The sequence below is a fragment of the Lagopus muta genome, chromosome 3 (genome assembly GCF_023343835.1).
Source record: "Lagopus muta isolate bLagMut1 chromosome 3, bLagMut1 primary, whole genome shotgun sequence".
NCBI lineage: Eukaryota > Metazoa > Chordata > Aves > Galliformes > Phasianidae > Lagopus > Lagopus muta.
Window position 1 is genome coordinate 22,231,511 of NC_064435.1, and position 72,089 is coordinate 22,303,599.

The following is a 72,089-nucleotide window of genomic DNA, read 5'->3' on the forward strand; positions in this document are numbered from 1 at the left end:
TAGCACAGCACTGTTTCTTGCAATGGCTGACTCGAAGTGGGCATTATGGCTGCAAAAAATCATTTTTGCCAATAAGATTTTGATGTTGGGATACTTCAAGCCTATGTCAGTCCAATGAGATCACCATGCCTTTCACACCTGGCCTTATGAGAAGGAACTAATAGAGTGAACCAAGAATAGAGACTTTTGCATGATCTCTGATACTCCTCAGCTGACAGGGCATAGATTATGGTGATGTACGGAGTGTTAACTATCTCAAGCAGCCCTTCCCTTCCTAGACAAGCACACAGTGACAGCAGTTGGCACCAGTAAAAGCACAGTTGGGATCCCATCAGGATTCGTTGTCTGCAGATCAAGCGATAAAGGCAAGGGCTGGGATGAAAGGAACGTGAACTACATGGGCTGAAACCTTCTGAGTGTTTCTCAGTTTTTAAGGCAACAAAGTTTACGGAGATACTTAAAGCGTATAGATGCAACAAGGACATTGAACATCACTGTTCCATAGCAGGCAACAAACTAAATAAAGCTGGAAAAAGAATTCCAGCTTTAAATAGGGCAGCTTTGTATCTGGATGACTTAACACTTGCAGTTGATCCAGAATGCAGCCTGCAGCTCTTCATAAACCCCAGTAAGACTTTTGGGATCATCTTTTCCACCCTCACAAAGATGCTGGCTCGCTTTTAGGATTCACAGATCGTCAGCCAGAAGGGGCCATCAAATTGATTGCATATATGATTACACCTTGCTGACATCAGGACTGGATTTGGGCTTCCAGCAATGGCATCTCCTTGCAAAAACACCTTCTGCAGCCATTGTAGGCAACCAACTACAGAGATGTGTCAAGTATAACTTCTGCATATGTGGGTGGGTGGGTGAAAATGCAAGGTTACCTGCACCTTCATACTGCCTTCAGAGACTTCTGAAAGCAGAAGCAAAGCCTGTGCATCTCTTTGGACACATACCCAGCCTTCTGATTAGCTGATTAATAATATATGAAAGTATGCTCAAAGTACGTATTCTGGTGTCATCCCATAGCTGTTATCGCAAGCCTCCCTTCACAGGACAATCCCACGGCAAGGAACCACGAATTAGGCAGTTTCCAAGGAGATACAACTCAGTTACAACACAACAGTACTAGAAGTATTTCTATAAAGTTTGAAATGTTTTTAATATGTACATTCTTAGTAAATATCAAAGTAGTGCTTTTCTCTTGCACTTTTTCTTTAGACTTCTAAAAGGGCATCAGAAATACAGTTTTCATCCCCCTCCAAATCAATGCACAGGTTGTTACCTCCGTAACAAGCACATATGAATTCTGTACATCTTCCCCTCCCCACAAAAGAAAAATATGCCATGACTATCCAATTACACATCATCACAACAAGTTTAAATTACGCATACAAATAATTCTGGAGTACTTAAAAAAACCCAACATACCGGATTTATGAAACCATTCCATGCATTCAACACCAAAAAAGAAAAAAAAACCAAAAAAGACTTGTTTCTTTAAATGGTGTTTTTCTATGCCAGTACCAAAGTCTGGATTCAGTATAACCATTGCTTGAGTCATAGGAACATGACAATACATAGATAACCAAGTTTCTATTCATTGACAATATGCTATACTGTTACTACTTCTTCGGTGAATGTCAAACAAAGCAAGGTTTGCTTTCTAAGACATTGAAACTGCACATGAAGAAAACAGTAAGAGGTGCTGCTAAGCAGGCAACAACATCTTGAAAGGAAGGCTACGTATTCATACGATCCTGTTCGGGAGCAGCAGTTTATCAACAGGGTTCCTACCTCGTTTGCTAGTTTCTTTTTACCAGACAAGCTTTTCAAGAGCTAGAGCGAATTAACCCAACTGTAAACCAAAAGCACCAAAGGCACCAGCTGTACCCTGAAGAGACAAAAACCAAGATGTACGCAGTGACTCTTCCTTGGGACAGTCTGTCTGTGTTACCTCTGAGAGCAGCCCATCGCACAACATACAGTCTGGAAAGAAACGTTTTGAAAATACATTACAAACCTGAATTCAAAGGATGTTCTTTTGCCAAGAAAACATAAAATTAAAGTATTATATACACACATACAACTCTGCATGACTTTGTAATACCCAATTTGTGTGTCTGCTTTCAGATACTCCTTGAAAACTGTACTTCAGCTCTCAATTTAGCTTATGCGAGTCCTGCCTGACAGGTATCAGCATCAGGCATCATTCCCTCCCAGCAAATTAATGAGTACTGTTAATATGCTGAATTTATTTTGACAAGTGGGTTTAGAGGTCACACATTCCTGACACACAGGCATCAATTCCTGTGCAAATTAGTATGATTTATTAGCAAAGTTGTCCATTAGCAAGGTGCATTTTCAGTACAAGTAAAACCATCTTGCATCATTAACTAATCATGTCTAGCAGTAGTGCTGAATTGCAGCTCAGTACAGCAAGACAGTGAGAGTTTGTTGACCAGTACCATGTGTCACAGCTGATAGCAATTCTGCTCACGGTACAAAACCAGAAGTCAATCATTTCAAAACATCTTGGCTCTTTTACTGAAAGTCACCAGGGGATGCCAATCACCACCCGCATCCAACAGGTTGTTGTAAAGGCTATTTACAGTGTACATGGCTTAGCATGCACCTTACAGACACAAACACATCGTCAGTTTGATACCATGTAGTTACACAGTGCCTGAAAATGACAACACATCTTAAACACCATTTCAATTAACAGTTTCAAGCAGGAAATGCTCTTTATTTTTTGTAACTGCTATACTTGAGTTAATGTTTTTCTTTTATTTTTTATAAAAACACAAACTCCTGTTCAGAAGTCTAGACATATTCTACACACTACAGGTTAAGGCAGTAAAAAAAAAAAAGTGTTCCTGATAACTGGTCTTGACAATGTCAATTAAAGCTGTCTGAAGCCACTCCAGTTCTCCAACAGATCACCGAAATCCCAATTTCACTTGTCGAGTGAAAGAAGTTCACCTTATTTTGAGTTTTAGCATTAGAGAACAAAACAGAGTTGGGTATAGTAAATGAATAAGTTCTAAGGGAAGAGAACATTTGATTTTACTTCCTTGTGTGATTTTAAGAGTTAAAAGTGTTACAATTTTGGATGGGAATTTGAATCAACCAACAACTACAGCGAATGAAGCAGAGAAACTGATTTTTATGCACATGACTGCGTTCTTAAAATATATATTGTTATCTTCAACAATTCAAGTAAGGTAACAGACATTATCAAAAATAACTTCATGGACCATACTTATGTTTCAAATCACATTCTCAAACTTTTAACCCAAAGTAGTTTTATTGTGTTAACTTCATACACAAACCATGAAGGTCCGACTCGTACAAATGGTTACGATTTGCACTTGTGATTCCTGTAATAGCTAGCAGACTCGCTAACCAACTTACTGTAAGGATATGGCAGGTTACATATTAAATCAAAGCACTTTGATTTAGGCATGAAACAAATTCTAATTGTTGACATTCTGTGCTTCTACTGCATCACCCACAAGAGAGGCAAGAAACACCCACTATTGTACAGACAAATATTTTTACAGAAAACCCTTCCTTGAAATTAACCTTTTATCCGCAGCAGTAGATGAGAATATAATCTGTTGTAAACAGGGCACTGTGTTGTAAAACCAGTTTGTTTTTTTAATTAAGATCTCTCTCCAAAAGTTGGAAAAGCAGACTCTTCAGAATGTCTTTCAAATGTAGCATGTTCTGTTTCCTATATTATAAAGTTACTTTTGTTTGATTCCTTTTTGAAGATGTTTGTGTTCACAGCAGTTCTGTTTTTAAAAATTGTTTGAAACTTATATAAAATTCTGTACATGTTCACAAATTATTGCATAAACAGCATAATCTTCATGACAGTATTCAGCAACGCATGTCCATCTCAGGAAGTTCACGTTTCCCTCCTTGCTTTTTTCTTCTTTTTAACTTGTTTGGGGGATTCCCAGCTTTCTTCGGACTTTGCTGGAAAATAAAACATAACTACAGAGTCACAACTGAGAAAATTTAGATAGACTTGCAGAATACTAAAGTTTACATCCTATGTTATGATACAGCTATTCTTCAACAGACATGATTTTTGAAGGAGACTACCATTTTCTGTTGTACTGAATCGGCTAATTTGAAGTGTCTGTAAAACAAAGTCTGCTAACTCCAACCTATTTTTATTATTATTATTATTTTTTACACCACAAGTAATAAAATGAATGATTTTCTCTAATGTAACCCTTCCAGTAAGATGGGACACGACAAGCCATTATTATTATTATTATTTTTGTTAACTAGAAATAAGGTAAGTGTACACAAAAGACTCCCTTCCTTGGAAGTATTCAAGGCCAGGCAGGATGGGGCCTAGGGCAGCCTGACCAGTTCAGATTCAGGCTGGACATGAGGAAGTATTACTTTTCAGAAAGGGTGGTCAGGCACTGGAATGGACTGCCCAGGGAGGTGGTGGAGTCACTGAGCCTGGGGGTGTTCAAGGAAAGGCTGGATGTTGTGTTGAGGGACATGGTTTAGTAGGAGCTACTGGGAATAGGTGAACGGTTGGACTGGATGATCTTTTAGGTCTTTTCCAACCTTGGTGATTCTATGATTCTATGATTCTAAGTTGGTGGCAGCTCTGCTCATGGCAAAGGGGTTGGAATTACATGGGCTTTGAAGGCCTTCCAACCCAAGCTAATCGATGACGATTCCATAACACAAGTCAAAAGATTAGTTTTTAAAATAATGAACTACATTAAGCTGTGGTTACATGGTATCTAGGATCAAGTAAAGCAGCAGTACAATTTTACTAAAATAGATAGCTTCAGAACACACTGGCTGCCAGAAGTAGTAAGTCAGGTGAGATATTGCATCTGTAGAACAGAAGATATTTTCCTGAAACGCCAAGGCCAGAATTAGCCACAAAAGCCCTCCTATTTCAGAACCAGAGCAAAAAGCAGGTAACTGACATATAGGCCGCTTAATCACAGCACAGAACTCCGGTCCTGATTGTGAGCAGTAGAGCCAAATGTCTGTCAAGGATCAGACAAGGCCAACAAATGTTTTCAGTCATTCAAGCATACTTGAAGCTTGTTTTTCTTCATGGTGAAAAGACATTTGCCAAACTACTTAAACGAAAGCTATGATATCACAAGATCTATACATAAATACATATATCTATCTGATGTGCTACTCTACACCCAAACCTCATGGCAAAGCACTGACTATACACATTCTATGGAAAAAAAACACAAAGAAAACACAAAAAGCCACACCCTAAATCCAGCCCAAGGGAGTGTACTGACATACTTACTCTGGGGAGGAGGCACACTGTTTTGCTTAATACTGGGACTAGAAACATCTGTCTCTTGCAGCATCTGTGGCACTTGGGAAGCAATCTTGACAGAATCACTCTCTGATACAATTACAGATGGCTCAGAAACAGCAAGAGAAGGAGCCTCCTCAGGCTATTGCAAAAAAGAAAACATTTTCCCAAAAGTTTACCATGTCATACATCAGTAAGGTATTCTTATACATTCTTATACTACTTAGCTGCTGGGAAGATGGCACTGAGAAACTAAACCAGTATTAAAAACCCTTAACATTCAAATCAAGGCTCCAACACTGACTGCCATCTAGTGCCAAAACTTTTAGTTGCATACAAGCAAAGCCATACAAACTAAATCTTCTTAAAAAAAAAACACAACAAAAAACCAGGTGAGGCTGGATCAGGCCCTGGGCAACCTGATGTCCCTGTTCATTGCAGGGGAGTTGGACTAGATGGCCTTCAGAGGTCCCTTCCAACTCTAAGGATTCTATGATCCTATGATTCTTTGAGTTGTACCTTCTGATAATATATACCAGAGGTTTTCCTTAGCATGTGCAGCCTAATGTATAATAAAGGAATGTATATGTGGAAAAATATTACCAGATAAAAAAATAAAGAAAAAAGTACTCAGTGTCTTCCTGTTTCTGGTCTTCACTAGGATATTCTGAGTAGCTACTTTCTGTACTCTAATATTGGTGTTATTTCCCTTGGATTTGGTTCCCATGTTCTTTTCCTCGCATTTGCTTCTCAGCTTACAGAACTTCTGCTCAAGAATGAATCACCTTTGTCAGAATCTTAGGTCATCCATTTCAGTCATCAGTTAGAGACTACTTCTAAAACTTTTTGTCCAGGGAAGTCAAACATCATCACAAAACCACTTAGCACAAGCAAAATAGCAGGAAAGCCAAATTTGATGTCAAAGAGGCTGGAAAACAGCTGACAGGTCATCAACAGGATTGCTTAAGTCTAAAAACAGCCAGTACACAGACCCAGCTTACAACAGAGCTGATGCTGTTTAACCATTAAGTTGGAACTAGTTTTAACCACTAAGTAACAAGGTAGTCTGCTAAAAGTGAGCTGATGTTGGAGAACGGTTAAAGAACTTGTATTCTGTGTGTATGTTTAAACTGCAAGCTGAAGCAAATGGTCAATCTGAGAACTGGTTTAATGACAACTCAGAATAGACTAAGTTGCTAATTCTTCATTCTGTTTGCAAAGAAGCCATAAAGTATGGTAAGATTATAGTCTTGTGCTCTTACCTATTTATTCTCAGGTTTCCAGACTTCAAAGTTTTAACCATTTATTCAAACAAATGAAAAGAATTCAACTTTGAAAGTCAAGAAGATGACTGCTTTTAGCAAATACTGTTTTTCAGAGTGGGTGCCTTTTATGAAAACTCGTAACTGACCTGAACCTAATGAACTTCAACCTTCCAATCACCTTCATATTAATAGATATAATTCAAAGTATTCAGTATTCTTACAGTAACACCACCACACACAAATTAATGTTTCGATACATTTTACATGTTTCAAAAATCAAACCATACAATTTTGTATTCATACCTTAGCTGGTTCACTAGTACTTATGGTCTTCAGAGAAAAAGCTATTTCCTGCTGTGGCTTAGCTTTTGAGGTATCCTCTTGAAATTCCTCTCCAGCTTCTCTGTCCAGTTCTTCAGTGTCCTACCAAGCAGGAGGGGGAGGGGAAAGGGAAGCCTTTTAATATTTGGTATTTAACTAGAATTCTTGATAGGAATTGTCTTATCACAACAATTGTAAGAGATAATCTCAGACTAAAAACATGACAACCACAAGAAGCAAGTCCAAAGTAAGTGTGACTGAAGTAATGCCTCCCCCCCTCCAATTTACCTACCCAGCCAGATGCAACTGAGAATTTCGTTTTTGTGAAGAAGCTGTTATGAAGCTTCTTTTCACAGGCAGAACAGCAGGATCTATTTTCACCGTGATCTGACAAAAGATTTTTCCTACTTGAAACATACTTGTTTTCAGCTATTCCAACACACTTCAATTGCCAACTGCAATCTGCTTTTGGTAGCCATCTAATTCAAATATGATTTCCATAGCTTACCTGCACTTCTGCAGTTAAGTATCAATAACTTTAATATTTCATGTAAATTACAACAGTATTTCTGGAAACCATTATATGCTAGAGGAACTGCACTTCAAGAACACCTACAAGAGAACTTAAATTTCCCTTGTTCCCCTAGCTAGCCATGCACAGGAGGTCTGCTGTCTTTCAAAAGGCAGGAAGGGAGTGCTTCCATGCAGAGTGCCTGCTAAAAGCCTCTCTACAGTACAGAGCTCTGATTTATCAAAAACAATTTGAGGTTCTTTCTATGTGTTCCAAGTTTCCCATAAATCCAGCAGAACTACAATGTACTTACCAGTCAATTCAGAGAATCAATCAAATTAAAGGAAATACTGACAAATTAATCTCTCAGGCATTTACCTCTTAACTTGCAGAAGAGCAGTAGACTACACAATAAATAAATTTTCTCTCTCTCTCTGATTCTGTGAATTCCTCACAAACTGATCTTATTCCATTTACCTGTGAAGGAGAGTTAGCTTCTTCACCATGCTTCTTCTTTTTCTTCTTCTTTTTCTTGGACTTCCCACTTGTAGAACTCTGAAGAACTGGCTCTGCTTTTTCTCTTTCATTACCTAAAGCCTTCAATATGGAAATAAGATATTTAATACCCTTTCTATATGCTATACATAAATTACTAGCTACAAGGTCTATAACTGCCTATAAAAGTGGAAGTGAACACAATCTTATCTGTTCATTTTGGGAAGACCACATTCTTTATACACTCTCTAAAAGCAGAAGTACAGCAGCTGGGAACGAAAAATGCAGCAGAGAACAATGGACCGGTGGCACAGAAATGCTGCTTTTCTCAACATTTTTTTTAGTGTGTGAAGTATTTATGAGGAGGGATCCAAACCCTTGATTAGTACTCAATGAAAGGTAATACCTTACATTATGGTGAGACAGCAAGATTTGATGTGGAGCTAATTGGTTTCTGTTTTACCCATTAGCAACATCCATCTTTACATATTAACAAAATTACAATGCTCTTATCGGTGTAGAGGAGATGAGGGATTACCTTTATCACCACCTTTATTAAGTTACTTTAAGAAATAGCAGTGGTAAGGGCAAAGTCTTGGTGCTAAGGAGAAAATATCACCTTTTACCTTCTGAACATCAGATAATGCCTCTTCAGGCTGTGGAACGGAAGCAACTTTTTCTTCATCGACCCAGTTTCCCCACTCTTCTGCTGGTGCATTCCAATCAGAGCTAGGGTCAGCAGAAGAAAGGCCATCTACAAAGATCGAGAAGATTCTGAGGAATGTTTTCATCCTTTAGAGGTGCTCTTTGAGACTTAAAAAATAATTTAAAAAAATACTATGCAGAGAACTCTCCCTGATACCAAGATATAAGGAGGCATTTCCCTGAATTTCTGAAAAATTTAAGTATTTTAATAATAAGATGTAGACTCTGACAAGCAGCGAGTCAGTTCTGAGTGTTTTACAGAGCAACAGGATTACAAACTAGACATAGCAACAGCTATCTAGATGCAATTGCTTCAGAATACTCATACAGACAATGTAAAGAAGGACAAATTTAAGAGAAGTTCTTTATCTCAATTTTTCCTACTTTGTGAAGAAATTGAATAACACTGATATTTAGAAATAATTTTTTAAAATCAATTTATCTCAAAAGGTCTGACTGAGTAAATGTAACGCTTAATAAGCTTTGTCTAAGAAACTAATGGTGGGGCAATAAAGAAAAAAATACAGTCTTTTTAATAAAATATAACAATTCAGTTTCTGCACATGCAGCTAACTTCCTTGTATTGAACCTGATACACCAGCAAGGTACATCTATCTATATATAACTGAGAGCTGTACTGCACTAATAGGAATGGGGAAGTAATTAAAGTTCAATTACTTGGTATCTATCAATAAACTACTTGATAAGAAGAACGTATAGCCACAAACATTCCATGCCCAGAAATGTGAATAAATTACACTCCTGTGATGTAAAACTGATCACTGCCAAATGATTAATTGAAATGGGCTTCCCTCACCCACGAACCAGATAGAGAACAAGTTTTTGTATGATTTGGTACCTGGCAAAACTGGTGGAATCAAAGACTGCAACAATTCATTTTACTTTTGAAGTCATTAAACAAGGCACTGTTTTCTGAGAGAAGGTAACATGCAAGGCAGCTTTGGTCAGTTTGTTGACCAAGTTTTTAAGTCAGTGAGGTCAGCAGGCATTGTTTTTCTTTAAAAAGCATTCTTATATTTTACTGAATAAAAATATCAATTACAAGGCAATTCAAGAAGTAAACACCACAAAATTTTCCTCATGGGTGTGGTTTCAGTTATAGGTATTTATGTAAGATTAACTTCACTACATTACTCCTGCTAGCTCTACTATGACCCTTGTCCAGAGAGGCTGGGAAAAGCAAGTCTATTCTGCAATTAGCAAGGAAAGGGAAGAATAAGCATCAAGTTCGTGTTTATGAACTCCAAGCAGAAATCACTGTTTTTACACACAAGAACTTCCAGATGCTTGCTAAACAAGGAAGTAAGACTAAAAGTCTTCAGTAAGGAACAAACATGTAAAGGCAAACTCAATTACTCTACTAATGCACGACTGCAAATGGCTAATGCAAGTAGCTATGAATGCTAGTAGTATATATGCTGTAGAGCTGTGGCAATTACAATTTTTGTTAATGAACATTTTAGAGGAACATACTTAACCCAGACCATTCATCATCAACAGGGGGCTGAGTGTGACTCAAATCCCATGGAAAATCAGAAGTACCAGCCTGAGAAACCGATTCACTGTTGGATCCTGAAAGGGAATAAATGAAATTATAAGTCGCAAACTTCCTGAATTATCTTAGATGAAGAAATTCAAAGCAAAGTAACAAAGGAAGACAGAAGACTGAAAAACAAACAAACAGAGTCTGATTTCAATGACTATACTCTACAGAAAAACTATAAGCTCTTCAAAATTAAATATTTCCAGAAAACTAGGGAAAACAAAGTTAAGTCAATAGACTATGGGGAAAAAAAAAATACAGATTTTTTTAACAGCTTTTTTGCCTTGCTATTCACTGATAACTGCTTGTTACACAGCCCTCAAATATTTGACTTGGTAGAGGGGACTGGGGAAACAAAATCCCTCCCACTGCAAGCAAAGTTCAGGTTTGAGACCACCTGGAGAACCTGAACATCCACAAGCCTATGGATCCCAATGAGATGAATCTCAGAGTCCTGAGGGAAGTGGCTGATATAGTCACAAAATCACTTTCTATGATATTTGAAAAGTTGTGGCAATCGGGTGAAGTAAAATCCCTGTTGACTGGAAAAAAGACAACATCACACCTATTTCTAAGAAGGGTAAAAATGATGATCCCAGAACTAACAATCTCTCAGTCTCACCTCTGTGCCAGGAAAGACCACGGAGCAGATCCTCCTGGAAGCAATGCTAAGATACATGGAAGACAGGGAAGTGATACGGGAGAACTGGCATGGCTTCACCAAGGCCATAACCTGCTTGACCAACCTAGTGGCCTTGTATGACAGTGTCACTGCACCAATGGACAAGGGAAGAGCCACTATGTCATCTATGTGGACTTCAGTAAGGCTTTTGACATGGTATCTCACAACATCCTTCTCACCTAATCGGAAAGATATGGATGGTGGACTGTTGGATGAAGAACCAGCTGCAGGATTGAGTGCAGATGGTGGAGGTCAATGGCTCCACATCTGGATGGAGATCAGTGACAAGTGACGCCCCCCAGGAGTTGATGCTGGGCCTGAAACTCTGTAATATCTTCATCAATGACATCAACAGTGGGATTGAGTGTATCCTCAGCAACTTTGAAGATGACACCAACCTGTGGGGTGAGGTCAACACACCAGAGGGATGGGAAGCCATCCAGAGGGTCCTAGACAGGCTTGAGCAGCGGGCCCAGGTGAACCTCACAAGGTTCAACAAATCCAAACAAGATCTTGCACCTGAGCCAAGGTAAATTCTGTTACCAATACAAAGAGGGGGATAAAAGGATTGAGTGCAGCCCTGCCAAAAAAAGACCTCCGGGTAATGGTGGATGGGAAGCTGCATATGGGGCACCAATATGCCCTCACAGCCCAGAAATCCAACCATATCCTGGGCTGCATCAAAAGAAGTGTAGCTGCAGAGTGAGGGAAATGATCCTGCCCCTCTACTCTGTGCTGGTGAGGCCTCACCTGGAACACTATGTCCAGATGTGGAGACCTCAGTACAGGAGAGACACAGACCTGTTGAAGTGTGTCCAGAATAACACCACAGAAACGATCCACAGAACTATAAGGACAGGCTGAGACAGCTGGGGCTCTTCAGCCTGGAGAAGAGAAAGCTGCAAGATGACCTAATAGCAGCTCTTCTATATCTAAAGGGGACTGACAGGAAAGAAAGGGACAGACTCTTTAGCAGGGTCTGTGGTGACAGAACAAAGGGAAATGGTTTCAAACTAAAATAGCGGAGAGATTTAGATTGCACATAAGGAAGAAGTTCTTTTACATTAAGGGTGATGAGATACTGCAACAGGTTGCCCAGAGATGCAGCAGGTGCCCTGTCCCTGGAGACTTTCAAGGTCAGGCTGATCAGGCCCTGGGCAGCCTGATCTAACTGCAGTGTCCCTCTTCATTGCAGGGGAGTTGGACTAGATGACCCTTAAAAGTCCCTTCCAGCTCTAAGAATTCTATGATTCTATGAATAACAGCAATCTCTAAGATTTGCAGCTGTCTCCTCAAAATGGAAAGCAGTAACTTTACAACCCATAGAATTTCAATCACCTTGTGCAACTCTGCAGTTTCATAAAGAATAGCCTAAAATAAAAAGCTAGAAAAACTTGATCATTTGCACTACAGATAAAGCAATTAAATTATTCACTACTAAGAACCAAATTTTCAGTTCAAGTAAAAGTTTCCAGTAGCACAAAGGCAGCATGACAAACAGCGAGACCAATACCAGCTATGATAGTAAGTGTTAGACATTTAATATCATTATTTTAGAAAAACAGGGCAAGCAGAAACAATTCAGAAAAAAACAAAAAATTAAATCGTGAGACTAAAAGAAATTAGCCTATTTTATGATAAGACTTATTTTTGAAATAAAGAAGTTTAACTAGTATATATGGTCCTATCTGGTTCACTCTAATTTATAAACTCTTCTGCAAAAGATACCTCAAGTGACAGGAATCTTGCCACATTCTCATCTTCTGCCAGTTGGTCACAACAGAAATCAGTAAATATTCATTAGTATGGAATTATGACACTGTTGGCTGATGTACAAAGATGATGCAGTATATATATACTTCACTTATACTTCTCTCTGAATTAAATCTGGAATGATGCTCTTGCAGATGCACCACAGATCAGTCTTTCCCAGTTTAGTAACTGAATTTCCTTAAGTCTCAGAGTAGCAACTGAACTTGAATTCAAGTGGCTCCATTGGAAAATTAAATTTTATTAAAATGCTTTGTCTTAAGCAAAAGGTCTTAATTGTGTAAGCCTTCATTAAGGGCTCTTCAGAAAGTATGGTGAATCAGACCTTGGTATTTACAATTTTTTTTATTAAACTGGCACAGAAGTGCACAGAGAATGAAGCACTCGTAAGCTATAAGACAACAAGTGCTAGTTTTACAGTTTAAAGATGCAAACTGCAATACAAGTAAAAGTCAAAGCACATGGGCACTCAGCTAGCTACTTTCTAAAAGAAAATAGCCATGCCAAGCTCCACGGTAATTGGAGAAAGCAAGAACAGAAAACCTGACACACAATTCCTTTATTGCATAATAAATCACTGAAGCACTTATGTCAGTAGTGCAACACACAAGATTTGGTAGGAAGCCAGGTTTGCTCTCTGCAGCCACTTCATGCTTTAAAACAAGAAAACTCTGCAGTTCAGTTTTCTCATCCATCCTGAAGAGCAAGGACTCGGGAATTTTATGGAACACATTTTTCAAGCAGAGCTTCAGTTTCATGAAGGAAAACAAATGAAGAAACCAACAATCAATGAACAGTAAAATCCCTCACAGTTCTGGATAAACAGAGCTTCCTAGAAAGCAATTTTCAGCTCTTCATCTTGAGATGTAGCAATACCAAGCATTTGATTATCAATTTTAAACTTACTTTATTGCATTATTTGAGCATAATAAGAAAAAAGACAAAAAGCTTTCCAGACTTTCACAAAGCAGGTCTTCTACTTGTTTACATTTACTACTATTTTTCAAAAGACCATTGAAAAAAAGATACAAATTAATAATATTTGCAAATTCTATTTCCATCTGGTAGGGAACAGAGAGCAGGATCTTTGGAAGCATATACATACCAGAAACTCCAGGAGTTAATCCAAAAGAAGAGAAAGAAGTAGAATTCTGTTCAGAGGTATTAATCCTTGCATCTACCTTCCAAGCATCTGTGGGGAAATATAGGGGGGAAAAAAACAAAAAAAAAAAACACAACAAACTTCACACTGCTGGCAATGTTGAAGAAGTTCGCTATTTAATGATGAACAGAGTGAGAAAAACAGAGGAAGTTCTAGTCATGTTAACATTCTACAAAACTGAATTATTCTGATTATTAATGATACAATCAGTGCTGTTAAGAGACATGAATGTGTGAACAATCAGACTGAAGTAATTTTCAAACTATCTTCCTCTCTCTACAGACTTTCCTATATATGTAAGTTTTTTTTCTTCTATAAAATCTAGAGAAGTTGATTGTGTTTTCAGTCCCATACTGCTGTCATTTTCCCCACTATAATCACCTGAGCTATTAAAAATCTTATGTTAGTTCTGTAGATTACATCTAGCTTACAGAAAATTGCTTATATGTCATATATCTGACATATAGAAGATGCCGATTAAAAATCAAGATGTATTTGATTGACTCTGAAGCATAAAGCAGAAAACAAGACAAAATAACCAGTGGCACAATTGTGTCAAAAGGAACAGATGGTAAGACCCCGATTACACATAAAAGCTACCAGGAGTTTAACAAGCTACAAAACAGAATAAATCAGGATGGAAAGGATCTCAGTAGGTACCCAGTACACCCTCCTCCTCCAGCTCTGAGGTCAGACCAGGATGCACAGCATTCTATCCAGCTGGACGTTAAAAACTTCTAAGGATGAAGACTGGTTACCCAAAAAGGCTGTGCAAGGGCTGCCTGACAGTAACTCTTCCTATTTATTATGTTGCCCCACAACGTCAGAGGCAGATGTTGGTGGTATTGCAGTAGAGGATGAACTCCCACCAATATCCCCTTACATCTGTTGCCATGTGTCAGGTATTAGCAGAGAGGCAGTCTGACAAAACATCATTTGACAATGTAGCACACATGAAATAAAGGTATGTCACTGAAATTCTCCACACCAAAAAAAATTCTGACATTTATGGATGCTTCATGAATGTACATTTCAGCTGTGGCAAAAATGATATGAAAGACAAGCCACATTCAACTCACCCACATGAATTACCTAATGGCAGTGATTGTGGTAAAAAACAGTATTTTGTGGCTGGGAATTTGCTCTACTGGAGTTGTTATACCCTTTGTACCTGATGTAGTTTCCACAGAAATAAAAAGGAGGCATTACTTTCGGAGCAACCTACACACAATGCCTTGTGGTGAAAAAGCTTCTGCTTACATTCAGTCCAAATCTACTGACTCATCTTTCTACTGTACACCATTGTACGGTGGGTTCTATCTTCCCAGAAACACCTCACAGGTTCTAGAAGGCTGCTATTAGGTCCTCCTGAAGCCTTCCTTTCCCCAGGCAAGATGAGCCTCATCCCTTTACCTTTCCCTCACAGGGCAAGTGCTCCAACAACTGACCATTTCTGAGTTTGCTGCATTCATTCCAGTAGATCAATAGCCTTTCCTCACAGGGGAGCCTCCACACTGGGTACAGTATTCCAGATTAGGTCCAAGAAGTGCTTAGTAGAAGGGGATAATTACTACCACAGTTGACTGACTGACTCCTATTAATACAGCCCTGAACACTGCTGGTGTCCACAGCTGCCAGGGCCCATGGCCAGCTGGCTCATTTCTATCTTTGTGTCCACCAGTTCCCTTCTTTCCAATGAAGCTGCTTCCCAGACTGTCATTCCGCAGCTTGGGTTTCCTCCTTCCCAGGTGCAGAACTTCACATTATATTTGTCCTTGTTCTAGCTTGGTTGGGCCATTCTACCAGCCAGTTTATGTCCCTCTGGATGGCACCCCTGATCTGGATGGCATCAGCTGGTTCCTCAAGGTTTCCTGTAATCTGGAAACGTAATGCAGGTTGCACTTCATCTCCTTCAGATCATTTACAAAGATGATAAAGGCTTGGGATACCCCATTGTCAGCCTCTAGGCAAAGTATGATCTCTGAACCTAATCATTTTTTCCAACCATCCATAGCTGAACCCCCTAACCTGGATACAGAACATGCTCTTAGAGACAATACTGAAAGCACTTCTGAAGTTATAGAAAAAGGATATCCACTGCTCTCCATCTACAAATCCTGTCATTTTACCAGAAGCATATCAGCCTGGTCAAACATGATCTGTTCTCCATAAGAAAACAAGATGTTCAGTCAGTAAGTAACACTGTATTAGAATACAAAGTACAGCCTTATAGGATGAGGGGATGAGTTTATGACTATAAACTAAAAGAAGGGAAATTCAGACTAGATTTCTGGGAAATCTTCCACTGAGAGGATGGTGAGGTGCTAGAACAGACTGCCCAGGAAAGCTGTGGATGCCACATCTCTAAAGGCGTTCAAGGTCAGATTAGATGGAGCCCTGGGCAACCTGATCTAGTGCCTGATTAAATAATTGGCAGCAGGTTTAGGATTAGATGATCTTTGAGGCCCCTTCCAACCCAAGCAATTCTATGATGTAAGCAGAATACAGCTTTCTGGAATGTGAAGAAACATATAGAAACCAAAGCACGCCTTTGCTTCAACTTGGCAACAATAAAGCTGACAACAGAAATCCTTCCAACAGTCCAGATTCAGGTGCCACACTCCAAGATATGTGGGACAAATGCAATCTGTGTACACTTAAAGCAGTGCTTCTGACTACAGAAGAACAATGACTTCCAGAAGTGACTAGGATCTGAACAGTGGGAAAAACAATATTACAGTATCTACTAAATAAAAAGGCTGTTCTACAGACAAATGAAAAAAATCTCTTATTATTCAGAACGGTGTAAGTAACAAAGGCTAAAAATTGTACTACAAAAGATTAAAAAATAATTTCTAATGAGAAAAAAGGGGAAAAAAAAATAAAATAAAATCAGTGAAACGCTAAATCTGCCACAAGATCTAAATACTTTTCTTTTCTGAAATCTAAACAAATGCCTGCCAAAGACACAGAACCATAGAACGGCCTGGGTTGAAAAGGACCACAATGATCATCCAGTTTCAACCCCCTGCTATGTGCAGGGTCACCAACCACCAGACCAGGCTGCCCAGAGCCACATCCAGCCTGGCCTTGAATGCATCCAGGGATGGGGCATCCACAACCTCCTTGGGCAACCTGTTCCAGTGCTTCACCAGCCTATGAGTGAAAAACTTCCTCCTAATACCTAACCCAAACCTCCACTGTCTCAGTTTAAAACCATTCTCCCTTGTCCTATCACTGTCCACCTTAATAAACAGTTGTTCCCTCTTCTATTCAAGAAAGCCACAGTGAGGTCTCTCTGAGGTCTCTCTTCTTCAAACTAAGTCTAGCTGGTTTGATTGTGTTATGTCAACAGACCACATTAATGTTCTAAGAAATATGTTAAAAAAAAAAAAAAAAGTTGCATTCCACAAAGACTTAACCATGCAACTTCAGAATTTTAGGAAAATAAGAAAATTGCTTCCTACAAATAATTTTATTTCAGATAAAGTCCAGTCAAGCTGTAATCAGAAACATAGATGATGTTTCATAGATGATAGATGAAGCCATCAGAACTTAGAAGAAACAGAAAATGCTTAGCTCACATTTCACTACACCATTCAATTATTATTCTAATATAATACATTAGAATATATATAGCAGCGTAAAGCTATTCAGGAATTCATTACAAAAAAATTATGTAACAACATTTAAGTGATGCAATTTTTTCTCAGAACAGCTTACCAATGGGAGTGAACAAAGAACGCTCCTTCCAGGGCCTGCTCACCAGGGTTACACCCCAGTCCTTTCCATTCCCATTTGCATCTGCAGCATCTTGGGCCCAGGCAGATGTCTCAGTCTTCCTCTTCCCAGCTGTAGCTGAGGAAACAGGAGTCCATTTTTCCTCTCCTACACCAATCTGTGTGGAGATTTTTACAGGCTTCTCATTCCAGCTTCCACCATTTACTGTATGGCTTTCATTTAATCCTGGGGAAACTTAAATAAAAGCATAATAAAAACAGCATTTAAAATACAAACTGGACAAATAATTAAACAGAACTTTTTTTTTTTTCTTTTAATTCAACAACAAAAGGGATAATTTCTCTTACATGGTGATCTGATGGTTTGTAGAGTCTCATGTACTGAGCAGAGAGTAATTTCTTTTTGGTAACTATGGTAACATACAACAGTTCTCTAAGCACAAAGTGAAAGAAATGACCAAGGAGTAGGAAATGCTTTCTGAATGCTATGTGGAAATAACTAGCAGCATAGCTATCATTAACTAGAGTCCATCAACTTAGAGGGAAAAGAACATGGTAAGACCTCACTAAGGTCACAAGCCTTGGCCTACAACAGTCTACTGCACCAAGGAATTACTAGTCAAGGCAAGTTTCATACATACTTTCAAGGACTCACTTCCTAAACATGACAAACCTTCCTCAAAGGGCCCTACCAGTTTTTTTTTTTGTTTTTTTTTTTTTTTTAAGAAATATGCATCATAAAACAAGAAAACTGCCAATCTGCATGATATTTGTATATCAAGAACATAACACAAATATTCAGCTACATCAGCATAACATGCTTACAAAAGCTACAGACAAAATATTTTATTTCATAAATAAATTTCACTTAGGCAGCAAAAAGACATTCAAGGCAGCATCACTGGAAAGGAAATTATTTGCTGAGTTGTTACTACATGTTCCTAGACAAATCCTATTTCCAAACACAGACATCTGTAACATCCCAATCCCTGTATCTAGAACTACTGCTCTTTATCTACCCAACTCCAGAGCTGTTACATTCCGTCAATAAACATCTCACAGAAGACAACAGAAATAGCAAACACACAGAAACTATAGCATAGCTGGTAAAGCAACTGTTTTGCAGCCTTGCAAGAAGACAGCTGAAGTCCTAAAGTAAAAGTCTGATTATGTTTATCAAACTGTTCTCACATCACTTACATAAATTTTTTGTACAACCAGCAACTTTTCACAGAAATTACAGAAAACTTAAGGTTGGAATGGATCTCTGGAAGTCACTAAACTCCACCTTCTGCTAACTGATGCCCAGTTAACTTCAAAGTGTTATCGCTTTACTCAAGTTCTGGAAATGATTAAGGCTGAGAGTTCAAACCACCTCTGGGCAAACTTACTAAGAACTTTCCTTCTCATGCCCAGTCAGAATACTCCTTACTGCAACTTAAATCATTGCCTCCTACAGAGCTTTGAAGCTCTGTAGAATATGGCTTCTCCTTTCTGAGCTATGGTCCATGAAGTCAGCATGTGAATCAGAGCTCTCAAGAGCTAGCAGTGATGCACTCTGGACCTGGGTGCTTTCAATAGCTCATCTGTTGACTTGCCTTAAACACAATGAGTGTTCTTGGTTAAAGAAACACTATGAGTGTTGGCTGTAAAAAACAATCACCTTTGTTCACAATGCCAAAATTTAATCACCACCATGTCAATGTCTCTTATCAAGAAGCCACTAAGATTCACCACCCAAATCATAGTCTAACATAGCGAAATTACACATATGACAAATAAAGTCATTCTCAAAATGAAAGCATTTACAGCACGGTTCTCAAAGGAGAATGGAAAGAGCTGAATAACCCAAGCATGCATAACCTGCGATGAGTGCAAACTATGAAAATCAGGACTTATCTTTGAAATAAGTTAACATATATTAATTCTGTATGTCAGTAACTCATTAACAGAAAAAAAGTAAGTTTGAAAAACTAGCACAAGGGGATTTTTAACCAGAGCTTGAGAATAAGCTTTATTGTTCTGTAAGTAACGTGTACAGCAGATAATCTGCATGAAATTTCTAGGCACTTTTTGTTTTATACACCACAATAGATGTAAGATCACTTTCCACATGTTAAGCACCACCTGCAACTTAGAAATATAACATCTGCATAGCTAAAAAAGCCAACTGTATAATAGAGTTCTAAATTAGTAACCATGCAACATCCTGCACTGACAGTTTGTTTTCACTTCCTTAAAACACATTTCCAGTTAATTAGGATGCCTAGCAACAAAAACCTTTTACCTTGTGGAACTGACGATTCCCCCTTTGAAGGTTTAGAGCTGCTAACTTGCACATTCAAAAGAGTATCACCTGGAAAAGAGGTAGGAGACAAAGCTAGAGTATGTTTTTGCAAAGACCAGCAAATATGTAGCATTCATTATTTAGATGTGTAAAGAAAACACAATTATCAGTACCTCAAAGTAAATGAAGCTATTTCCAGGGAACTCAAGAATAAAAATAATGCTGTTTCTCATACCGTTGATTCTTATAGACAGATTAAACACTTGAAGACCATTACGGGCCTATACAGCCAGTAACTGCACATTTCAAATCATTCTAGCTATGGCTTCCTTAAGAACGAGGAGCAGAAATCCAAAACAGAAGCTGCAAGTTTCCAACCAAGGGAAGCTCTAAGTAGCTCAGAAACATAAAGCTATTTCTAACTTTTGCCTTACCATGAGAACACGAGACATAACTGATTCTTCTCATATTGATCTGGTACAGTGATACCTTAGAACATATGCACAGGGGGCTCTGTCTAAAGAGGTTACAGTAGTCATGCACTGCCAGAAATACCTACAGCTGGAGTTATTTGTTGAAGATGTTTGTACATAAATGGATAAAATAAGGAAAACTGGAAACAACTGATCCAATTTTCAAAGAGCAAGCCACTGGTGCCAACAAGCATCAGTTAAAAAACCCAAATCATTAAAGCATGGAAGTTTCAATATATTATTCCAAAGTACAAGACAGTAGCTAGGCTTGGTCTTCTTGTCACTTTTCTAGAACAACAAGTTTCATGAAATTAGAGAGCCAAGTATATTGACAGGCTAAAAGTATGCTACAAAGCTGAACTATGCCTGTATTCTTCTACCTTCTGCTCAGCTACAGCCAAATATGAGTTCCCATGCCTACACACTCTTTAAACCCATGCAACTTTCAGAAACAACAGCAGCCACAAAAGCTTACATTTCCCTACTGAAACCTTAGCTGCCACAACTGACTACTGAACTTCAGCCAGATGCCCCACCACCATGAATCACTTCAATCCAGGCACTAATGAACTAGAAACTGAAAAGTCTACATGTTAAGCAGTAAATGACCTCAGCAGAGAACTCATAGGCATGACCTTGCCACAAGGAAATAATCAGTAATTTGAGAAATTGGTGCTGGCTGCAACAGTGCTGTGGGTGAGTTTGAAGCTTCCAGGATCATCAAGGTCAGAGTCAGTGGAGCACAAACATGGGAGTAGAGATGTATGGCCTGCCTCTGCCATTTACCCCAGAATGCCTTCCCCTGAGCTCTCCCACATGAGTGGCTCAAAAAATGGTATTTCTGAACACTGAAAACTAATCTTTACATGGCTTGAAATAATCTTCTCTTGAGTTACATCTCCAAATATACCAACTATACTTCCAACACAGTCACTATTTAAGCATTCAAGCGTTTTCTAGAAATCTCTAAACCATCATACCTTTACTTTTTCTGAGACCAACTGGAAGTGATGGTGGGGGCATGAGTTGTTCAATGGATACAGCAGCTGTGTTCTCTGTCCCCTGGAGATTTGATTCTCCTGAACCACCATCAGTCATCACCTTGTCACGCTTGCGCTGCTGACGCTTTTCTCTATTACTGATTTTCGTTTCCCAGGTACCTAAAATGTTCCCCAAAGTGAAAACATCACAAAGTTAAAGAGAAAAAAATGACAGTTTTACCTTGTTTCCTATCAAGCTGAAGACTGAAAACAGGTTCAGTTTAAAAAAAATAAATAAATAACCACAGACGTGGCAGTCAACTTCAGCATTAGTCTGAGAAAACGAGTGACTGGCCAAAGGTAAGTGTTGTTCTGGATGCAATGCAATAATCTGCCTTACAAAGCAAACATGGATAAAATGAGCTATTATTTGTGACTACTCTCAGTTTCTGTAAGTTTAACAACTTCAACTGCTTCACTAACAACTCAACAAACTTGTTTCAAAGATCAGATTTCCATTAACATCAGATTTAACAGAATTCCGTAGGTATGACAAAATGAGTTTCCCATTACTGAATCACATGCAAGTAGTTCTTAAGTAGCACAGAAGTCAAAATAAACCTAACTACATTTTGTGCTCTGTACCTTCATCAGCTTCCTTTCCATCTAGACGTGATGAATCCGGAGCTGTTTTAGCATCTCCCTTTGATTTCTTTTTCTTCTTTGACTAGGGAAAGAAAAAAAGCATTATCTTAATTACTTAGCGAACACTACAGCAGTTTAGATTTTCAAATAAAACAAACAGAAAACAATCAGTAGAACACAGGCAAATTTGAATAGATTTTCCTTAAAACCTCCTGTGCAGACAGTTGAAAATGAAAAATGTACCAAAAAATACCGATTCCTAAACAAACTAAGATTGCTGAGGGACATGAAAGACATGCACAGTATGCAAGTGTTAGGAGCAAGCACTTATTCTACAGAGTACAAATCCCAGAGGAAGAAGCTAAGCTGGGAGAGTTCTAATCACAGAGGAATATGTACTATTTGGCAGAAAGATTCCACTCTAGCAAAACGTGTATAGCGTTCTATGTGAAGAATAAAAGAATCATAGAATTGCTCAGCTTGGAAAAGACCTTAAAGATCACTGAGTCCAACCACAACCTGACCATACCACCCTACCTCTAAAAACTCTCCGCTAAATCACGTCCCTGAGCACCACATCCAAACGGTTTTTAAACACATCTGGGGATGGTGACTCAACCACTTCCCTGGGGAGCCTATTGCAGTGCTTAACAACCCTTCTGTAAAGAGGTGTTTCCTGATATCCAACCTAAACTTACCCTGGCACAGCTTGAGGCCATTTCCCCTCACTTGTCACCAGTGAGAAGAGACCAACCCCACTCCCACTGTAAGCACCTTTCAGATATTGGAAGAGAGTGGTAAGGTCTCCCCTCAGCCTCCTTTTCCCCAGACAAAACAGCCCCAGTTCCTTCAGTCACTAAAGAAGGCCAGTGACATCTTTAAAAAAAGTTAAGAGAACTCCAGCATGGAAAATGACTTCAAAATTGCAACTATGATTGCAGCCCATACAATATATATACAGTTTGTTTGTTTATATTAAGGTTTCTACTGTCATTGCTTCTTAGCTATACAGTCAGAAGTAAACGAATAGGAACAGAGATGACAACCTTTGCCAGTAGTTTTGGTGCAACAGGTAGTTGAAGGAGGAAAAAGAAAAAGAAAAATGACACAAGAATCAAAAGAGAGTATAATATAGAAAAGCCCCAGAATTCAATGTTTTGATAAGCTAAAGTGATGACAAAATGACTTGCTTGCCTTCTTGGAAAGAAAAGACAATGCTGAAAAGCTTTTCAATCTAGTGAAGAACTACTAGATAAATCTCAATGAAAAAAAAAAAGCGAGTTGTTAAAGAGAGGAGGCTATTTACTCAAATTAAGCTCCAGCTCTCACTGTTTCACATTTTTTGTATGAATATACTAACAGTATTCCCAGCATACCAGTGTCTTTCTGGACATTCAGAGCAAGCCTAATAACTGGGCAAAGCCTAATTGCCTGCTTTTCACTTGAGTTCAGACCACACAATTTGCAAGTCTTTGATATACTCTTTTTGAATATCTATCTCTCTAGGATTGCTAACAACCAAGTTAACACCACAGTTGCAGTAGATATTGCACGGCTCCAAACTGCTAAGTAATGTACATGCCTTTGAGTAGCATGCTCCAAAACAACCACATAGCTTCAACATTGGTACTGATAGCAGCACAGCTTGTTGATGCAGCGCCACAGCTAATAAAAACACCACTGGTTGTATGTAGTGTTGTATCAACATACCTGTAGCACTTACAGAAGTGACCAGAGCACTTAACTCACTGCTTACTGCATACTATGCATACAAACAGAATTATCTTCCAAGTTTGCTCAGCAGACTACATTTACCCACGTACTGGCTATTTAGCTTCTGGAGTCTCCAAAAAAGTAGGGCCATTTTCAAAAGCAATCTGGGAAGAAGTGGTTCCAAAAACATGAACAACCCAGATTACCTGCTAGAGCACTTTCCAAGTAAAGAATTAAAAATGACAGCAGACAACATGAAAAATTATTATGGCTTGCTTCTTTCAACTTAATTTGAAAGGAGATTGGTGACTTTATCGTATATTCATTTTCCATTCTCAGCTACATTGAGATTGGAAGTTGAGAGATGTCCACAAAGCCATCACTGCTCATCTGTCCTTTGATACTAAGGGAACATCTCAGAAGTCATCACAGGTCTTTCAGATAGAGAAGCAGTCATCTTAAACAGCTAAGTTATAACTTCAGTTTCTTAAATAACTTGATTTTACAGAGAAACAAATTTTACACTTCTCATGAAAATCCAATGTTTTGCAGGTTTGAAAACAAGGTTTGTTTTTCAAAAAGTCAATGATTTAAATATTGAAAAGATACTTGCTTTCTTAGCCTCAGTCACTACAGCTGAATCTCTAAAGCTAGAACTATAATTAGGTGCCACTTATTCATCACCTGCAAAACTGAGTGCTGTAACAGCCATTATTATCTTGGTTACAAACTGACTGCCAAAGGTTAAAGACATTAAATGTTTTTGAGCAAACGAGCCACTCATTTTGCAAGAATCCTACTCATTCAAAGTGTCAGCTTCTGCAACACAGAAAGCTGTCAGTGTTGGGTCTGCCACCAGCCAAAGAGAACATGAGGAACTTGGCAGGCTGGCCAAAATTTAGGTCTGTAAAGCAAATGCTCCCACCCCAGTCCCACAACCCACAAGAACAAACTATAGAAAAATAAGCCTTTCTTCTTCATCCCCAATTGGCTGTTTATTCCTAGTATTCAAGACAAGGCAGTTTTGTGTACTGACAAACAGAACAGGCTTCTAAGATCTTACAGTCTTATTAGAAAATACTTTTTTTGACTCTTTTTAAGTTCCACATACTAAAAACTAAAGCATTCTGTACCATGCAAGTCACTAAAATGGAAAAAAGGGAAGAAACCATTCAGTGTCGAAATGATGAACTGTATGAAACAACCACAACTGAGCCATCATCCAAAGCTTCCCCTCCTCACAAAGCAGAACAAGCAGCAGCATCTATTGTGAAAAAACATCCACGAACCTCACAACACTGAAAAAGGTAAGAAATACTGAAACAAGCAAAGTGCTGTTTTTCACCAAAAGCATATATTAAAGCACAGCAGTAACATAAAAATCATACCCTTCAGGTCACAGATTATTCACATATATCTTCGCACACGCGCTGCTTAAATCCCAGCCATCAACTTACACCACCCACCTAAAGCCATACAAAGAAAGAACACCTACACAGGACCCCCAACATTCTCCTTAGCAGGCATATAATGTTACAAACACAACAGATGCCCCAAGAGGCTTAACCAAATAATTAGATGTCTGTAAAATTACACGTAGCTTACAGCAAGTTTGTGGGGCTGTTTTTAACTGAAGGGCAACAATCAATTCCTGAGGCAAATATGCTTTCCCAGGCTTCCTCAAAGAGCTATGAAAACCTAATCTGGGGAAGGAGCATAAGAATCTATGTACTGACTTCACAGAGCTGCAGCTTCAGTTTAACATTTCAAAATTCACATTACTATGCTGGCAATTTTACGGTAAGGCTCAAGTTGAGTATTTAAACACCTTACCTACTGGGAAAGCCACTTAAGATAAAGTGAAAGTTAAGAATATAAATGCAGTTACTCCTTTAGGATTCCATTTTGTTCTGCCCTTGAAAAAAAACCCACAAAGTCAATCTGATATGTGACTCATGGAGAAGAAAAAGCAGCGTGCTGCATGAAATTTTAAGGCAAAGCCATTTCACAGAGAAGCCCGTTTGCAATGATGAAAGCTTTCAGAGCTCTATAGCCAACTGACACGATACAGTTAACTCACAGGTACAGTCTGTGCTTTAGCCAACATACTAACTGCAAAACAACAAAAAAAAAAAAAGTCAAGCAACTTAAAGAGCTTGAGTGAGCTAAACTCATTACAGTAACTAAATACTGTTTTCTGACTGCTTGAGCATACTAATTTCTCTTTCCAATACTCCTCAGTAAAGGCAAAGCAAATGCATTTTTGAAGAAAATGATTCTATTAATTTATGCTTAAATATATCAAACGATTTGAGTTACATTACTTTGTCAAAATATGTGTATATATATATTTTTTTTAAATAGTGATTCTTTAATCAGCCCTATTACACAAGAATACAAAGAAAACCAACAACCTTTACCAGATCAGAACAAAACTGACAGCCTAGTCTTCACTGCAGCACAAGCCAGGATATCTATTACGCATCTTCAGAAATTCAGGCCAGAAGGAAAATTTCACATACAATGTTATCAAAAAGAACCAAAATAAAATTTTTGGTCAGAGGCCTACCATAAATCCACTTATGTTGCCTAGGAGGGAGAGCATTTTTGATAAAGCTAGAAGAGACTGGTCCTTAGGGGAAAAAAAACCAACAACAAACCACTTAGTATAGTTACCTTCTATGCAAAGCTACAGATTGTGCTTGGAAAAGGATGTTCTAACACAGCTGCTCAATTTGCATAACAAAAAGCTCGAACCAGACTTCAAAGCCCTTATTTGTCACCAGAAATTAAGATCTCCAAACACTAGTGGATACATCTGACAAAAGAAATAAGCAAGCACAAGGTCTCAATCCTTTCAGCAGTAGTTCCTCTATTGTTGTGCCACTTAACAATACTATCATTACACTGTACCTCCACAGAAGCCAGCAATGATTAAACAAACTTAATTTCTCTAGGATTAACATTTCCAAATTGCTAACAACGTTATCAGTGTTCAGCATGGGGTTTGTTTTGCTTGATGCAAACGACCCATGATAAGGCATGATCTCAGAAGTTAAGAAAATACTGCTGGCTCTTTCCAACACATTAGATTAGTGCTCTTCATAGCAAGAAACACGTCCCCTTGCTCATATATAAGCAGTAGGAATTCCAATCACAAGCAGAACTACACGATATTGAAGCGATGTGCATTAAACTTCCACGTCTTCATTTCAAACCCATAACTGACCTTTTCATTCTTCTTTTCTGCATCCGACGGCTGCTTTGTATTTTCCTTACGGACGGGCTGTATCACTTCATCCTCAGATACATCAAGGAAAGACCGTCCATTAGGCTGCATAAACAAGAAGGGCAGTTAATAAAAAAACTGGAGAGAGCAGAAGCAGCAAAGCTTGAGCAACATAATTACTGAAACAACTGTTTGTTGACTGAGAAGTACCTGTGAGCACAGGGAATTTTGGATAAGGACTCGAGGTATTCGCAGCAATTGCACATTTACCAAATGTACAAATGAGAATGGAAACAAAACAGAAGTTCCTTCATTTTATCCCCGTTCTCACAGGAATTACTAATCAAAATGCAAATTTCAAGAAGTTACTAGCTTTCAGAACAGCTACATCTGCATGTGTTGCAAATTAAGTCATTAAATGAGCATATTTAGCACTTCGTGGCAGTTCAGGAATGAGCTCGAATTTTTCTAAATTACTCCTAGCTTGAACAAATTTCTGCACTTTATTCTCCAAATCTGTGTATAACCCTCACTTCCTTCACAAGTTCAACTTCACAGAACATAGATCAGAAGTCAAACATGCAGCACGAACAAAGGCTATCCCCATTGTTCTGTTCAGACAGTCAGACTTTGTTAGCCTACCATTTTCCCCTCACATAGTAATAAAGGGAAGGAAACTGGCGTGTATTACTTTCCAAAAGTTGCCACGATAATGAAGTTAAACTCTGCACAGCCATTAGTCTGATCATCACCTTTGGCAGGAAAAGCAAATGCTTTAGCTTGCACACTGTCTATGCAGAAAGACAATAATCTAAAGTAATGTTAAAACAAATCTAAGTTACTGTTACTATGTTACTGTGCTTGCAGAGTTGAAAGAATCTAAAGTATCATTCTGCTAGACACTAACCTAATTGGGTGAAAATCAATTTTCAAAGGTATTAATTGATACTGTGTCTACACAAGTTTCTTGTTATTCATAATGATTTCTGCATCAAACTTTCACCTAATTTAGCATGATAAGCACAAATAACTACTTCACAGTTGCTTTACTGTCTGGGGCAAAAATGTTTCCTGTGTAAAAGATCAATTCAAAAGAAGCTTAAACAAATTCACGTATTATCATTATTTTGTTTATTAAAAAACATGAGCTACCTTACCTCTGCATTACACCACTCCCCACTTTAACTGGAATTATGTCTTGCCATGCTATATTATGCTTACAGAGCACCCTTGGCATGCTCTCACCAGAGCATATCATAGTATTGCTTACTGTAGCTGGCTAGCATGCCAGCTTGTTATTTTGTACCTATTAATAGAAATTGAAAGATCAGGTCACTCAACTCCTCCTTTGCCTTAAATTAGGCTTTTTATATCTAACTTGCAACAGATCCCTCAGCATTCTGAAAATGAAAGATATTTTCTAGAACTGCATCTCAGAACCATCCAGAAGTTCCTCTCACTAAGCTCCCAGAACAAGGCTCCACAGAGACACCAAGGAGTTGACATTCAATCTTGGAAAATAACCCATAGCCAGCATGAGTTCTTGAACCTGATTGCCTCTAGATGCCATACAGCTCTGCTGTTAGTGGCAGGATGCCTTTTAATCTATGGCAAAACCAACGATGTTTCAAGTCTGAAGGAAGAATGTGGGTTATTCAGCACTGTATCTAGAGAGTAGAGCTGCCACATCTGCTCTCAGAATTGCTTCAGAGATGTTCACAGCCCGCTGACTTCTTTTAGTTCCGCGCAGGGCTTTGCTTTGCTTCTTTGGTATAACATACATACCTTCAGCGCGAAAATCACACTTTATCAACATTTCAATTTAAGTTTTAATGCTCACTTTAGAAAACAAACAGCCATTTCTCAGAGGAAATAAACTAATTCATACCCAGTAAGAACCCTCCACAAAAACTCACCCACTTAAAACCACTGACCACTTGAAACACTGTTCGATCATCTGATCACGTAAACAGCAGCCATCACAAGTACGTTCTAAAATCCATACTCTCACAGAAACCACATTTCTCCCTGAATATTTGTAATATGTGCCTTCTTGGTGGAAGCTTTCCACATTTTATTCCTGCCCACAGATGAATCATAGACTTTTAAGTAAAATTCATGTGACCATTTTTGGATATAACAGTAGCAGAAGCTTCTCCATAGTATTCAAGGGCATTTCTTTTAAAAATGCAACAACAGCCTAAAAGGCAAAGCTTAAGACTTCACAGTGATACATACCCAACTTCCATCAACAATATTAATTCATCCAAATGCTGCAGTTTATTATATATCATCTTCTTTTGTCTGATTCAAACAGCTACAGGAAGACGTGAAATAATGTCAGAGCAGGAATGATGCTGCCTATAATATTCATTTCCAAACAAACTTCTGAACTTGCCTGCTGAACTTAGAACTCCACTGTTTAAATAAACCTTTCTCATCCCATATTCCCTATAGAGGGTGTTAAGATAATCCAGAAGTAGAATAAAGGTATTGCTGAGATTGAGTGCTAAAATAAAAGAATAGTGTTCTTTCAATACAATACAGTGCTATGGATACCTCAGTTTCACACTTAAGAAAGCAGAAATGAAATTACTGTCATTTGAGTTTTACAGGGTCTTATTAGTCCTTAGTTACACATTATAGAGCTATGCCTACCGACAGTATTTTCGGCCAATGAAAGAATCCATTTACCACTATTTCCTATAAGCTTTTAAGAAAGCAACAAAGCAATTTTCCCTTGAAGCACCAGACAATCCGACAGCCTCTCTCCTCCTGCAATCTGACAGGCACAACATGCGAGTATCAGTTGAAAGTATGAAAAAGCCTTTATGCTGCATATTTCTAGGTGCAAAAAACGTAGTCCAAGAAGTTCTTTCAAGGAGGCCAAATAGAAAGCTTTCGCAAATGAATGCCAACGCCTGTACGGAAAGCAAGCATTAGCATGTAGCTTTTACTATACAGGTACAGTTCAACCTACAGGAAATAAATTGCTAGTTTGGTATTTTTGTGCACACGTAAAGAGATTTTTTTTTTTTTTTTTACAAGCTATAGCAGAAAACAGAAGAGGATTATTCTCAAGTTTCCATGGCGTTTTTCAGATTGTGAAGATACCACCTAAGAACAGATTCCACCTTTTTCTACTGAAGGTTTAAGAAATGTTAATGAATGCTAAACCATAAAGCTTCATTTTATCTCAGTCTATCCACAGCAAGTAAACAAACAGAACTCCATCACTGCTGCTGCAACCAGTCAACTCAGCACTACTGAACTAAATTTATTTTACTAACAACATCAGTTAGATTGTACAGTACCCATAAAAGAGCTGAACAGAGCTAAACTCATGAAACAAGACAGTGATATTCCTCCTTGGAAAGGGTACAGCAAAGAATGTTTCTGAGCCTGACTGACGAGAGTTACGCATCACTGTCATACAATGAGCTCAGTAACTCTACATTAAAGTAACCCTACAGCTTTTAATTAGACATCTGGAGTGCGCTTTTTAATGCTGCAGACCAGTTGCTCTAAGCTTTCTGTAATACCTGTAATGGAAATCTAGACTCTGGTATGGCAAGCCCTCTGGTAAATCTACTGATAATAGGCTTACTCTTTTTCCTCCACAGACCTCATCACCAGCAGCACAGTACAGAAAAAATACAACATGAAAACCAACATGCAGCCTTTGGTAGGAATTTCTGTTCCATTTTTAAATTCACAAAGTTCTCCTCTAAGTTCTTCATTGTGAAACTAAGTCAGAAAACACCAGGACGTGCAAACACCAGTCGGTCCTTATGAGCTTACGTTGGGTAATGAGCACAAGGCAGGCCTATTGAACTTCACTGCTGTTAGAAACTTATTTGCACTATAGTTAATGATTTAGTTTATGCATTTTCTTTTTTGAGAAAGTTGTTTCCCACCCCCCCCCAAATTTTGCATGGAAATAATGGTTACAGAGCACTATGAAAATAACTTTTAAGATCTTGAGAATATAGAATGACAGCTTCACAGCTAAAAAATATTTTTACTCTTTTCTGGCTGTAAAGCTGTTTGCTCTTACATAGCCTCAATTCTTACTATTTTGCCTGAGAAAACCAAGCCTGAAACAATACAATATTTATACTCACTAAAAACGTCAGTTAAGTTTACATACAAAGCTTGCTTTCATGAAGCCCTATACAGCAGAGCACTGTCAAGTTAATGCTGTATTTCTTCACTGCCTACTGTTGAGAAATTTCTCAGCCTCCCTAGTCATGACTTGCAAGAGATAGCATTTTAATTCCAGTATAAAAACAGAATAAGCAAAACGTGGATTATTTCTGAGAACAGGCACTATTTTCAAGAAAATAAAACAGATCTGTTAAATCTCTTCACCTTTCAGGAGGATGAAAAGTGCTGTATCTTTAATATGTCTTCTCCAAAATGGAGACCTAGTAACATTTGAAAAACTCTGAATCACAGTGCTTCTTCCTTTTGGTACTCTGCATTTAACCTCCTGCAACTTGCACAAACAGCTCCAGCAAGTTTCAGTAGCTCACTGCTCAAAGACATCTTGGTGATGCATGGAGACTTTTGCACTGTTCACAAGAAGCCAAAACTAACATACCTTAAAAAAAAAAACAAAAAACAAAAAACAACACAACAACAAAAACTTCTCAAGCCTCAAAACTGCCACAGAATCAAACAGAGGTACAAATTCCTCTCATACCTCTTTTTCCTGTCATAGGCAAATAATTCAGATTTTACAGCGCAAAATATGAGACATGGTTGTAACAGGCAGGGGACATCTGCTGCACTTTCATTCCTATAATCCATTTGGACATAAATAGGATTACAAACATACCAACAAAATAAAAGCTATTGAAGCAATTCCTTCAAGTCCCTAACCTACAATTGCCAGCAGCTGATAATTTCTGTCATCTATTAATTTTGTCACAAAAACACCGTCAAAGACACCAGGCACCCACAGCACATATGCAGAATTAAAAAAAGACAGGAACGATCTGTTTTTAAGGGGCTTCTCAGAGAGATTTCCTTATTAAAGGAGATGATCCTTACTGTACCAACTAAGTCAGACATACTCCCACCGAGGGAAGCTCACCGCCAAACCGACGTTAAGGCGTTCTGTTGAAAAGACGCCACAAAACGCCTTCAAGTTTGAATCACTGCAGCTTTTACGAGGCTCGTAATGCCGCCGTCTGTACCTGCCCGGGCTGCACCTCCTGCCTTAAAATTAAACCAGAACGAGGTCTCCGCTGCCAGTTCCCCACCCAGCAAGCCTTTAGATTAATAACGATTAAAAAAAGAGAGAGAACTATAAATACTGCTTTCGTGTAATTCGTAGAACCATCAGAACGCTTCGAGAAAGCAGCGCTGCATTTCTCACTCACTACCAACACGGCGTTCTCGCGCCTCGCTGCCGCTCCGGGCTCTCGAAGCAGCGCCGTGCCACAAAGCCCACACGCAGGCGATGCCAGCCGGGCTCACGGCGCCCAGCCCCACGTCTAGGAGCAGCAGCGCGAACTGGTCCCCAGAGCCCCAGCCCCTCACCCTCGCCGCTTTCTCCTGCAGCTTCTTCTTGTTCCTCTTCTTCTGCTCTTCGCCTTTCAGCAGCCCCGGTCCCGGCCCCGCCGCCCTGCCCGGGCCCCCGCTGGCCGTCAGGGCCACCGCCTCGTCGCCCTTCCTCTCGGCCGCGCTCCGCGCCGCCTTCTTGCGAAGCCCTCCTCCGCAGGCCGCGGCAAGGAGCAGCCCCAGCAGCGCCAGCCCCAGCACGGCCGGGAGCGCCAGGGCAAGCCAGGTGGGCAGGCCCTGGGGGTCGAGGCCCAGCTCCAGGCCCAGCTCGGTGCGCAGCAGGCCCAGGCCGCCCGACAGCACGTCCCGCACCCGGGCCGCCGTCTGCTCGGCCTGCTGGGCCGCCGCCTCCTGCCAGCCGCCCGCGGCCATCGCGGCCCCTCGCCCCGCAGAGGTCCGAAGCAGGAGCGCTGCGGAGGGAGAGCTCAAGCCGAACGCATCGCGGCCCCGAGAGAGCAACCCGGAGGAGACGCGCGGAGGCTACGCGGGACGCGGCCGCCCCCGCTCCGAAAGCGCCTGGTCTCCTCCTCTTCCTCCTCCCCGCCCTCCGCCCTGCGCCAACGTCACCGCCCCGCCGGCCGCCTGCCGCAGCGCGACGCCGCCATCCCCGCCCCTCAGCAGCCGCCCTCCTTCTGCTCCTCCTCCTCTCTCCACCCCGTCCTGCTCGCGGTGGAGACGTTGCAGGGCGGCGGGCGGTCTCGACGTGGCAGCCGGCGGGAGGGAGCTGTGACCTTCCTGCCTAGTGAGCGGCGGGGCTGCTTCCCCGTTCGTGAGCCGCCTTTAATTCACTTCGCCTGCAACATATCTCGGGCGTCGCGGTACGCGGAACGCTGGTTTGCGTCTGCTCTCGCCACTCCCTGTTCTCGGCCTGTAGATCCTACAGGGTTTTGTTCTTACGGCTCCAGACAGGATAACCTTCTTGGGCCTGTCAGGCCAGAGAATGCCAGGGTTCTACGACTCCTGAGGTTGAGTCACCAGCCCCGTGGGAGCACCTCTGGCTCAGAGCTCAGCGTATCCCACACGCTGTGTGCACATCAGCACGTAAGAACAGGTCCCAGTGGGAATAGTGAGCACCAAAGTAGCTGAGCGCAACCTCAGCACCATGGAGATCGGCTGCCCAGAGAGGTTGTGCATCCTCCTCTGGAGACATTCAAGACCCATTTGGACACCTACCTGTGCAACCTGGTCTAGGGACCCTGATTTGCAGAAGGGTTGGACTGGATGATCTTCAGAGGTCCCTTCCAGCCTTTACAATTTTGTGATCCTATGGGACAGGCAGATGGATACCACTTCATATCAGGCTTGCACTACAGCCTTCCAGTAGGCCTTTTCTGGTGCAGAAAACGTTTTCAAAGATGTCACAAAAAAATAGATGTTATTTTGAAATATTTCAGCCAAGGTAATATGACAACAAAGATGTTTTCTAAGAGCTCAATGCCCACAGCTGGCTTAATAGTTGTTGAGCTTTATGTAAGTACAGCTGAATGAAAGGCAATGGGAGGTTTTTGTGTTGCAAGGAACTCTCCAGATTCATTTCCCCATGCACATTAAAGATGGACTCTAAAAAATGTGACCCCCAATGTGTGCCTTTTTTTCAGAAATTTGGTCTCACAGTGTCCAGGGTTCCTGCAGGGGACAGAGCACCTCCCCAGTGAGGACCGGCTGGGAAAGCTGGGGCCATTCAGCCTGGAGAAAAGAAGGCTCCGAGGAGACCTTGCTGTGGCTTTCCAGTATCTGAAGGGTCCTACAGGAAAGCTGGGAGGGACTTTTTATAAGGGCAGGTAGCGACGAGGGGAAATGGCTTTAAGCTGAAAGAGGATAGATTTAGACTAGATATTAGGAAGAAATTCTTTACTGTGAGGGTGGTGAGATGCTGGAACAGGTTGCCCAGTAAGGCTGTGGATGCCCCCTCCCTGGAAGCATTCAAGGCCAGGCTGGATGGGGCTGTGAGCAACCTAGTCTGGAGGGAGGTATCCCTGCCTATAGCAGGGGGTTGGAACTGAATGATCTTAAAGGTCCCTTCCAACCCAACCATTCTATGATTCTGTGAAAATTATTAGTTAGATAGGCACTGATCTGTACTGCAGGATTATGGATGTGAACCCTAGGAGCTGGCATGGTTGGCTTCATGAGAACTACAGCTTGGCCTTCTGCAGTGGGCCTTGCTGGAAAATAATGGCATGCTCCATCTTTTCTGTTTGCTACTTTGCTTACAGAGAGTGTTGGTCTCTTGAAGTCTGCAATGAAGATTTAACAGGATACTTGAAATACAAAATGTAACAATATTTACTTAAACAGCAGAATGATAGATCATACTGGTTTTGTATGCTGATAATTTTATTTGTAAAGCCAGTATATTTTTCATACACAAGTATTTTATATAATTTTAAATCCCTTAGTTTTTAGCAAAGCGCTCTTAAAGTGCTCTTAAGTTCATGGGGTTTTTTTTACAATGTCATCTTTAAACTGGCAATCAAATGCTAGTTTTCTAATGGAGTACAGTTTGAATGAAAAGTATTGCTGGAAGGAGTGGTAGCTACTGTTTTACTAATAGACATTTATATTCTTCTCGAATATTAGTTAAAAGCCATTATACTTTGTTTTCTCTGCTTTTGTTCTTTCCATGCTTCTACGCTTCAACACAGACTATGCACTTGTTTTGGAAAGCTATTCTAGTACAGAATGTTGCACAACTCAGCCACCCTAATTTGCCAAATAAATTCATATTCTGTAAGTAGTTTGTTTCTGATGTTGCCCTACATAACTAGAGTTCTCAGAATAATGATCGTGTCGAATCATAGAATTTGTCTGAAGGTGGAAGAGACCCATAAGCAGCACTGACTCCGGCTTCTGGCTCCACACAGGACCACCTAAAAATCAGACCATCACTCAGGTAAAATGTTTTTAAAGGCACGAATCGTAGCACATAGATTTGGTACGTTTTTGCTTTACGTAGGCAGGAAAACACTGTGAGAGCCTTCAAAATACAGGTGATGAAGACCGACTAAGTTTTTTAAATGCGGCTCCGTGGCACCACCGAGTGGCAGCACCGTGAATAGCAGTGCAGTCTTACGTTGGCGTAGAACAGGTAGCAGATTCTGTATGAACATAACTTCAGTTTGCTTGGGATGATGAAATAAAATAATCTAAAGCTAACAATCTTTTTATTCCGAACTAATGTGATACAATAGCAGGTAGACATGAAATTTGTAGCAGACTGAAATGTTCTGAAGGAAATTTTGATGACATTAAAAGTGGCAGAAACACACATACTGCTCTGACTATGAAAATCAAAGAAAGGAAACTAAAGGATAAGTTCTACTTCGTACTAATTTCTATAATAACAGCAGATTAATATTAATCTTAAAAATTTCTGAATGGATTTGACCGAACCTGCCCCAAGGATTCTTTCCAGCAGTGCTGAATATAACATATTTCTCATATTGTTCTTCAAAGAATCAGAGCAGAACATTGAGCAACACATTACAAGAGAGAATATAATGAAGGAAAAGCCAGAAATAAATAAAGATAAAAGTTAATCTTTTTTTTTCTTAATTTTTCTTTCTTTTTTTTTTTTTGGTAATCTCTCTTCTGCCTGTAAATGTTCCTTGTTTTACCACAACTGTTGTTAGACATCACCTACATAATGCCTTTCCATGACTCTAAGCATAAAAGGAAAATGGTTATTACAAAATTTAAACTAGCAGAAAAGTTTTATGGAGGAGTTCACAGAAGATGTGCAAAACATATTTTCCAATCCAACAACCATTATCCTTGGCAATGTTAATAAATAACCATAAAAGGGTTGGGCAGTCTGCATTCGGAGCTGTACCCAGGGAAATTACTCGTGTGGGTCAGAGCTGGGCTAAGGCTCAGCCCAGGCTGAACATTAGGGTTAAGGTCTGGGCTAAGAACAGTAGGGTCATTACACCTAGATGTGTGCTTAGGATGGGGCTACAAAGGGTGGGCAAAAAGGGGTAGTGCACAGGAAGTAGTATTCCCTGAGGCCTTTTACATCAGGGCTGCGGTTGGGCATGCTGGGGAAGGCTCAGCTGATGACTAGTGTTAGAGTTAGTGCTGGTGTTACAGTGTAAGAGATACACCGCAAAAAATAATTCTTTGAGATCTTTTTCATCTGGAACTAGCTTGGAGTTTGAAACAAATGCTCATCACATCCTTTACAGTCATACTAAGAGTTTTAAGGGCTCAAAAACTGAGAGTTTTAAGAGCTGAAACAGAGTTGCCATAGGAATTTTATTCTGAGTTCTTAATCATGTTGATTATGACTTGGAATCTTTGGCCTTCTTAGTTGATGTTGGGTGTTAGAGCTCAGAATATAGTTAAGCTTAAAGACAGAGAACAGACAAAGTCTTGATCTCTGGAGCGGACCAGGAAAGGGGCTGCAAAAAGTGTTTTTGTTTCTCACATGGGTGATGATTAGAGAGCTTGGGCTAAGTCTCAGTTCTTATTGTTACGGACCTGGTCATCTTTAGAGCTGGAAGAAGGGAGAACATTTAAAGCTCTGTAGTGGGATTGGAAAGGTCAGAGGACAGCAGGGATCAAAAGAATTGTTTGTTGAAGGCATAGTCTCCATCTGTGGTTGTTGGGTATCGGCTATCAGCTATCGGCTGATACCTAGGTTTGGGGTAAGAGTTAGAAGAGATGCTGAGACTCCCAGCAATAATTGTCTGGAAATGATCTGTCGAGGTGAAGAGGAGCGTATCAGAAGTGTTCTTCTCTGAAGTCTTTTTGACCTAAGCCATGGCTGGGACCCTATGCTGGGCCTTGGTTGACGTGAGAACATATTTATCTGGGCTACAGCTAGGATATTTGGGGCTAAGTCTCATTCAACACGTAGATTAAGATCTAGGTTAAGGTTAGAGGTACAAAGCTCTAGTTGGAATGGATTTCAAAAGAGACTGCAAAGGGAAGAAGTCGTGTGCAGATAAAATTAATGCCTGAGACCATGCTCCTCTGGGAAATGCCTGGAGCTATTGTGCTAAATTTCAGCTGTAGCACAAGTTTAGAGTGAGAGAGTTTGTGTTTGGAAAGAGAGAAAGCAGGGAGCGAGGCTGGAAAAGATCTGTCATAGGAAAGAGGCATGCATACAGAATTCTCACATAAGGATATATAAGTCTGGGCCATAGCTGGGGTATTTTAGGCTGGGTTTCCACCAGCATGTAAGTTTAGAGTTGAGAGACAAAGCATAGGGCTCAATTTGAAGAGAGTCTTGAAAGCAGCTGTTGAAGGAAGGTGTAGGCTGTGAAAAAAAAAACGTAAAATGAAATGTAAAAAAATACTTGTGCCCTGAGGTCTTGTTCATCTGGGCTGTGATTGGGTGACCTCTGTTCTCATAGTAGTGAATGATTTCAGTAAGTCTGGAGACAGTTTCAGTTTCCTTACTGCAGTACCTCAGAAAAGATTTATTTCCCACCTAAGGTAAGTAGGCCTTTCAGTTAAAGGATGAGTATTCCATACCCCACTTTTACCTTGGAAATTCAACTCATTTATTTTTTCTATCGACACATTCATCTTTTAGGGTTCACACAGAGTCTAACATCAAAATTTACTGCTAAGGAATACTGTCTTCTTCAAAGTATTTATTAATTTTACATTACTTTTCATGATAGCGCATGTTCTTCTGCATAACCATATCATGCAAATATAGAAACATTCTGACAAAAATCATAACCTTAATTCCCTCTATGAAGTATAAGTCTCTTCTCATTAAACCTTTAACATAAATAGTGTTTAGCCATCAAAACTAAATTGCTGTTATGACTGATAGAGCTCATGATCATCTTGGGAGGTGAAAAACAGTTTGGCAGACAGTTCACATTCAAATTTCTATCAGCACTAAGCACTAAGCACTGAGAAAAATAAATATCTAAAGGCTTGCTACCCAGCTGTGAAAAAAAGTTCGAATTAACACAAAGCAAAACACAGAATTATAGGCCCATTAACTCGTGTCTGTGGTTATACAGAATTGTTTTCTGTATTTTTTCAAGTGAACATTGAATATTCCTTGTAATAGGTCTTCTGATATTTATCTTTGGAGAGTTTTCACAGCTTCATTTTGTAGGCAAGGCAGTTTTCCTAATAGAGCATTTCAATCAAGAAGTGGTTGCTGTTCATACAGATGGAACTGAGTTGGCTTGAAACCATGTGCTTCATTTATTAGCAATGCAATTGCAGAATCAAAGTGTGCAGCCCCATTTGTGCAATTACTCTATTGCTCTACAGTCTGCATTGCTGAGTCTCCAGTGCTTTCAGTACCTAAGCCAGCCAGTAACAGAAGCAGCAGAGACATCAGCACTCAGACCTGCTCAAGCTCTTTTAGTTGTTTCTCTGGATTCTACCCTAAAAAATGTTATAGGCTTGGACTGGTTGCAATTCTGACCGAGAAATCACTAGGAGTATTAAAAAATACCAAATGTTACCAGGAAACTGCCATTCAAGGAAATGACAGTCACTAACGGAAATGTCTCCATTTTAGTTTGATGTACTGTAGCTGGGGTTCTCATAGGAATCTGGATCTGTTTCTGAATCAATGTCCTTTATGGCAGGTTGCTGTGAAGCCTGAGCAACCTTAGCTGTGGTCTAAGATTACCACAGAGAAGACCTGAGAAGGCAGCTGTATTCTTGGAAACCCAGAAAACCCTTGTCTGAGCTAGCATGTCATGGGTTTTCAGTGCCTCTTCTAGCAGGGGGAAGCTGAATAGCCCCTTGGGAGGAGAAAAAAACAACAGTCAGTCATGAAGCAATGAATAATACATGGAGCATATGTGGATTCATTCTGCACTGTCAGTGCTAAGTTTGGCATTTCCCCACTTTTGGGTACTTGATTTGGCATTCTTAGCTGTTCTTAATGCTAGAATTTCCATACCAAATTAGACTTTTTAGAAAATAAAATAAGAAAAAAAAAATTCACCTAATCATAAAATCTACTTCAGAGGCCTTGCTGAAAAACTTAGCTTCATTTAAAATTCCCTGATGACTGATTCTCTGAAAGATTGCCCAGAAGGTTTTGTTCTGTAGAGCTCAGTAAAATGACCCCAGGGCTGGCTGCAGTCATGCTGTCCAGATCTCTTATGTCCATACTGACTAGATCGTGCTTCCAAGTTTTATTTGGGTACCACGTGACATGCCTGTGACACTAAGACATAACTGCTGTTTTATGAAATTATTATTGTTTTTAGGTCAAACCCTCTAAAACCATATGGGAGCTGTATTGAAGAATGAAACTGTGGGGTATGCTTGTATGCTCTGCTGTGCGCCTTAAGGCTCTATGAATATGTTTGAACTGTGAAGACCATAGCTTGGAGAAGCCAAACCTTATAAAGCAGTGCTTGCAGTAAGCTGCTCTGAGCACACTGCCTGCATTTTCATGGAATCACGGAGTGCTTGAGGCTGGAAGGGACCTGTAAACATCATCCTGCCCAATCTACCTTCTGAAGCAGGGCCACTTAGAGCAGGTTACAACCTACAGCACGTTCTGGTTGGAAAGTTAGTTACAATGGTCCAAAATAAAGCCTGAATGCAAACTAACGGTTAAGGAGTGTGAATGCTCCAAGTAAATTGTTCACATTTAGTCTTTTTATTTATCTATCTGTCCAAAATGTGTAACATAGGTACTGAGAAATGTTTGCTTTTGAAAATTTCATCCTCGGTGTTGGCCAAGTTCAACATGGAAGTCCAAAGCAGCACATGAAAGAGGCCATCTAGATTTCTGTGAGGTCTCATGCATTAACTTCCAAACCAATGCTTTTTGTTAAAGTTTCCGTGTGTGGCTTTGATCTAAACCAGAGCACTATTATGCAAAACACACATATTTAAAATTACACAGTAAATTAAGGCTGGAAGGGCCCATCTATTCCCATTCCTCGCTCGAAGCAGGACCGATTATGAACTTTGATCAGGTTGCTCAGCTTCATCCAGCCAGATTTTGAAAATCTCCAAGAATGGAGAGTTTTTGACTTCTCTGCTTTCAGATTCCAGGACTGGGCCAGACTTGTGGAAAATGTTATCTTTGTATTCCAATTGAATTTCCTGTGACGCAGCTTGCTGCCATTGCCTCTTGTCTTTCTGATGTACACATCTGGTAAGCATTGGGCTCTGTCCTCTCCACAACTCTTTTTTAGTTAGCTGAAGACAGCAATTAATTCATCCTTAGACGTCTCTTCTAACCAAAACCAACCTCCTATCATTTCCTCTAGTCTTCTAGGTATTGATAAAATACTGATAAAATAGTGAATTTTATACCAAAAAAACAGATTTACAGAGCCTTCAAATGAGTAAATAATTATGAGTGTAAATAAAGGGAAGGCAGGGAATTAATAGGTATTTTGCATTGAACCAGAACAGAGGGGAAAGTGACAAAAAAAGAATATTGGCCAAAATGTGAAACATGACTTTTTGCCCTGTTTCATTTAGAGCTACCTCTTTCTCTTAGTCTTGTTTTCATTTTAGCTTAGACTATTTTTAAAATGAGAAAATGTTCTTCTGAAAGAAAAATTCATACTTTAAAGCTTTTGGCATTCCTGAATATTTTTCTTTATTGCAAAGAAGTTTTTTCAGCCTATATGGATTTTCCAGTCTGTCTTCTATTTAAAACTGCTGGTCAGCAGTTTGACTCAAATTCATGAACATTTTCCTTTAGTTCTATTTTTATCAATTCACTATTAATTGATTTTGCTGCATGCTGAACTTTAAGAAGCATTTTATAGCTCCCAAAAGGTGAATAGGCCTAACCACTCCACTAAAAAAAGAAGAAAAAGGAAAATGTAACAAGTCACAGATGTTTAATTCTAGATATTTTTCAAAGCATACTCGTGATAATGAACTGATACGACAAAGATGCTGCAGACTGTGCACCAAATTTCTGAGCAGCACCCTTGCTTTCTACCTGCAATGCCTATTGCTTCTACATGTCCTTGTCTTCTTTTTTCCATTTTATTTTTAAGTCTCTGAAATTATACAAAATACTCAGTCGCCTAGCCTAAAGACCACCTTTTATGATACTTAGTTTTATTACATGTCATTCATGGAGAGCATTCAACAATTGCTGTCCCATTTTTACTGTGTCTAAAATAGACATTCTATTTCCTGCATTAAAATTATACTCTCAAATCCTCTCATGAAGTGTGGGATATTCTTTGGGGAATTATACTGAGCAATAATAAGAAAATATTCTCAGGATATCAGCAGTCTGTGTGCATTAGAGAAGAAATAACAGATGCTTAAAAATCTTTACAAGACAATGGACTCCTATTAAAATCCAAGGTGATGCAATTAAGCAGATGCCAAAGTGCCTCTAACGGTTACATGCAATTCCTAATGCTGATGTCTGGATAGTTGCTTTAACTATTTGTTTTTATGGTGAACATTTTTTTTCTCAAAGTTCTCTGGGATCCTTCTAAAATACATCATGTCTTGCAATAGCACTTAAACAGTAATGGAAAGACTTTTTAAAAAGCCAATAGATGGTTCATTTATTCAGCAGGGCACAAATGACATTCTTAGTGCTCCTCACTGGGTGTGAGTGTTTTCCCCAACGTTTTGAACCTTTACTGCAGTTACTGCATGCATGTGTTGCATCTTGCTTTTGTCCTGTCTGAGTTGCAATGCAGATTCTTCAGGGCAAAACTGTATCTTTTTTGATGTATCCTTACCAGTTTATAGGGTCTGGTATGCTGGAGTCCTGTTCTGATGCACTGTGGGACATGGCTGCATTGTTGCTTTTAGTAACTGTTTTAAACCCTGAATGGATCAGCCTGGCTGGGAAAAGCATAAAAGAGGCTCCGTCTGCTCCGTATGTTAGCAAAGAACAACATTCTGAGATAAAGAAAGAACATTTGACTTGGTGTACTCCGTCTTTGGCTCTTCCTTAGAGATCTCTTATCTGTCTTGACTGCTAAGAAGTACTTGGCGCATTTCCAGCCTGGTTGGGTTGTCTGTGTGAGCCTGAAAAAAAAAAAACCTGCAGAAATCTAATGAGCTCTTGGAACTGCCTTCTTCTGAAGGGGAGAACTAGAGTGTTTAATTCTCAGAAAAGAGAAGATGCTGTGGTGCTGGAGAAGGGCAGATTTGGACGAGCAAGAATCAGACTTACAGTGTCAGGAAATAATCTGGGGTGACAAAGAAAAACCAAAACAAAAAACAACCCTTTCATCTGGTCCCTGAGCTCCCTTCATTATCCTCAGCCACGGCAGCAACTTGCAGTCCACTGGGGTATAGGGGAGAGTGAACGCTTCATTAGTAGTAACGATGACTCCAAAAGTGGCTTATTGCCTTATATTATCTGGTATCATGATTAGTTACTGTATAACCAAGATGTTATAATTGCAATATACTCAAAGAGTATGGCAAAGCAAACAGGATCACAAAAGAGAATGAGTAGAAGAGCTTACCCTTGGGTTGAGCTCACTAGAAGATATCAAAGAGGAGGATCTCCAGAAGAGATCCTTCCCCTCTGGTAGCCAGCTCTTAAATAGGTCCAGGAGGGGTGGAGCCTGGCTCCACCCCTTCCGGCAGCACAGGTGAATTGCCTTCACCTGTGCTCCTCTGGCTGACTCATGGCTCACCTCAGGTGATCAATCAGAGGTTCAGGCCGTGACTCAGCAGTTCCCATACACTCCACCCCTTCACGGCGTGAACCAATGATCAGGTTAACAAAAGGGTAAGCTTTCCCTAATACAGAGATCCGGTATATCGCGACGCTTATACAATTTTATCGCGACGTATGTTGGTACAGTTCAAGACAAGTGATGATTAGTGGATGTCCATACTCTTCTATGGGCCAGTGCTCGATGATGTGCCTGGAGGCATGAGGTCCTGAGGTGCAAGTCCATTCTATGTTTCATCAGTCCCATGCAGACCATCACCGGGTGTTGTACGTGATCTGACAGCAACACTGGAACGCTTGATGGCATTTTGTTCCTTCCGGTGGTCCTGAAGGCTCACAGACTCACGGGGAGTAATACAGATGTTTTACAGGTACCAGGAGGGGAAGGTCTGCTCTCCAGGGCAAGATACAGGCCGTATTTCTGTCTTGGGTCAACACTTCCGCTTGTACTGGGGCACGTCCTGGCCGCCTGTACCACACCTTTTTGCCGGATATCTGCGGCTGCATAACGATATCAGGCACCAAAGGAGGTGTCCTGATCTGCCATAGGGACATGATGGGGGTCCCTTTAGCAATAAAGATCGGAGTGTTGACCATAATATCAGTAGGCCATGTACCTATTACTGGAGGGACTACTGAGCCTCCCACCTCCAATAGTCTCCCCCAAGGTGCAAGTAGGCCACACCACTTGGGTCCTACCTGCACCTTCCAGGGCCATTTTATTTTATGGGTACCTGGCTCTAAGTTTTCAGGGGCAGGGAGCAGAAGATTATTTTCATTACCAATTTGGGGTCTTACCTGATGATCAGTGCCCGTAATTTGGATCCTAAGCGGGGTGGCCCATGTCGTCTGCAACATTCTCAGGGCACTGGGTCTGCCATCTCGAGGTCTTTCATTCAGGTCCCGCAGGGTTTCATACAGTCTTTTTGTCCACCCCTGCAAGGACTGGGAGTCTGTCTTCAGGGCAGCCTTAAGAATACCATTATAACGTTCGATGAGGCCTGCCCCTGTTGGATTATATGGCAGGTGGAATCGCCATTCGATGTTATTTTCTTCTGCCCAGCGCTGTATCGTTGCACCAGTAAAATGAGTCCCTTGGTCGCTCTCGATGACTTGAGGTGTCCCGTAGGCAGACATCAGTTTAGTGAGTGCCTTGATGGTATATGCCTGGTTTGCTTTCGGTACTGGATAGGCCTGCAGTAGCCCACTTGCAGTGTCGACACAGGTCAGGGCATATCTTGCCCCTTCGGAACGAGGAAGGGGCCCGATGTAATCGACCTGCCATCGCTGGAGAGGATTGTGTCCCCTAGCAAGATGGGCTGTTGTTTCGGGCAACGATCTCGGTCTCATCTTGGAGCAAGCGTCGCAATCCTGGCATGCCTGGACGATATCAGATAGTTGTATGGGCAGTCCCCATGCTTTAGCAGCTGCCCACATTGTCTTTTGTCCAGCATGCCGTAGCTTCTGATGTAGCCAGCGGGCGATGTTCTCAGATGGTGAATTCTCAATCCATCGAACTCGGGCCAATGTGTCGGCTTCATCGTTTCCCGGTGACTGTAGGGGCTGATGACCAGAAACATGGTAGACACGTACAGTCCTGTGTTTGACCGTATTCCATATATCTAACCACATGTCTTTGCCCCAGATCGGTCGGGCGTGGATAGTCCATTCCTGGGTGGCCCACTGTGCAATCCAGAGAGTGAGCCCCCGGTACACAGCCCAACTATCTGTGCAGATGTTCAGGATACCATCACCGGGTTCCTTGGTTATAACCATCCACACGGCTCGCAGTTCTGCCCATTGGCTGCTCTGACCATCCCCCTCATCGAACCAGATTGTCTCGGTGGAAGGATGGTATGCTATTGCTCTCCACTTGCTCGGGTTGCCCTTGCTGGACCCATCTGTGTACCAGGCATCTTCAGGGATAGGATATTTTCCCTCGTGAACGGGACTCTTCTCTGGTGGAGCGACCAGTATTTCTTTTGGTGCATCACTGTGATATGTAACTGGGCCTAGGATCTTCTGAAGTTCTTCTTTCAAGGGGGATGAAGACAGACTGCTCCTTTGGCTGAGATAGGCGACCCATCGTGCCACTGTTTGTGCTTGGGCCACCCCTGTCTTAGGAAGGTGGGTCAGATCCTTCACCCACCCCTGAATTGGCAGAGTGGTCTTGACTATAACTGCAGCTGTCTGAGTTATTGGCTCTACTGCCTGTAATGCCGAATAGGCAGCCAATAACTGTTTTTCAATCATACTGTATCTTTCTTCTGCTCCGTGCCAAACCTGAGACCAGAAACCAATGGGGGTCCGAACAGAACTCTGGCGCTGCCACAGGCCCCAACCGAAGCCGTCTTGAGTAACATGAACGTCCAACTCGGCTGGGAGGGTAGGATCGAATATACCCAATGCCTGAGCTTGTTTAACTGCCAGTTTTGCTTGTTGGAAAGCATCCTGTTCGGCTTTCCCCCAGTCCCATAGCTGCCCCTTTTTTGTGAGTCTGTATAATGGCCTTAGCAGCTGCGCTAGGTGAGGTATAAAGGAACGCCAATAACCCAATATACCTAGAAACTCTTGCAGCTGCTTTGATGTTGTAGGGACTGGAAATGCCTGAACCTTATCTATAACAGCACTGGGTAGCACTTTGGTCTTTCCTGACCAAACCACCCCCAGGAATTTTACGGACAGGCCTGGACCTTGCACCTTTCGGGGATTTATAGCCCATCCCCTTTGTTGCAAATAGGCAGTTAATGAATCAGCTGCCTGTCCTACTACCTCCAGTGAGTCGGATGTCAACAGGAGATCATCAATATAATGATATAGGTTAACATCATCAGGTTTTCTCCAGTCAGCCAGGTCACGCGCCACTAGATTATGACAATACGTTGGTGAATGCACGTACCCCTGTGGCAGGACCTGAAAGGTCCACTGCCTGCCTCCCCACGTAAACGCAAACTGATCTTGCGATTCCTCAGCAATTGGGATACTGAAGAATGCATTTGCTAGATCTAGGACACAATGATAGGTTTTTATCTCCCTACTCAATGTGTCCATTAGGGAAGCAATATTGGGTACGGCCGCATGAATAGGCGGCGTGACCTTATTTAATTCTCTGTAATCTACTGTCATCCTCCATGTGCCATCCGACTTTCGCACTGGCCATATGGGGGAGTTATACGGGCTGTGTGCAGGTCTTATAATGCCCACTTTTTCTAATTCCTGCACCGTTCTCGATATTTCATCTTGCCCACCCGGGAGTCTATACTGTCTAACATTAGTAATCCGGCGCGGTTTTGGCAGGCAAACAGGCTCATGTTTCGCATGGCCTCTTAATATTGCCTGCACCGCCCGGATACTGATACATCTTTGTCGAAGTCTGAACTCTCCCACAGTTGTTTGGAGAGCCAGACCCCATAGAATGTCTATGCCCAGGATGTATTCTTGGACTGGGGCAATAGACACCTTGTACTCCCGGGGTGGGAGACGCCCAACCCCCAATTTTAACCATGTTTGGGTGACAGGAATAGTCTGTCCCCCAAAACCACCAATCATCACTCTGTCGCCATGAAATTTTCCTGGATCTCCATAGATAATTGATGTTTCTGCTCCAGTATCCACTAATGCCATAACTCTCTGAATATTTTTTCGGGACCAATAAATTGTTAATTCTACATAGGGCCTCCGGTCCCGTCTGGAGGCCCTACGGGGACTAACACCCCTTGTCAGTGCATGAATTGTGCTAGGGCCAGTTCTTTTGCTTCTGATGGCTCAGGCATTGTGGCCCGAGACACCTGAGGTGGCTTCTTTTTCCTGTTTGGAACAATAAAATCTTCTAGGTTCCATGTTGTTGTTGGAACCCTTTCTATAGCTCTTACCCTGGATTTCTTAGGGTAGCTCTGGAATTTTTGATTGTCCTTTAGTTGTCTCCAGAGCTGGAGAAGGACGTGATTGGGCTGGCGGTCGATCTTAGCAAATTGGACCCCAGCCCGAATTAAATCATTAAACATTTGTTTTCGGGATACCCTTATGGGTCCCGATCGAGGAGCTCGAGTAGCCGGCATTCTGGTTTTATTTACCGGCAGGACCTCTGCTTCCTCCAAAAACCGAATATTGCGCCTAGTCCGCAGGCGTTCTGTTTCTCCCAAATCGGCAACTAACTGGGCAACCTGCTGGACTACGGCTTCTGATGCTACAAGGGGATTTAATATTGAAACTAAGGTACCGTACAGATGGGAGGGAGCTTGTTGTAGAATTAAATCTCTCATCCCTGCTGAAAATTTAACCATATCAGGGCCATCAAATGTATCTTCATAGATGGCCTCTCTTACACCCAGTTCACGGATATAGTTCTGAAGGTCCTCCATGGAGGACCACATACCTGTATGTAACGGTATGTCTGATTTATTTGGCCATACCATACGGCAGGCCGCCATTAACCATTCCAGTATGGAATGGTTTTCATCACGATATTGATTGCCCACGTATAACCTTTGCCTAAGAGCAGGATGGACAGTCATGGTGGCCAACTTAGATATTTCTGGGCCATTCACCACAACACTTTCTGCCCCAGAATCCCACAGTCTCAATAACCAAGCCGGCACACTTTCTCTGGGCTTCTGCCGAAATCGTTGTACTAAGTCCATTAATTCTGTTGCTGTGTATGGCCGAGCTGTCACATGTAAATGAGTGTGGGCAGGGGGCCATTGATCAGGTGGCACCCCTGCCGGTCTGTCCTGTACTTTTTTTGTTTTTTGGGTTATCACAGGACGGACCTCCAATGGATCAGTTTGAATTGGACATTCAAGGTCTGATTTGGATTTCTTGTTGTCCTGATCAACGAAGTCTGTTGATTCAGGAGCTTGGTCATCATTTATTGAAATATTACGAATTTGGCTTACAGGAAGATGTAGAATTGGCTTCTTCCCCGTTAAAACGCCAAGTTCGTGCTCTAACTTTTCAATGCGATCTTTCAAAAGTTGATTTTCGGTTTCTAAAGTATTATTTCTTGAGTCCGCATGATTTAAAGCGGTTAATAGTGGCCATGCCACCATGGAGGCAGCCAATTGTCTTTCTTTGGTGATGAGAATGTCCTTGCCAAGTCCTTGAAAATAGTCTGCCATGCGATATGGGGAGAGATTGCCCATAACACGTAAGGGACCCCATTTTTCAATGATGGCAGCTAACTCGTAATAGGGCGATCCCTCAAACCCTGGGATCTGCCCTGGAATCATTTTCTCTAGGGGAGTATTGTTCTCCCCCTTGACCCATTTATAGAAGTTCCACAGGAAAGACATGTTAATTTTAGTATATTCAGCCTGCCTGGCTCGCCAAATGTATAACCAAGATGTTATAATTGCAATATACTCAAAGAGTATGGCAAAGCAAACAGGATCACAAAAGAGAATGAGTAGAAGAGCTTACCCTTGGGTTGAGCTCACTAGAAGATATCAAAGAGGAGGATCTCCAGAAGAGATCCTTCCCCTCTGGTAGCCAGCTCTTAAATAGGTCCAGGAGGGGTGGAGCCTGGCTCCACCCCTTCCGGCAGCACAGGTGAATTGCCTTCACCTGTGCTCCTCTGGCTGACTCATGGCTCACCTCAGGTGATCAATCAGAGGTTCAGGCCGTGACTCAGCAGTTCCCATACAGTTACATTGCATTTTGCCACAGACTGGGAGCTCTGTATGTGGTTGTTAACATGCTGCAGTAAAGCATTTGAAACAGGATGTCCAAGATTTCATCCATTTGATTTGGTCTACTGTGAGAACATCAACATCTTTATCCAGCACTGATGAATGATGCATGTCACTTGGAAAGCTTTTCACCATGGTGTCCAGTGGAAAGTACTACAGGCCTTAAAGTAACATTCTCAGCCAGAAGTCAGTGGAAAAGCTCAGACTACTTTCAAAGGCTGCAGAAGTGCAAAGGGAATGAAATGGGCAGAAATATGACTGCTTAAGGGACCCCTGGATTGTCCAAGTTCTTCACCTGCTTGTTATCTGTATGGTGCAGTAATTTACCATCATGGGAACCCACTCAGATATGCCGTGTACAGTCAGAACAACAAGACAGTTCCTGCCTCAGAGACCTTACTTTATTCATGATAAATCTTGTTAGTGATCTTCTATCCCTTCTAGGAGGTCTGACAACATGTACTGAACATGTAATTATAGAATCATAGAATCATCAAGGTTGAGAAAGACTTCTAAGATCATCTAGTCCAAGTGCCTACGTACCACCACTAGTACCCACTAAATCATGTCTCTTCGTACTAAATCTACCTTTTCTTTATACACCTCCAGGAATGGTGACTCCATCCATTTCCAATGCCTGACCATTCTTTCTGAGAATGAATGTTTTCTCATATCCAGCCTGAACCTTCCCTGGAACAATTTGAGGCCATTCCTTCTTGTCCTCTTGCTGTTATCTGGGAGAAGAGGCTGATCCCCACCTCTCCACATCCTCCTTTCTGATCTTTGTAGAGAGTGATGATGTCTCCCTTGAGCCTCCTCTTCTACGGACTGAACAATCCCAGTTTCTTCACCTGCTCCCCATAAGATTTGTGTTCCAAACCCATCACCAGTTTAGTTGCCCTTCTCTGCACATGCTCCAGCACCTCGATGTCTTTCTTGTAGTGAGGGACTCAAAACTGAACACAGCACTGGAGGTGCGGCCACTCCAGAGCTAAGGCCAGGGGGATGGTCACCTCCCTGATCCTGCTGGCTACCCCATTTCTGTTACAATCCAGAATGCCACTGACCTTCTTGGCCACTTGGGCACACCACTGGCTCTCTCGTTCAGCTGAGTGCCAACCAATTCCCACAGATCCTTTTCCTCCACACAGCTTACCAGTCACTCTATCTCAAGCCTGTAGTGTTGCCTGGGGGTATTGTGGACAAAGTGCAGGATGTTGAGTTTGATCCCATTGGCCTCAGCCCAGCGATCCAGTCTGTCCAGATCCTCTGAAGGGTCTTCGTACCCTCAGGCACATTGACACCTCCTCCTGGATTGGTGCCATCTGCAAATTTACTGAGGGTGCACTCAATTCCCACATCCAGATCATCAGAAAGATATTAATCAGGGATTTAATAAAGATATTAAACCCCCAGTACTGACCTACTGGGGAACACCACTAGTGACCAGTAACCAATTGCATCTGTCTTCATCCACCACCGCTCTCTAGGGCCAGCCCTTCAGCCAGCTTTTTATTCAGCAAAAAGGATACTTGATCATGGCATCCAAGGTCACAGACACAGCATGCAGAAAGCTGGGGCCCTGTGCACTGCAGCCAATCCTCTTACCTGGGTACTTGGTTGTTTCTTTCAGAAATGGTCACCATGCCCTTCAGCCTTTTGAATTCCTCTCTCAATTTCAACACCTCAGCAGCTTTCGAAATTTGGTCTTGTGATAGCAAGTGGAAGGAATTAAAGACAAATTACTCAGATAACACGGAATTTAAATAGTCCTTAATGGAGAGCTTGCCAAAACTGTGAAATCATGTCATGAAGAAAAGTGTCACAAATGATCCCATTAGCTCAACACGGTGCTTTGTGTTGGCACATGCCTGTGAACTGAAGCTCAAACATCAAGAAACTGGGCTATGGAGAGGCAGGAACAAGTTCCAAGTGAGTCTCAAAAGGCTATTTTTTTAAATGTGGTCTCAATGCTGCCAGCTGAGAGGGGGAGGGAGCAATGTTGTATGTGGGAAATAAAAATACATCTCCCTACATTTGAAGTATATTTGCATAGTTTGGATTATGTCTTCCTGACACCAGCCTGGGAGAGCGAAATCAATTTTTGATCCTTAATAAAAGAAAGAAGGAAAATATCTTGAACGTCAGGTTTTTTTTTTCTTTCTGATTTTGTTCCTCCTGACACTAATTAGCTGCAGCATGCAAGACAGAGCAACTATTGCACAGAAATGCTATTTTTGGGCACTAGGCAGCAACACCACAGAACTCTCTTTGCACTCACATGAACCTGACAGGAACAGGCAAGGGCAGATTGAAAAAAAGATGAAAGAAAATAGCTTAGAGTGTTTGGGGGGGGGTGGGAGGGGGCAGGGGGGTGAGGGTGGAGAGGTGGGAAGGGTGAAAAAACTTGGGTTTTGACCACTCAGGAAAAGTTTGGTGCCTGGGAACCTTTGCCACAAGAGAGCAATGGAAGCCTTTAAGTACACATATCACCCACTTAGTTTAAAAGACTTCCTTGTCTATCACTGAATAACGTGGGCTGTTCTTTCATATTTGTTCTAAATCCAGGCTAAAGAGACTGAAGATCAGTTGTGGAAGCTTTAGTAAGGCTCTCTAGAAATTATACCCCCAGTACACATGAAATATTTTAAATATTTGAGTCCTTTTTCTTTTTTAACTAGTTAGAAAACAGGCATTTTTATAAGATGTTAGTGACTTTACGAGCATTTTTTCTGGGAGCAGTGAGTCAGTACAAGCTATAAATCCACTAAACCACAGTGTTTTGCACATGACTAAGTTTCTCCTGTTCTGATACATATTTTATATTTTCACCTGCTCTCGTGGAAATTGGCTTTGTCACTACAGACTTCAGTGGGTAATAACTCCTGTTCTAACCATGACTGTTAAAATCCAAAAATAGTGGATGACAAACTGTCTATCAGTAGCGCGCCCCTGAGACCAATGTGGTGCTCTTCAAAATGATGAGCAAAATGATGGGCAATTCCTGTGATTGGATCTCTCAGGAAAACTCCTGCATCACCATGGACACAGTGGGATCTGCACTTGCTGATGCTTGCTGCCAGCTGCCCACAGATCTGCTTGCACATCTTAGCATGTCTAGCCAGTAGTTCATGATGCGCTGACACTCCTAATACGCTTTTCAGCTCTCTTCATACCAGAAGAGGCATGAAAGTACTCGAGGTTCATTTTTAAGACAACATGTGAGAAAGAGAAGCATCTCTACAGTGTGTTGTTGTGGTGACTTACTGTCTCATACATCCCATTCTGTGAAGAAAAGAGAGAATGGACAACTTTCCTGAGGGAACTGGTAAAGACAGTAAAGTGAAGTGAAATATGGCAGCTACTACTTCACAACACATCTTGGCCATCAAACACCAAAGTTTCTTGCACTGTATTAGCAGTAAATGTGCCATCAGAGCAGATCAGTGAAATGGGAGGAAAAGATGATGTTCATGTGGTTTAGAGATACCCAGCCCTCAGCCTGGTCATCGTACACAGTCCACAAAGACATACATCCCATATTGCTTAGGGAGTCTTGAAATAAGTGGTAGCGGGGAATACTCAGATTTCTCTAGCAAGTATTAATGTCTGTTTCATCTCTTCTAGCTCCTCATTTAGTCTTTATTCCTCAGCTTCCTCATTCACAGTGATTTTCAATCTTTTCCTTTAAATTCTTATCTAAACTCAGCTTTTTATTTACATGTATGTCTTTTCCTAGACATTTTTTCACTATTTCAGCTGTATCTGGTTACTAGTTAAACCCATCTCACATTCTCCCCTCCTTCCTACCAACGTATTCGTTCAGTCTTAAGATCCTCTAGATCCCTGCTATGAATAGTCCCATCTCACTGCTCACGGTACTTTTGGCAACCTGTTCTAAATTTCCTTTCTTGTGCTACCTTGCTATGCTATGCCATGCAACCCACACCACGGCATTCCTGCCCTGAGCAACTCCCCTTTTCTCTCTCCCATCACCAGCACGACCCAGTGTTGTGGCTGCTGACAGTACATCCTTTCTTTCAGATCCCATGCCCAGACTTTGTCCAACAACAACAAAGCTCGGAGCCAGAAACGTGGGGGAAGTCGTGTACACTCAGATGCTGGAGCCTGTCAAGTGGATGGAGTCTTGGAGAGTTTAATTCAAAACTGAGACTTCTACTGAAAACATATGTTATGCACAGGCTCCAAGTTTTATAGTGTGGCCAAATTTTGGTCAAATTTCGTGAGGGTAGCAAGAAGTTAATCTCCAATAAACAGGCCACCCAGCTTGCAAAAAGGATGTCCCTGCACCAAAGGATGAGTGCGCTACAGCTATTTAGAGAAAAGCCTACAAAAAATGCTTAATGCAATCAAGACAATGCATTTTTTCTTCCTCTCATTTGTGTTTTCAGAAACAGCTGAAAGCTTTACACTGAGGTTTTCCAGAATTGTGTCCTGAGGCAAATATCCAGTGTGGAAAATTCCAGTCTGAACAATTAATACATGGTAACAGTATATGCAACAAAAAGCAAGGCCATGGTTTGGGAAGTGTGGGGTAGGAGTCCAAGCAGCCCAATTTCAATCCACTCATAGTAACCAGGCTGCTTACCACTGCTCACACAAGGCCAGCAAAGGCAGCGTTGATTCTAACATTTCTCTCCATTCATTTGCATCATGGACATATGAATTCTCACTGGAATAATTTCAAATGCATTATGAAGCACAGCCAAATAACAGTTTTCTGTGAAAATCTCGGAGAAATTTACTGCAAAAGTCAATCTGTATGCAACATATATGTGTGTAACAGCAGCCATCTGTATTATTAATAACAGTACAGGAACATTGGGTTTGTTTCCCTTTTAGAATGTTTTGTCACCAAGTTTAAGTTACATACTTTTTTACTTACATTTGAAAAAAAAAAAAGGAGAAGACTGAGGCCCTTTTCTCTTTAAATGTGCAGTATTGCTGTATGCTATTAACACTGTTTCTGGCAAATACTTGCAGAGTGGATAGAGGAGGATTGTTCAGTCAAAATGCTATGAACACAAACGTTTTTAGTGGGGTTTATGAGCTAAAATGAGAACAGTGTGGGATCTTGTGCAGACAAATGGTCAGGGCTTAAACCAAATCTCCAATTCTCTTCCATCGGATTACTCTGTGACTCATTTCCCCTCTGGTAAATAACATATGAAAGTCTCATTATGTCACATTAAGTTTCACTTCCTCAGATTCTTCCGGAGTTCTATCAGTTCAGTTTTCCTGTGTTTGGCCACCTGACCGAATCATAACAGCCTCATCAGTGCTAGCAAACGTCCATCCAGCAGATGGCAGATACTGCTCATCCAATGTAACCCCGACACCCTGCTCAGGATGTCAGCTCTGAGACTTGGAACACAAATAAAACAAGAGCTAAATCTTCAATGTACACACGTTTCAAAACGATCTTGATTAAAGCATAGTTAAAGTTTGGCATATTTATGTTTTTATGTAGCACAGAATTCCTAGATGTGTGTTTCTCTATATGATTTCTTGGAAAAAATACATGAAGCAAAGATCTAGTCGTTGAAAACAAACTTTCCTTAGTAGGGCATGTTTATGGCATTTGAGTGCAAACGTTTCCTGTTACTGAATCACATGAATTGCCACTGATAATGTAAATTAAGATCTGAATTCTTTCAGACCAGAATTCAATTGGGTGTTCTTTCTTAACGGGGGCAACTCATACAAGCCTGACTAATATATAGCAAATTTCAAACCCTGATGTGCTTTACAGTAGATCTTGAAAGCGAGTCTATTTTTACTGCCATTCTTCCTACTGTACTCATTAATTCCCTCTCTCCCTTATTTAAGTCCAGAAAGTCAGAGGAGTTACAATGAAGTTCACCTCACGGTGTAAGAAGCTGACAGAGAACTCTAATTTCAATAGCTTGTTTCATTGTATTATTCCTTGTCCATTGCTTAAGAAAAATCTTCCAGCTGGAGAAAGGCAGGACAAAAGAAATAGTAGGAGATAGCTAGATATCTGCAGTCAAAATTATGTGACCTCTCTTGTATACTCTGAATTATTTTTCATATCTGAGCTGTTGAATCAAAGCCTATCTTCTATAAGAATTGTATCCAATTTCCTTTCTGTACATTAGACTTTTATTCAGGAGACATTCAGCTGAGAAAACCAGAACTATTCTTGCTTGGTGTCCTGGGCGTAGTATGCTAACAAAACTGTAATAGTATCATAATTTTTTTGATTGTTTGTTTGTTTGCTATCTGGATATTGTTGCATGGTCATCTAGGAGGCCATTTCATTCCAGTCTTCCATTTTAAGTTTTCTTCATTGATGTTTCTGATCTTGTCTTCAGAAGGACACCCATCAGAGAATGTCCAGCTTCTGAAAAGACAGAGGTAATTCCTAGGCAGTATCATCATCCTTGAACAGAAATGTTACACTGATGCTTACCATAAATATTGAAGTACTCCATGAACACGTAGAAATAAACAGATCTGGAAATTCTTAATTCTGATAAAAAATTTCTTGGCAAAACTAGATAATAGCAGATGATGTTTTATTTATATTATTACTATTGCTGTTACAACTATGTGGATAGAAGTTCCACTTCTAAGTGTTGAACCATTTCATCCACCAAAAATAACCACAAAGCAACTGTGAAGAACTTTTCCATTGAGCATCCAGCATAAACTTGAATGACACAGCAGCTTTTTGTGTTGAAGGTAATTTAATCAGAATAACAGCTTGCTTTGGAAATAAAGGTATTTCCTACGAGATATATGTCAAAGGCTAAGAATTGAAGCCATGAACAAGTCCTGTTTTCTCCTGCTTTGTAGCTAGCAGGGATGAATATCTCCAGGGTAACATTTCACACTTTTCCAAGTCCTACTTTCAGGCCAGTGTGAAATATGACATGAAGTGTTTAGTAATGCCTGCCATCAGTATGTAACATTGAACTGTTAGACTTCAAAGATGGACAGGAAGACAAACAGTATTTCTATTCTAGGTTATTTGTGCAGTCAGATGAGGGACTCAGGTGGCATGGAATGTATTGAATGTATTGTTGGTCTTCTTGCATCACACAGTTTCTTGTGCAATATGATTTTTGTTAAGAATTGGCAGCAAATGACAATCTGTCATAAAATGCCTTCTCAGGAGCGAGAATACTTGCAAAATATTTTCTTCATTCTTCTATACGTACTGTATTGCTGTGTCATTGCTCTGATAAGGATCAGGAGGCTTGTTTGGGTTTTGGTTGGGTTTATTAAGAGCTAATTGTTATGTGCTCCTTACTTTTCGTGTGTCTGGAAGGAAAGACAAAGGAGGGGAAAAAGATAAATGCCTGAGCCCTTCTTATCTTCCCTTCTTCCCTCTTCATTGCTGTAGGTATTGGCTGTCTGAAACATAAATGTTTTCATGTATAAAGTAAAACAACAATCCTCTCCTTAGAATCTTGATCTTAGGGGAGGTAGTTTTTCTCTCTTCTAGAATGAAAACATATAAACCTGATGTGGCATAAATAGTTCTATATGTAACACATTAATCATTCTTCCTCTATTCATCTATACAGACTGAGGCATGAAAGAATAAAGCAGAAAAATAGTGGTAAGAAAATCTGATTTAGCACTGCTGGCAGTTCTACTCTGTGGGATTACAATCAGCATTACTTTACATAAATTTACTTACACTATCTGATTTTTGAAAGTAACTTGGAAATAGGTTGTGTCCTGGACTTTTGATTTAGGCGTGGGATCTCCTAAGCACAAAGTTTCTCTATCTCTGCATTGCTGGTACTTTATGTGCACTATTACACCAAGTTGAGTGGTGGGGAAAGGGCAATCTGAGCCCTGCTGTGATTTAGCATGAACTATGAGAAATGCAGACTGAATCCAGTCGGATGTAGTGGGAGAAAGAGCGCTCTTGTTGCAGTATCCAAGTTTGCATAGAGGTGGGCTTGAGTTTCTCAGCCGTTCTGCAAAGCACTGCAATCATCAGATAACCACATTCCCTTCCATTGGTGGCTCCCAGCACCCTCACAAAGGAGAGAGAAGGCCTTCAGAAGAACCCTGAGCCAGAAGCACAACAGCAACATTACTTCACTGATGAGACAACACAATTAATCATAGTGTGGAAATGCTTGTTTGGTGAACCCAAACATCAGTCGGAAGGTCCTGAGCCTTCATGGAGGTGGCTTTCATCTCCACTCATCCCAGCAAGGCTGTGCATTCCTGTCACAGCAGAAGATCCCTGACACTGCTGCTGGGAAATCCTTTCTGATCCTGCCAGATTGTCTGGGAGAAAGGTGTTGGTGAGAAGTGGTTTGTTTGTAAGCTGAGAGGTTGAAAACCAGCATTAGTCCCAAAGTGCTGAAGGTTTCTGCATAGCCTGATGGCCTGAATCAGAGGCTCGTCACAACTGCAGCTCACAGGGAGCTGGATCAGGAGGTCAACTTAGCAGAAAACCAGCACTGGAAAATATGAACAGCTGGATGCTGGTTTAGCTTTTCAGCCAGGTTCATTGTTGAGTAACAGAGAGAATCAGTGCAAGAAAATGTTTGAGAGAAATTTGAAAGGTGTGAGAGGAAGGTGTCCTTGCCCTTTTAAGCAGCAGCTGGCCAGACGTGCTGCACAGATGTTGAGGCAGTGGAGAAGCTGAAGCACCATCTGTCACTCTACAGGGGACTCCATTTGTCTGGAACACAGGGATCGTAACTTCCTGTCCTGCTCAGCCTGCCCCTTAAACCAGGCAGCAGGAAAACTTGTCCACTCCGTATACACAGGCAACACACAGCTTTTACCTCAGTGTGAGAAAAATAGCCCTAAATTGTGCTCTTTCGCATCTGCTATATGTAGATTTACAAATCTATATCTCCTGCCACCTGTGCTTGTCTGAGAGTCTGGTGAAACTGGCACTGGAATTCTCTTCCTAGAAGGGAAAGACATGTGGGCTCATTCCTTTAGCAAATGAGGTGGCTAACACTCAAAGTTATGTCTACCATTAGTGGCTGGGACACTAGTAAGTATGAATGTATCTTTAACCTTCCAACAACAAACATGGTGGAAATGGGCACTTCCAGAAATCCTTGTGGGGAATTATAGGCTCTCTTAAAATGAGCTGAGGGGAGAGAAATAAAACTGTGCTTGAAGAATCATGACACAAAGAAAACCAAATGAACCCATAGTCTACTGAAAATACACTTGCTGGTCCCCATGTTGGATGCAACCAAAGGATGCCACCAGTACCCAAAAGAATTTTCTCACCACTCTGGAGGTGGTGCCCTCCTACAGGCTCTGAAAACAGCCTGCCTGGGCCTTTGGAGTCAGCAGCTGTGCTCCTGACACTCACAGCTCTGTTTAGATTGCAGGAGGAATACTGAGAACTATATTTGGTATTCAGCGTTTCCTTATTAATGGAGTAGCCTAGATGGCCACAACTCTACACAACCGTACTATTACTGTTTCCTGATCTACTGATAGTATTCATACTTTCTTTCATTTCCAGGATCCTCCAGCAGCAATTCCTGCGTGCTTCATCATCCTCCTGTCTCTCTCTTTCTTCACTTTTTTGATCCCAGAACTCCAGCTTCTCCTTATGCAAGTGAGAGCAAAATTATAAAAACAAGGTATTTGTTTCTATCTAAACTCTGTTTTCAAAGATAATATTCATTGCTTCAGTGCAAAACAAACCAACCAAACAAATAAAAAAACCAACCACCTTTAATACTGTAAACCTTTTAAAATAGTTCAGCGCCTGACACTGAATCTACTTTCATTTAAACTTAGGCTATGCGCATAGGGGTGGAGTAGTGTTCTTGTACACAGAGTGTGTAGCATAAACAAAGAGAAACCAACACCAGTGGGACAAGCACAAACCACAGCACAGTCCAAAGTAACTCTGCTTCGTACTCCATTTTGTAATCCTTAACTTTTTGTCTTTTATCTTGTTTCTAAATTCACTTATTCAGTCTACAAGTGCTTACACTTTTCATAGCTTTCCACATGGAAGATGTGACTGAAATTTGGGAGCTGAGGCACTGATTCTTTGACACTTAACATTGGGTATTGAAGAGGTCCCCAGGATCTGCAAAAAGTGCATGTTTTTACAGGACTGTGACCCTAAAACGTAGGAGCTTCAGCGTAGGGCATGTGTTCCATTTGTTTTGAAAATGCTATGGTGTTGTGCAGTTAAATAGAAGTGATGTGTGATAGCGGTCATAGCATTGCTATTCATGAAGTAATCGTGGTCATATTTTCCTTAGAAAGTTGTATTTAACCAGTACCCCTCACTACATTGTGCTGTAACTTCTGATTGTGTTCTCAAGATGATACCCCATGTAAGAAGCGTTCAGAGCCTTTTTTCATTCTTTACATAGTGGCAGTGAATTTTGGCAACTCTAAAGAGGCAGAACCGGTACCTAGAAAGCATTAGAAAGGCCAGCACTACCTACACAGACATGCCATTGCATGAAGGCCTGGGCTGTCTTTGTTCTGTAAGTTATGAGCTCATGTGTCAACATGGGAAAACAGATGTTTAAATGAAAAAAATAAAGAAAATGCAGAATGAGGAATACATCCAAGTTCCTTTGGCATTTGTTCAGGTGTTTCATGGACTGAGCTAATGGTGATCCCGTGGACTGGCTGATTATCATTGGAGACAGATGGTCTTGTTGTAACTGTAAAAAGAAAAAAACAGTCTTACTCTATGCATACGTCTTTAATTCAAAGCTGTGCTTAATTAAAATAGTCTTTCGCTGTTTGTTGTGAGAAGAAGTTAATTGACAGAATGCACTTAATCATTTTCTGTGGAAGAAAAAGTTGTGTCATCACATTAATAGAAAACAATCAGATCTCTTCTTTTCCACTATCAGGACAAAAGGCCTGACTTGGGCTCTGCTCCTCAGATGGTCCTCTGTGCAAACCAGCAGCACCTCCTGCACATTCAGTGCAGACATTATGCTCAGTCTTAAAAGCTCTGTAAAATCATTTCATATTTTGTCCATTGATGAACCCCTTCCAGACCCAGCTTTTACTTACCCTTGAAGGAAGAGTTGCCATGATTATTTTTTTGCTTCAAGAGATGCATCCTTTTGTCACCTTCTTTTCCTCCAGCTGATCCTGTGTTACTAGCTCCTAGTAACTTCATAGCCCATGGTGCGACATGCCATGTCTCTGTCTATGAATCCAACGTATTCCTAAAGAGTCAATTTTAATAGGCATGGTATTTTCTTATTATCTTCCCATGGACTATTTTTCTTTTGTTGCCTGAAGCTGCTATCTTGTAGGATGATTCACATATTTGCTTTCACTGACTGGAATGTAAAGTATTCGGTTAGATACCAAATATTACTTTTTCTTCTCTTGCTCTCAGTTATAAAGAGCAAACAGAACTTTCTATTTCAAGGAATCACTTTTATTGTGACTTTGGGACCCCGTTTTGCCAGTTCCTGGTCCTCCTACACTTCTCTCAAACAACATTCAGGTAGTATCTCTCTATGTTCCATGGAATATTTTGCTAGAAATTTGTATTAAAGCCATCACTTAGATTTCAGTCTTTAGACTGTAGAGTTTAGTGCTGCAAACATTGCTGAGTTTTTTGAAAGCTGTGAATCTGCCTGCTGCAAAGGATTGTTAATTGCCTGTGCTATCTTAAAGTTTATGCTGAGGAATTGCTTAGGTACATTTACCAAATGTAATAATAGAATAATCTGATAAGGCCTCTCTCGCTGAACTGTTTGCCAAAAGATGTGTTTATAGTATTACTTCAACATTCTTTCATTTTATTAATTCATTACTAAGTCATTTTTACCCAATACAATTCATCTTGACCTTAAAATGAAATGGAAACAAATGGTGCCAGAAATAAAAGTCAACAAGGGAAGGATGATACATGGCTTTCATCCATTTGTCCAGAGAAACAAGATTAAGGGCTAGGTCTTCAGCTGTGCTAAAGCTGTGCTCAGCCCAGCTGAGAGGGGTGGGGGAGCGTGGTTGTGAGCTGCCTTGTCTCTTCTTCCTGGGAAAATACAGTTTCCAGACAAACTGGGAGTTAACATTTATTAGACCAGCCCTGCACCTTCCCACACCACCATGCCTACTAGAAACACACTGGTCTTGCAGCTTTCTAATTTCTTCTTTTTGGTTTGTGTCTGCAGCTTGAGAACATCCCTTTCATTTTTGCCAGCATCTGACCAGCTTCATCTCCTGGCAGCTGTCAGTGCCAAGATGGCCCTTCTCCTCTGGATCTGGGGCAGAAAGCCAGAAGCTGGCAAAGATTTGGTTTAAAATGAGAGTAATGATAACTGATTTACCAGCTACATCTAAATTGTCTTCAGGGCCATGCCACAAGGTCTCTTCCTCTCTGTCTGCCCAAAGCCTTTTAGAGAATTGTTCCCAGCTGGTATACAATTGTTTTAAAACTTGGTACTTGTTATCCGTGAGCACAGTGGTTCTTATCAATAGGTATTCGTGATGAACAGCCCAATGCCATCACCCAGAAAGCATCTGAATTCACATTGCAGTTTCTATTTGGAGAGGTGGCAGCGATAAATGTTGGAGCACCTTTCCTATGAGAAAAGGCTGTGCGAGCCAGACTTGTTTAGCCTAGAGAAGAGAAGGCTCTGAGGAGAATTCACTGTGTCCTTCCAATACTAGAAGAGAACTTATAAGCAGGAGGGAGACTGATAATTTACATGGGCAGATAGTGATAGAACAAGAAGGAATGATTTTAAGCAGAAAGAGGGGAATTTTAGGTTAGATAATAGGAGGAAATGTTTTATTCAGAGGGCGGTAGTACTTGCTGCCCAGGGAAGCTGTGGATGTCCCATCCCTGGAGGCATTCAAGGCCAGGGTGGATGGGGTCCTGGGCACTGATCAAGTGGGAGGTGTCTCTGCCCATGGAAGGGTGGGTTGGAACTCCATGGGGTTCTTTTCAATCCATTCTATGGTTCTATGATTAGAAAACCAGACAGGATTGGGCAATCTAGTCAGTCGGGATGTGTGCTGGGTGGAAGCCTTCTTTCAGTTCAAACCTGGAGTGTAGTTCCTTCAGAATATCTGGAATGGTGAACTAATAAATGTCAAAGTTGCAAAAAATCTCCGCTTCACCCTCCTACCAGGGAATAAAGGCTGGCCAACAGAGAGCTCCAGCCTGCTGGGAGAGAAGATGTTCCTCTTCTGTTGCCATAGATAATCCAGCACACAAAGACTGTATTGAGGATGTGATTAGTTCTTAAGTGCTCAACGATGTAAAGCACTGAAAAGCTACTCAAACACCAGTGTGAAAGGATTTATTCCCAGATGGCAGAGAATGAAGAAATAAAGTGCTAATCATCATCTAAGGATGAAATCCATCTTATCTCAAGAAGAAAAAGTAAAGAGCTTTATGGAAAATGCCCTCGTGTGACAAGGCTATGGGATTCAAAAGAAAGCTGTGGATTTCTCTATGCTACTTACTCTCTTTCAGCTCTTCCTTTTCTAAAGTGGAATTGTACAGTTTCAGCTACTCCTGGAGACTCTCTGGCCACAGGATGAATAGGAGTTGTGTTTCAATCTAAATGATCTCATATAATAAACTACTAAAAGCTGGTTTTAATAAAAGAATTAGAGAGAAAGAGGCTGCTGACAGACAACTTGATGAACCTTCTCAAATTTCTTTTACAATATTGATTTGGTTCCAGTTTCTCATTTACAACATTTACTTCTTGTATACATAAACTATTTCTGAAATAGTTGCAGTCTTCCAGTTAGCCACACAACTCAAATGCAAATTCCAGAGCTCTGTTTTCAGCAAGAACATTGTAGTAGATAGAAAAAACAGTGATGTCAGAGATTTAATATGACAAGAAGGAACAGCACACAAATAAAGTTTGAAGAACTTTGGCAAGACTGCAGTTAGTAGTACCACCAAAGAAGCCAGCCCCGTACACAAAACAGAAGCAGTCAGAGCTGTTGGATCTGGCTTATTGACACTAGAGATATGCATCACCTGTGAGCATGAAGAAGTGGATATACATAAGATAGGCAACCTTTCCATGATAAATAGAGAAGAAGATCTTCAAAGAAAATGTAAAAAAGGATAAGCAGGAGATGGTTTGTTTTTTTTTTCCTTGGTAGGTAGGTTATTGTCCTTCCGACCTTTGGCGATCAAAATTCAGACAACTGCAGTGTAAGTGGCAAAGGCACCTGAAGGCATCTCTCTGTAACAGGACATCACTCAAGGAATGTGTTTCTGCTCTTTCTAGGGCATCGTGGCATATTTAATTTTTAATAGTGAGCTGTGGGTGAGACAAAGAGAGATAATCAGAACTACTTTCAGTGTTCAAGGGTAATATTTATTTTTAATTAACAAATGCTATTTATTAAAGTAGCTGGTAATGGGATTCAGATTGATAATAAAGCTGGAATAATATTCAGTTTTTATATTGACTGGAAAAAGGGAAAGACATCTGTGCAAGATCAGTTTGCAGCTAGATCTTAATTATGGACCGTGAGTGCTAACCTTTCCGTGTTCTACTTCAGTGTTAAAATGGAGTGTTATTTCCCAAACACTTCAAATGGGGTAACAGAGCTGCAAATGAAATTAGCAATGTTCTTATATAATCTCATTGAATGATACCTCAGAGATTTCAAGGAAGATGCTTGGAAACTGTTCCATTATTGTCTACATATACATGTTAATTGAACTTTTATTTGCTTAGAAAACAAAATGAAAAACGGTGGCTTAAGATAAAGGATCAAATTAACTACTCCCCTGAGGAAGATTTTTCCTTAAGCAACTTTATTAAGCCTAGAAATAACAGCATTTTTGACAAGCTAATGTCAAAAAAAGGCACACAGAGACAGATTCCTGAGGCACAGGAGCATGGAGAGCTGACATACTGGAGGAGTACTGTGGTATTGGTATTGGCAGTGTTGTAGTCCCATAGATTCAGTGATACTAAAATTTAATAAAAATACTTTTTTTCCCCCTGTGAAGTTATTATCTGTCCACTCAAGAGCATGTTTTACTCTCACAGTCCTTGGGATGACAATAGCAGCAGTTAATTAACAAACCATCAGCATGAATAAAGCATTTCTGCCCAAACAACAGCCATTCGTTTCATGGCTTTTATAACATCCTATGAGCCAACTTCATTTTATGTAAATCTACAGGGGTTGCACCAGGACTAGAGCTTGGTCTTGGGTTTTCCACTTTTTCAGTTGGCTGCCAAGCAGTAGGCAGCAGGCAGTAAGCACTGCAGAACGGATACAGCAGTTGTGGATCCAACTCAACTGGCGGTGCGCGTGCGGAACTCCCACAGTTGTTGGAATCTTGACCTGACTGGAGTGGTCTATATAACCTCTCCCAGCTACAGAAGTGGAATTTTAGCTTTAAGCCATCTTGGAAAGAAAACAAAACCTACACCAACCAAAGAACAGCCTAAGAAGAATAATTGTATGCTAGCAACAAACTGATCACAGGAGAATTTCTTGCATAGAATAGATGCAGTCTTTGGAATCTCATTGTTCCAAATCTGCTCTCCACAATGCAGTTGAATGCAAAACCTTCATGCAGTTAAAGCAAAAACCTTCAACAGTATTTCAGAAAATCTATGGGTTTCTTCTCTCCACTTGATATTTTGAGACTGAGAAAGCGGGGAGCAGTTGCAGGAAATTTGGAATGGCATGGCCATAAGACACTGAGTAAGCGGGTTCATCTACACAGCAAAGAACAAATCCATAAGAGATACGCATCTGTGTGCTGAAAGCAGAGGGCATGTCAGCGTGGCACTGCACTTGTGCAGCTACTGTGCCCTGGCTCCAAGCTAGGTCACTGCCACTGGCACAAGGCATCTCGCTCTGCAGAGCAGAGTAGACATAAACCTGAGAGCACAGCAGAACTCCTGACCAGATTTTTATGACCATGGGCTGATGTTCAGGAAAACACTCTAAAGGAAACTTCAGGTTCTGTTTCAGCAACACTGGAGACAAATATTTTGCTTGACCCAAAATGTGTCTTGGGCACACACTCATAAAGCCTCTACCTTTCCATATAGAAAAAAAACCCTCACAAATTAAGAGGAGATAAGTATGCTGAACTGATTAAAAAAAAAAACAAACCAACAAACCAACCAACAAATTGTGGCTTCATATTTTGGGTTTGAGTCCTACATTTTTTTTTGTTGGTTTAATACATCAATTAGATGAGGGTTAAGAGGTTCTTACTGGAACTGCTGAATATCTTGTGTTACAGCTCTGGAAAAGTTCCTTGTTTGTTTGCCACTGTTTCCAGCTCAATGTTATGGTGTGACAGATGGATTCAATAACAGAAGTTGGCAATCAAGAGATGTGAACCATGGAGTGTGGGGGACTTAACTGTTACCATGGCTTGTGAGGGACGATATTATTTCCTACACATCAGTAGCTTTTCTAGGGGGCAGGAATTGGTTACCTGGCTTAAAAGATGCACCTCTATTTTTTCTGGCCTCACTGTTCTTGGGAGTGATTTACCTTCTCGGTCCCCTTGGAAGCTGGAGAATGGCTATAGGTTTACAGCTTAATCTTCTGGTCACTCAACTCAGTGTGTGGGAGAAGGATGAGGGGGGGGAGGCATCCCATCCCGTCCAGTGTGCAAGCTGCTTCTACCTAATGCTCTTGTGTCATGATTGTTCAGTCATCCTGGGCCTGACCTCCTTTGTATGCTTCTGGATGAATTTAGGCCTTTCTCTTCCCTGGCTGGAAGCTTATAGCTGCTGGTGACGTCAGCCTGTATGTGCTCTCTGTTCTTGTGAATTGCCTGAACTGTTCCAGCCTCAGCTGCAAAAGAAGTCAAATCTTCAGGACTGTACCTGTATGAACCCAGCACTCCCAGCACCGCCTGGGACTCTGCAGCTGCAGTGGGGAAACAGCTCAGGGCTCCAGCTGGTCTGTGTTCCACATCTCTGAGCCATCACAGGACTAGAATAAGAGGATGTTTTTAAGGCACTTGTCTCTAAAAATAATATTGTTTTCTTAACAAACCAGAATCAGTTTACTGAACTCTCATGTACTTTCTGTGCAGGACATGATCAAGAAACGTGTTTTCATGTATCACCTACTTTTTCTTACCAAAGAGGGCATTTTAGTTCTTCAGCTTCATTCTGTGTCACCCGAGAAGCTGTTACCACCTCAGCAGTGTGCAGCCCCCAGGAGCAGAACTAAAACAACATTTATTTTCTTTAGAAAGAGTAGCTGCTGAGGCTACTTTAAAGAAAATAGTCTCTGAAGTTGTGGAAGGGAAAGGTCAACATCTAATTTAGATGAGCTTGTGATCCTTATAGAAGCCTGTTTCTGTTCCATAGTCTTTTATTTTCAGCCAAATTTGATGCAGTTACAAAGACCCTGCAGAAACACTCTTGCTATTTGTTGTTGTTGAGATACTGACTATCGAACTGTTCCTTTTGACTTTGCCGTGAACAAGCAAAAATTTCAGCTAGCACAGCAAACTCTCTGTGTGAAGCTCATCTGATCTGTGTTGTGCTGCTGCATGTTATGTGATGTGATTATCAAAAATCTGCAGAACCACTGAGCACTGATTCACTGTTGACTAGGAATAATATGTACAAAAACGGTACAAAGACATTCCAGGCTCTGCGAATTGATTCCTCTTATTACAGTGTGGATGCAGAGGATAGCATTCTTCTAACAGTCAGCTCTCCCTTTTACATGAGTTATCTCATCTGCAGGTTACATATGCCAGTACAGAGGTACCTTGGCTGGCTCCTTGCTCTGTGAAGCCACAGTGTGATTAGGATGGCAGCATGCATCTCACGTGCCTGGTGCTGGTACTGATCTTGCAAACCTTGCAAACTGAGCCTTGGACTGCAGTGAGAACTGACTATGTCATCGTGTAAAGGTGGTCAAACCATTAAGGACTGTATGTAAAGAGTGTTATCATAAGAGTCTAGAAATTCTGGACACAGCATTTGCATGAACAGTTCTGCAGTCTGGTGTCCTGAGTAAACTCACTGGGCTTGTATATAGTGACCCTCACATCCCCTGTAGTGAGTTTGATGTCACCATACCTGAGCTATGAGTCCTGGAGATCCTGCATGTGCAAAGCAGACCCACTGTACCCGATGTGTTAAGTTTTGATGAATACAGAGATCAACAGCACATTGGGCCTGAAGTAGATGTTATATTTATTTAACATAGTTTCAGTGGGCACTTGCCATCAAATAGTAGTTTATACTTTTTCCTGAGTTCCATTCCATCTTCAAACCAGTTAATAATATTTCTCTTGTGAAATATGGTGATATTAGTATCCAATTGTATGAGCCCATATTCTTTAGAAGAGGTGAAGGAAGAGAGGTATTATTTGGAGGGAGGATAACTCAGGCATCAGCCCAGGATAGGTGCCCAAAACATCTTGAAAGTCCAGTGCTGGACTTGGAATCCAAAGTCACAAAGGCATGTGTATATATATGCCCATAGGAGAGACAGAATCATGCTGCTCTCCAGAAGCAGGCAGAGAGCTTCTAAATGACACACAGGAAGTCAAGTGATAGGAGGACTCAGGTGTACTTTCACAGCTTAACTTGGTCACTTGTACTGGGAGAAGACATGGAAAGCAGATGAGTCGGGCTGCTCCACTCTACCAGATTTTCTGGAACTAGAAAAGTATTTTTAAGTTAGAAAATCTTCAGGCCACATTTGCTAGATGGAGGCATTAAAGCCATCATTTCTTCAATTTTCTTGCTCATGGCTCTTTCCTGAAAGCACTGACCCCTTTATTCATTAGCTTGTTCACCACTGATCGAGTGGTCATAACTGGCTGGTTGTTTCATTCCATTGCCACAGCCTCTTCTGCAGACGTCTTGCTGTAGGAGTCTGGATTTACCCTGGAAGAAACTGGCTAAGAGCTAGCATGAATTTAAATGTGTATTCCTTGAGATGCAGTGAAACAGCATGCAAAAAATTAAAAGCACTTTTACATAAGCTGTAGCAATATCAGCTGCTAACATTCCAGAACCCTTCACTTCTCCAGTCAAAGGTGCCTGCTTAAATTGCTAATTAGCTTTCTCTTGTTATAATTTTTCTGACTTAAAAACTCTGCATGAAAGCATTTTTCAGGCCTGTTCTAGTTGCCATAGCATCCATCACTGCACGCTCCTGCTTGTCTTCTGCCCATTTCATTATCAACTATAGCCATAATGTTCTGACAAAAAGAATAGTTTTGAATGAAACACAGAATACAAAATAAGAAGACCTTAATAAAGGCTCAAATAAATCCCTTATCTGGCAGCATACTGAAAGTATCTTGATTCCTGGCACAGCAAGTATGCGGAGTTCACTCTTCATTAAAAAGCACAGGCAACCACAGTACCAGGATGTGGGCAGTCTTAAAGTCTAATGTGTACATTTATGCAGATACAGTCTTCTGGGAACCAGCTTGTTTTAATCATAAAAGAACCCTTCAAGTAAATTTAATGAGGAGTTAGTTGAGGAATTTATTCTGAAACTTTAAACTATGTGTAAATTCCTGAGGATCAAATTAAGTTGAAGGTAAATAATATTCAGAATGGTGTTTCAGTCAAGGCTGCCTAAAAGCTGGAGACACAAAGATCCTGCTAAGAGAACATTTCTTTTCCAGTTAGAGACTTCTTTAAGGAGCCCAGACAGATGCCATATGCTGATGGTAAAACAACATCTTTCACAATGTGACATTTGGAGCCTGCTCAAGAGATCAGTCATTTTTGTCTTTTCTAAGGTTGCCACCTTTAAAATAAATGCCAAACAGTTATGAACTAGAAAAAGAGTAATTGCCGATAGTTATAGGTGTCATCAGTGATGAAACATCCCTAAGCAGATGTTTTGCTTTACATGCAGGGAAGTTCAGGATAAAAAATCCACAACACTGTGCAAAGGACAGCTGTGTCAAGGATGCTTTGAAAAATATTTTCTCATGGATTGTGATAATTTGCCTTCTTGAAGACAGGAGGATCTTGCTTAGAGCTCTTCTTGTCTCGATGAAGTGGTGCTTGATTTCCATTCTTTGTACATTTGAAAAGAATGGTGAACTTGAGATATTTGTTTAATAATTTCTTTATTGGGTCCCTTTATTTCTTGGATGATCTGAAGTATAATTAGAGGTATGCTAGTGGAAAAAACACACACACATGCTTTCACGTGAGCACAATACCTTTTGTTTGCCTCTCATTTTTCTGCATGTGGTGGATTATCCCCTTGGACGGCATTAGCAATATACATTGCCTGGTGTTTCCCAGCTGGACATTGTTATTTAAAGCACAATTTTAAAACAAATAAATACTTCCTAGTTGTGTCATGAATGCAGGATACAGATTTTATGCATATCTGATTGGAAAATATATGGAATATTTTTCCAATCAGATATGCATAAAATCTGTATGGTCTTAGTCCTATCTTTTCATGAGTATTTTTGCAGTGTTCAGAAGCTTCTCAAACATATTAGAGGGAAAAAAAAAAAAAAAAAAAAAAAAAAAGAAAGATGTCTCCAACCTCCAAATAAAGATCTTTCAAACACACCAGGGTAACTTGTATAAGAAATCACACAGAATCTGTAAACCAGTCTTTACAGGGCTAAAGTCCTACTTTCAGAGTAAACGTAATGAGAAGGTAGCAGTGTGGGAAAGAAGAACCACAGAAGGAGAAAGCGTTGGCTCAAGCAGATGTTCATGTTGTGATCCTGTGGAAAATAGTCTGAATAATTATTTCCTTTATTTTGTCTGGAATCTTGCAAATTCTTATACAGGTAAGCAATTTTATACGTGTGAGTAGTTCCAATTCAAGAAACAAATCTGTTACGAAAGGATAATACAGATATGTCTATAAGATTGCCACCTTAAACTGCATGAACTTGTTTTTGTTTTATGTGTCACTTCACATACTAGTGAGCAACAATAAAAAATCTTTAAGGAAAAATATGAGGAAAATCACACCACTTGATTTGGGAGGGTGTGGAGTCGTGGAATAATTAGAGTTGGAAGGGACCCTTAAAGGTCATCTAGTCCAACTCCCCTGCAATGAGCAGGGTCACCTACAGCTAGAGCAGGTTGCTTGGAGCTCCTCCAGCCTGACCTTGAATGCTTCCAAGGACAGGGCATCTACCACTTCTCTAGGCAACGTTACAGTGCTTCACCATCTTCACCACTCTTATGGTAAAAAAAAACCTTTTTCCTTATATCCAATCTAATCTCTCCTCTGTTCATTTTAAACCATTTCCCCTTGTCCTATCACCACAAACCTTGTTAAATGCTGTTCCTTTCCTTCTTACAGCCCCCCTTTAGATACTGAAAGGCTGCTACCAGGTCACCTCAGAACCTTCTCATCTCCAGGCTCAACAGCCCCAGCTCTCTTAGCCTGTCCTCATAGTGAATATGTTCCAACCCTTGGATCATTTCTGTGGCCCTCCTCTGGATACTCTTCAACAGATTCATGTCTCTCCTGAACTGAGGACTCCACATCTGGGCCCTGTTCTCCAGAATAAATCCAGGAAGCAGAGTTCTAACAAAGAGGGAGAGCCTTGCAGAAATGCATGACTGGAAGGGATGATGAGGAAATACTGGTTTGCAAAAAACAGAAAAGTGGGACTTATAGTGTAATGAATGCTTGAGGTACAGAAAGGTTCTAATATGGATCTTAGCACTGCATTGAGATCAACGAGATGAACGTCACGATTCTGAGTGCTCCTATAGTAAAAGACAGTCAAAAGGAAGATAATTAAAGTGCAATAGAAATACTTGTGGAATAAAAAGGTTTAAAGAATATACTACGTTTCCGGAGAAGGCAGGCATCAGATGATCAGATCTACTTATGAAACAGAGATAGCTTTTCCCACTGAGAGCTTTGAGCTTTTGTCAGAAAATCAAATAACATGGATAAAAAAGCTCACAGCTGAATGGTAGTGCTTTTCCAACCAAAATAATGATATATATGTTTTTATTAATTTATTTTTAAGAAATAAAATCAATCCCCAAACACTTTAACTTAGGTTGAAACATGACTTTCATGTAGGAAGAATGTTTAATTCGTTGTATGCTGAAATCCAAAGGAATGCAGATGACAACTATGCCAGAAAAATCACATCCTGAATGGCTATGACAAGCTACCTGGTTCTCAGAAACTTTTATTTGCAAAAGAGGAACACAGAGCTGGTCATGACGACAATGAAGTTTCTGTTCCCAGCTGGCTTCCCACTACAATCTCAGGGAGGGCTGAATTCCTGGTGTCTGGCTAATGAGAATAACCTCCCAAGTAATGACACCTGCAGCGCACAAAAATCCCTCAGGTGGCAAATGATGACTTTTTCTAGTATTCCTTCCCACTCAATGAGTGATATGCCAATTATGAAGGTCTGGTTTAGAGAATTCCCCCTGCAACTAGAGTGGCTTACCTGGGGGCAGCCCTGGTGATGCTGTCTCTAGCAACCTGTCCCCCCTCACTGCCTGCATGAATCTCCAGCTCACCTAGAAGTTACTGGACTGCTGCCAGCATTACCCTGACATATTAAATAAAATCAAATTTGAATACTGATTTACATTAGCATGTTACAGTGTAACAACAGGAGTTCCTCTGTTGCTTCACCAAGAACTGACATTTTGCTGAGCGTCCCTAAGAGATGGATGAGTAGGAGGGCTCATAGCTGAACTCCCACAGCATCTCAAAGCAAACTGTTCCAGAATCTGAACTCGATTCTCATGGAGGATGGCTTCCTGCTTTTGAGTGAATCTTGCAAAGCCTCTTCCATACTTCTTTTTCACAGGTGCTTTTTTCACAGGTACTGTAAGAATTAGTTATTTAATAGAAATGCAACGTTCAGAATGTGCTGTTCTTTCAGTCTTTGCGGTAATTCAAAGGTTGTCCATGCTGAGATTTTTCAGTGGATTTTTATTTATGGGGTTGGTTTTGTGGCACTAAAACCTTACTGCTGCATCTTGTATTGGGACCAACAAAATGGTGAATATTTGAGAAAAGCAGCTGGAGAAACTCTCTCACTCTTTGAACCAAACCATTAGAATAATAGCCATTTTTTCTTTTTGGTTGTCGTTTATATCCATTTATGGTCGAGGCTCTCTAGAACAGTTCAATACTTGCCTGTTCACTGTCTGTTAGAAGTCCATCTCCCCATACCACCCTTAGCCATGCTTGCAGTCGTAAGGATCAGCTGAAGTCCTTCTGTGAGGTTCATAAAGCTAGGTTGTCCTCTCCTTTTGCTACCATCTCTGGAGAGAGCTCTGACACACAGCCTAACACAGGACTGTGATAAAGAGACCTTCCAGACCTCAGGCTGTGTGATGCTGGCTTGTGGACTGCATTCCTAGGATGTGGGTAGA

General features: G+C 40.8%; 1 protein-coding gene and 1 long non-coding RNA gene across 4 annotated transcripts in view; one reads left to right on the forward strand and one right to left on the reverse strand.

Annotated features, from left to right (window-relative positions):
• Nucleotides 1-1,141: 1,141 nt before the first annotated feature.
• On the reverse strand, nt 1,142-32,996 carry MTDH (metadherin). Of its 3 annotated transcripts, XM_048939999.1 has the most exons (13): nt 32,425-32,994; nt 26,878-26,982; nt 21,936-22,017; nt 21,291-21,470; nt 19,838-19,906; nt 17,534-17,785; nt 13,754-13,840; nt 10,127-10,225; nt 8,554-8,681; nt 7,910-8,029; nt 6,904-7,023; nt 5,324-5,477; nt 1,142-3,993 (listed from the first exon to the last, which is right to left on the reverse strand). In XM_048939999.1, the coding sequence occupies exons 1-13, from the start codon at nt 32,815-32,817 to the stop codon at nt 3,923-3,925; spliced, it is 1,860 nt and encodes a 619-aa protein (XP_048795956.1). In that variant the 5' UTR covers nt 32,818-32,994; the 3' UTR covers nt 1,142-3,922. The 3 variants fall into 3 exon arrangements, with proteins under 3 accessions (XP_048795956.1, XP_048795958.1, XP_048795957.1); XM_048940001.1 differs by lacking the exon at nt 5,324-5,477 and having other exon boundaries at nt 32,425-32,996; XM_048940000.1 differs by lacking the exon at nt 13,754-13,840 and having other exon boundaries at nt 32,425-32,995.
• Nucleotides 32,997-60,148: 27,152 nt separating this feature from the next.
• The window catches only part of LOC125691094 (uncharacterized), a 12,351-nt gene continuing 410 nt past the window's right edge, over nt 60,149-72,089 (forward strand). Inside the window, exons 1-2 of the long non-coding RNA XR_007375907.1 lie at nt 60,149-60,238; nt 70,033-72,089. The exon at nt 70,033-72,089 is cut by the window's right edge and continues 410 nt beyond it. This is a non-coding gene — a long non-coding RNA (uncharacterized LOC125691094). The remainder of the gene's footprint in view (nt 60,239-70,032) is intronic.

Coding starts and splice junctions, on each gene's coding strand:
- MTDH (XM_048939999.1), bottom strand. CDS start 32,817: ATGGCCGCGGGCGGCTGGCAGGAGGCGGCGGCCCAGCAGGCCGAGCAG. Junction 5,478..6,903: donor GTACTAGTGAACCAGCTAAG/GTATGAATACAA, acceptor TTTTTGCAATAG/CCTGAGGAGGCTCCTTCTCT. Junction 3,994..5,323: donor CAGTGTGCCTCCTCCCCAGA/GTAAGTATGTCA, acceptor TTTATTTTCCAG/CAAAGTCCGAAGAAAGCTGG.